General features: G+C 59.6%; 1 protein-coding gene and 1 pseudogene across 1 annotated transcript; one reads left to right on the forward strand and one right to left on the reverse strand.

The window, feature by feature from the left end:
• Window positions 1–10,022: 10,022 nt before the first annotated feature.
• On the reverse strand, window positions 10,023–11,732 carry LOC107541907 (keratin, type I cytoskeletal 18 pseudogene; annotated as a pseudogene).
• Window positions 11,731–40,476, forward strand: EPHA2 (EPH receptor A2). Its single transcript, XM_087820081.1, has 17 exons — window positions 11,731–11,812; window positions 16,501–16,568; window positions 18,187–18,856; window positions 27,864–28,019; window positions 28,121–28,453; window positions 28,931–29,046; window positions 29,479–29,632; window positions 30,093–30,192; window positions 30,656–30,711; window positions 30,961–31,086; window positions 31,209–31,394; window positions 32,133–32,194; window positions 32,311–32,520; window positions 32,733–32,882; window positions 33,600–33,793; window positions 34,377–34,532; window positions 39,548–40,476. The coding sequence occupies exons 1-17, from the start codon at window positions 11,731–11,733 to the stop codon at window positions 39,651–39,653; spliced, it is 2,925 nt and encodes a 974-aa protein (XP_087676207.1). The 3' UTR covers window positions 39,654–40,476.
• Window positions 40,477–68,993: the final 28,517 nt, after the last annotated feature.

The raw sequence follows: 68,993 nt of genomic DNA on the forward strand, positions 1-68,993 counted from the left end.
CTCACATGTCCCTGCAGCCCCGCTCAGGTCCCCCCTCACCCGCAAGGTGCCCAAATCGTTGCTCATAAACTGTCACAGAAGCTCTCGCACGTGTGTATGTGAAGCTGGGGGGCTGCGGCAGGATTCCCAGGACCCCAAAGGGAGCCCTCACCCCTCCACCAGCAGCACCCTGTCTCTGGGATGGACCTTACCCTCTCTCCTGGGGAAATGCCAGTTTGGCCAGGTTGTGTGTGGAAGAGATGGAGGCCTGGCTTCAAATGCCAACTCTGGCCCTGAGCCTCCATTTCCTCCCCTGTAAACGGGGGACGTGAGTAGTCAGAGAGGCTGCAGGACAGGGGGCGAGTCCGTGAGCTGGTCTGTGTGAGTGCGACGTGGACAGTGTGCCCAGGACGGGGTAGGTGCTCAATAAATCCCGGTTGGATTGACTTGGGAGGCGGCACCGTCCTTCCTGGGCTGTGGAAGATGCCAGATACCAGCAGGCGCGTTCAACACACCTGCTATGTCCCAGGCCTGGGCTGGGCACTGGGGGCTCAGATTTAAAACAGAGCAAAGTAAAACCAAACTCTATTTCCTCCAGTTGCTCACCGATGCTGCAGGTCAGAGTGGGGGGTGCTGGGAGACACAGAGGCAGGCCGCGGGTGCCAGGGGAAGGAACGGGGTGCCCGCTTACAGGGGGCGATCTCAATCAAGCGACTCCCTCTTTGAGACTCGATTTCCCCTCTGTAAACTGGGCATGAACATAACCAGTTCACTGGGCTGTTGTCCACATTTTTGAGGCACCGGGCATAGCTCATCAAGCAGGTTAATGATTCCATGTGGTTGCTCCCCAAGGGGTCCCTGGGCCCTTCCTCTCCTCCCGAGCCCGTGTTGGGGAGAGGTCTGAGGGTCTGGGATGAGGCTCCCTGTTTCCACAGCTGGGCCTGCACCTCTTCACCGGGAACCCAGCCACATGGACCCCAGGTCCCAGGGGCAGGGCGAGGGGCTGAGGCGGACCCCCAGAATTGCTCGTCCATGGGCAGACATGGCCAAACACGGAGTCTTCAGATTTCTGGTGACCACAGACCTGGGGGAGTGGCAGAGACGTATTTGCCCTTACAGGGCCCAGTCTGATGGGAGAGGCACAGCCCCCTTTCCCCAGGAGCACCTAGTCAGAGGGGAGAAGCAGCACCCCCACAAGTCACCCTCGACGACCTGACCCTCCAGAAACGCTGGAGCCGGGAGGTCCCTTAGAGATGGCTCTGTGGTCATCAGGGGCTCTGCCTGGAGGGACCCACTCAGGATCACAGGGGGAGCGTGTGTGAAGTCCGGGCACTAGGAGACCCTGAACCTGCGTGTTCCAGCCGAAGACCTGGAAGTCGGGATTTTACACTGTCCACGCCCCCAGGGAAGTCTGAGGTCCAGCTGCTGCCCATGGCTGGTCAGCTGCAGGCCCTAGGGGGGGAAACTGAGGCAGGAACGAGGTGGTAGTTCTCTAGCTGGGAGGCCTTGAGCGGAGTGTCTGCCGGCACAGCTTTTCCGTCCGCCTTGGGTCAGGTTGGTATGAGCACAAATGACGGGCTTGCTGATGGACGTGAGGCACACGGCCCAGGGCCTGGCGGGGAGATAGCACTCGGGATGTGCGCTGTGATTACTACTAATTATCACTGTATGCGGCACCACCCCGGCCTCTAGGCCAGGTGGTAGAGGCTGGAGGCTTTCTGGAGGAGGTGACTTCTAAGGGGGTGGGTGGAGTTGGCGGGACTTGGGAAGGAACCCCCCCCACCCGAGGGGAAGAGAAGCACACTGTTTGCAAAGTGCTGCCCACCGCACCAGGATGCCCCTGTCCCTGTCTCGGTCCCCAGGACTGCCCCTGTTTCCATGGAGACAGGGCCACCCTTCCCAGGACCCCCACCCCTTTTACGAGGCACAGAGGCGGTTCCTCGCAACAGGGAAGGGGCTTGGCTGGGCTGTAAACTGCACCGGGGCGACCCTCAAAGGCAGCACCTGCGGGGGGCCGGAAGCCAGGGCGGCCCGAGTGCGAGACGGAGAGGGGGGTCCTGGGGCCAGGCCGCACACCCCCTCCCACCCCGTGCCCACCCCCACAAAGTGCTGCCCACCCTCGGGGCTCCAGAGTTCCCTCTATTGTCTCGCCCGCCTCCCCCTTCCTGCCTCCTCCAGGCTCTCTCCTCTCCACATGGCCCAGCTCTTTCAGGGGCTTTTGGGGGGGACTCCCCGAGGTTTCCACCTCCATCTCTGTCCCTCTGGGTATGTCTCTCCGAAGCAGGACCAGCAGGAGGAGGGGATTGGATGACCTCCGGCAGGGACTTCCAGGACTGGGGGTGCCTGGGTCCCCGACCCCGGAGGCCCTTGGTCAGGCCCCTCTTAAGGAACCAGGAGATAAGAATAGAGGCTGGATTTTTTTTCAATGTGTGTGTTTATTTTTGAATAGACCATTGATGCATGTGGAGAAATATGCAAACAGTACACGGGAAGAATACATAGGAAAACAGCCAACCCTTCCCCCGCCCGCCCCCCACCCGCACACAAACACCTCAAGGCAGGGCTGAGTCCAAGCCCCTCGTCCCCTGTGCTCAGCACAGGACTCAGCGCCTGCACGTCAGAAGTCACAGGGATGCCTACAGATGTGAGCACGTGTCCACACACATGTCAGAGGTCACAGAGATGCCTACAGATGTGAGCACGTGTCCACACCCCCCCCACCCGGGGCTGGCTGAGGGGCACCTCAGGGGGCCCAGTCGGGGAATATGTGAGTGGTGGCAGGGATGGACAAGTGGCTGTGGCATGATGGATGGGATGGCAGACAGATGGATGGATGGGCTGGTGGACAGACTGACAGACAGGCAGCCGGGAGCTGCCAGGAGGTGACTACCTTGCTGTCTTGAAAGTGATGGATAGGACACGGGGAAGGCTGCGAGGGGCCGGGCAGATGGGGGGAAGAAGGAAGTAAGGATGGATAGATGGACGGACAGACTGACAGATGAGGGAGACAGATGAGCAGGTGGGGACGGATGGGTCGGGGGGGGGGGGGTGAGGAGTGATGAGGGGCCCTGCTGAGAGGGAGGAAGGGGTCTTGCTGGGAGGTTGTGGCGGAGTTGATGCCTAGGGCTGGGTCAGGATGGATCGCTGGCTGCTGGGCTGGCCACAGACAGACAGGCAGATGGACTCACCCCTGGACGGGTGGGCCGATGGGGAGAGGGAGTTGGAAGGAGTGACCGGGGTCCCCGATGGAACTGGTTGATTGGTTGATAGAGATGGATAGACACGTGGAGGGAGACGGGGCAGGAAGGAGGGGCAGGGGTGGATAGAGGCCCCCTATCCTGTCCTGAGGTGGTCCCTGCAGAGCCCCTGAGACGTGCGTGTGTGCGTGTGTGCATGTGTGCAGGCATGTGCGGTGCTGGGCCATGGCTGTGTTCTCAGCACTCCCCAGTGTGTGTGTGGACCTGTGAGGACATAGGCCTGGTGATGGGCGAGGAACTGGGAGCCTGGAGTGTGTGGCCCTGCCCTTCCCTGGGGGCTGGATGGGTCCTGGTGGGTTTATCTGGGGCGCATGGCCCAAAGGGGGCCTTGGGGGCCTGTCAGTGCTCTCAGGGAGGGGAAGGGGCTGGGATAGGCTTGGAGGGCCTCAGAAAACAAACAGCAGCTTCCCCCCCTTTCTCACTTCTCCCTCCTGAGCCTCCACCAAGCCCCAGGTTGAACTGTCAGGACTCAGGAGAGGCATGGCACCTGGCCCCATTTCATAGGAACCAAATTCTAAATTCACTGACCCCGAAAGCGGTGGCCTTCCACGCATCGGGACAGCCTTTGGGTGCTGCACTGAGGACCAGGCAGGGGATCACCTGGGAAGGCAGATGGCTGGCTAGGGTCCTAGTGCTCACGCTGTGGCCTCCAGCACGTCCCTTCCCCTTCGCGGGCCCCAGTCTCCTCCTTGGTAAAATACAAAGGTCGGACTCTATCTCCCAGGACTCCATTTCAACGGGCGGGCTGTGACTAGTTCCCCACGCGTGGCCAAGGACGGCTGGCTAGGGTCTCGGGCGTCAGAGCAAGGTTTTTGGAGATACTTCTGCCCCTTTGGGCTTCTGGCCTTGAGCAAGTGACTGACTTTTCTGAACCTCAAAGTTTTCATCTGTGAAATGGGGGAAGAATCCCTTCTTCTCAGCGTGCTTGTGGGCAGGGTGAGGTGGTGAGGGCCTGGCTCAGCTGAGGCTCCACAGTGGGGCACTGCCTGCGCTTTGATTTTTGAAACACCTGGTTAAAAGCTGGCACTCGGTGCTCCGCCAGTGTGGCTCAGCGGTTGACCACCGACCTAGGATCCAGGAGATCACGGTTCGATTCCCTGTCAGGGCACATGGTTGCGGGCTCGATTCCCAGCAGGGGCGTCCAGGAGGCAGCCGATCAGTGACTCATCATTGATGTTTCTCTCTCTCTCTCTCTCTGAAATCAATAAAAGTACATTTAAAAAAGAAAAGAAAAAAAGCCAGCACTCAGAGAAGGGAGAAAGGCCAGTGGTCGGGGGTCAGGGAAGGCTTTGGGGAGTGTGTAGGGGGCTCTAAGCTGAATTTGGAAGGGTAGGAGGCTATGGCCAGATGGGGAAGGGAATGAGGGGTGACAGCTCGGATCCGGGGCCGGAGAACCGGGGTTCTAAACCCAAGGGGGAGGTGGGCAGAAGGCGGGGCCCAGGCCACGCTGGCTGTGGAGCCCCTGCTGGGAGCTCAGGCTGAAGCCCCGCCCGGAGGCCCCGCCCCGCATCCAGGCCCCACGGGCAGGATTTGTCCGGAATCCACTTCAAAGGGTCCCAGGAAGCTGCAGGAAGCTTTAGCAAGTCCCAGAGGAAGCAGCTCAGCCTCCAACCCAGCTCTGGGGGTGGGGGAAGCCCCACAATTATGGGGGAGCTTCCTCCCACGCTGCCCCCTCCAAATGAGGGAGCCCACAGTTAAGTTTCTCGCCTCCCCGCCCCCCGCCTCGTTGGGGGAAGGGAGCTCAGCAAAACTGCTCAGGCAAGTTCACCCCAAAAACCTCACCTGAAAAGTGAACGTTGAGTTCTCTCTGCTACTGCAATTGGGAATGTGTTCTTTGGGGGGAAAAAATGGGGCCCTAGTGCCCCCCACATGTGTGCCACCCACAAGCATTTCCTGAGCGCCTACTGCGTGGCAAGGTGGCATAAACCGGGCTCTGTCCCTCACGGAGCCCCCTGCCTACAGGGGAGGGACCTGGGGAAGTCATCCTAGCCCAGTGGAGCCGAGCTTGCTTCCAGGTGAAACGGTTTCCTGACCCGGGAGAGCCCAGCCGGCTTTTCAGAAGCTACTTTTGAGGGTGGAGGTAACAATAGCTAAGATTTAACGCACCCTCTCCGGTGCCAGACGCCGCGCTGGGGCTTTACCTGTATAATCTCATCTAATCCCAGCAGCAGTCCTGGCGGGCAGAGGCCGTTACCAGGCCCATTTTGCAGAGAAATGAGGCTCCTCGAGGCCGCGCAGCTGGGTCGGCGGCAGGACGCAGGCCCGCTGGGCCCACACTTCACTCCTCTGTTCCTTCACCCGGCCCGATGCAGACCAGGCCCCGCCTGCATGCGGGGCTCCGTTGTCCCTGCTCCTGCGTTGCTCCAAGGCAGGCCTTCGGGAATGGGGACGAGCCCTGGCCGGTGTTCTCTGTGGTCAGCGTCGGCCCTCGGCATGAAGGGTCCCGGGTTCGATTCCCAGTCAAGGGCACATACCTGGGCTGCAGGGTCTCCCTGCCCTGGTCGGGGCATTGGGGGTGGGGGGTGGGCAACTACTCCATGTGTCTCTCTCACATCGATGTTTCTCTCTCTCTCTCTCTCTCTCTCTCTCCCTTCCACTCTTTCTCTGAAAAGCAATGGAAAAAAATATCTTCCGATGAAGATTAACCAAAAAAACACAAACAAACAGTGAGTAGAACTGGCCGAGGTGGAGCAGGCACCCAGGGAGAAGACACAGCCACTTTGGTGAAAGTGGCTCGGCACATAGTAGGCCCTTTAAGAAATGTGAGTTGAAATAAATGGAGGGAACTGAGGGCGTCACCATCAAACGTAAGCATCTGTGGAATGACTCGCGTACACGTACACGGTGGCACTGCTCAGGCTGGTACCAGGAATGCAAAGGGGTGTCTGATTCACGCCTTGCCTTGGGGAGCTCACCGTCCTGCTGGGGAGAAAGTTCAGAGGCTCAGGGAGACAAGAAAGAGTTCAGCTGGCCGAGGCCGGGGTCCGGAGGGCGTGTAGTATGGGGGCTTCAGGGAGGGCCTGGTCCCGGAAAGGTTGTCATTAGACCAGCTTGAAGACTCTGGCCTCGGGGACTGGGTGCATTGCTCTGGGCCCAACTGGGGACAGTAACAGCGCCTCCTCATGGGGGGGATGGTGGGAACTAAGGGGTCAGGACCCGTGAAGTGCCTGGCGTGGGCCCGGCCCAGAGGCAGCACTTCCTAAGCGTTGCTGCCATGATATTTTCCGTTGCTCTTGGCCAGAGGCCGGCGAGGTGGGGTCGGTGAGACTGTGCTTTGAAAGTTTATCCTGGTCATCTGCTTGCCCCAGCCCCCAGCGAAGCCCTAGAAAAGGCTGGTGGGCTGCAGGTGGGGGTGAGCAGGTGAGGCGGGGCAACCACCCACAGACATGCTCGGCTCCACCTGCCCGCACAGGAGCCTCGCTCCCCGCAGTGGCACTCAGGCCCCGAGGGCTCTCCGGGGCCTTTATGGGGCAATTCCATCTCCATTAGGGCTTATTATGTCACTATAAATACCACCATTCAGACTCACCGAAGGACTTTCCTTCTCGGCAGCCAGTCACCCAGAGAAGATTCCGGCTGGAGCAGGAAGAGAGGGAAAGGAGGTGTCACCGGGGGAGCGACTAAAAGGCCAAGAGCTGCCACTGCCCACACCCTCCCGCCACCTCACTCCCTAACCCTGCCCACACGTCTCTGCCCACATTGTGAGTCATCAATGAGAGACGCTCAGCTCTGAGCTCTCAGCCCCTAGCTGGGCACACGGCCCCGGGCACACAGCCCGCGCAGCCACAGGGCCCGTCTGCACCCCGGGCCACGTGGGTTCAACCTCGAGGAGCCATGCGTGGGAACTCACGAGTGCCACGAAAGGGACCAACCAACACAACACAGTTTCACCCAGCGTAGAACCTGCAGACGCTTCCGTGCACTGGTTAGTTCATTCACTCAGCGAAGGTCCCCTCAGGGCCTGCTGTGCGTCAGACACTGTGTGCTTACAGGTGAACATCCCTGGCCGCTTGGAGAAAATCTTCTAGTGACACATCCAACACGCAGGGCCTGCAGGTGGCATGTAGCACACAGGTATAGACAGAGTCTTACATACAACACACACGAAGTCTTACACCCACCACACAGTGTCCACAGCCGGGAGGCCCAACACAGCACGCAAAACGCCCACCCACGCTGAGGCAGGACAGTAAGAGGCCAGGAAAACCCTGGGCGAGGGGCGTGGGGCAAGAGAGACAAGACAATTAAACAAGACCAAACAATTTGACCAACTTGCAGCCCGCTAGTGAATCGCAAGACCTTACCTCCCCAGCCAAGGACACTCGAGAGCAAATGGCCCATACCCCCTCCCTAACCGGAGAACACACAGCTTAAGTCACCTGGTCGGGGAGATAGGAGACCCAAGGAATGCCATTTGTGCCAGACGGACCCAAATAAAAGTCAAGCAGTAAAGCCGACCAAAGGACAACCCCGGCCTCCCCAGACGCTCATTCTGATGCATCAGCATATTAAAAACGCACCTGAAAGGCTGGTGAATGTTCTACAACCTCCCCTTAGATTCTCACCCCAGAAGAGAGAGAAACCCCCTCAAGACAAAGACCCATCTCGGGAGCACGCCCACGCCCGCCCTGGGGCACGGACTGTTTACTTTCTTTCTCCTAAACTCTAAGCGTCCCCACGAGACTTGCCACCGGGGGAGCAGCTGGCAGCGGCAGCTCGTCCCATCCCGGGCTAACCCCCGAACCTGCCTCCAAGGCCCCCTTTTCTCTAACTTCCCAGTGCGTGGACAGCAGCCCCGCCTTGGCGCACTGCTTTCCTATAACGTTTCTAGGGAGCCAAAGCAGAGCATTAAAAAAAACAGCAAAGCACTAGGCTCTCTCCTGGTGTTTCTTCCACCCTTGGCCCTTCGTCTGTGTCACTGTCCCCAGCTTTAATAAACACGCTCTCAGAATCACCTGGGCTCCTGTTGTGAAATCTTCCTGCGTGAAGTCAGGGATCCGCACACTGCCGGCCGGCCTGAGTCAGACCCGCTCTGTCCTGGTCGCTGTCCAGCGACGCATACCGTGTACCACACACACGCACACACGCACACACACTCCATGTGCACACGGCCTGCCCCACCCCCCACAGATCCGGCTGTCCCTTGTCGCCGTGATAGCAGCTGAGATTTCGCGGGTGTGTCTGCCCCCGCGGCCCTTGTGGTTTACATGCATGACCTTATTTGAGCTCTGAGGTCGCTTTACACATCTTCCAGACGAGCAACTGAAACTCTAAGAAGTGAAATGTTAAAAAACTATAGGCTGACGCTTCAGTCTATGTTCTTGACAACTGCCAAGCATGGCATGCTCACACCCACACTCACACTCACACCAACCCTCCCCGTCCACACACACACTCACACTCACTCTCACGGACACTTGCACACGCACACTCTCCAAAGACCACAACTCCCCTCCCCCCATCTGGGCCTGAGGCTCTAATTACACTACCCCACACCTGTAATTACCCCTCCCCCCTCCAGGGAGATGTCTGGACCCGCTTCCCAAGGGTGGGCGCCAAGGCCAAGAGGCCGGGCAGTCACATCTGGCAGGGAGGACCTGGTGCAGGAGCGGCCAGCAGGTCCAGGGCATCAAGGAGAGCATGGCGTCTGGGAGAAGGGGGCCGGCAGAGGGGGCTGGGTCCCCCCGGGACATCAGACCTGCTACAGCGGCTCCTCGGGGAAGGACAGGCCAAAAGGCAATTGGGCAACAGCAGCCGTGGGTGGCCAGGCAGGCGGGTGAGAGGACACTTCCCGTTTGTTTCACTAATGTCAGCCGCTCCCGGCAGCAGGGAAGGTGAGCTCATGCCTGAGGAACCTCTGGGAGAGGCCCTTTGAGGGGCAGGTGGAAGGCAGGTGTCCTCCCAGTGTCAAACAGCCAGCTGACTCTGTCCCTGCCGGGGCCAGGGGATGGGTGCTCTACACAGCAGCACCTTGTCCGCTCCCCCCCATATGGGGCAGTGGTCAAAGCAGAGGCTGCCCAGATTCAAACCCGGGCTCTACTACCGATGGGCTGTGCAGCCTTTGGGCATGTCGTGTAAGCCCTCGGAACCCGTTTCCTCTTCTGTAAAATGGGGATCATAATACCTACCTTCCAGATGGGAACTGAGATAATGCATGTCAGACTCATTTCTACAAGTGGCTGCTCTAAGGTTACTCTGTTCTTTTTGTTATGTCCAATAATCTCTGAACTTTAAATATATATGTATATATATATTTAATGTTTTTTTGTTTGGTTTGGTTTTATTTTGTTTTTTTGTAACCCTCACCTGAGGATATTTTTTCCATTGCTTTTCAGAGAGAGTGGAAGGGAGGGAGAGAGAGAGAAACACTGATGTGAGAGGGACACATCAATTGGTTGCCTCCCACACGTGCTCCGACCAGGGCCAGGGATCAAGCCTGCAGCCGAGGAACATGCCCTTGGCTGGAATTGAACCTGGGACCCTTGAGTCTGCAGGCCAACGCTCTAACCGAGGAGCCAAACTGGCTAGGGCTATTTTTAACGTTTTTATTGATTACCTTTTTTAGTGGGAGAGGAAGAGAGAGGGATAGCGATAGAAACAGCAATGAGAGAGAAACATCATCAATCAGCTGCCCCCTTGCATGCCCCACCTGGGGATGAAGCTCGCAACCTGGGCATGTGCCCTGACCGGGAATCGAATGGTGACCTCTTGGTTTCTGGGCTGACGCTCAACCACTGAGCCACACCGGCTGGGTGATCTCTGAACTTTTTATTGGCCTCCTGCCCCTCAAAGAGGTGCCCTGCTTCTGCTGCCTTGGCGCCTCAGAACTTTGGTGTCGTTGACCTCAGACACCACTCTGCTGTCCACGATCCTGCGGGTGGTGGTCTTTTGGATGGATTTCACGGAGTGGCTGTTGTCCAGGGCGTCACCAAGACCGAAGTCCTCCTCTTCTTCCAGCAGGTGGTGGTAGGTGGTGGTCTCCCCCTCCAGCTTGACCTTGATGTTCAGCAGGGCCTGGTATCCCTGGGCCTGGCGCTGCCCCTCTGCCGAGGTCTGGGCCGGCCCTGGCTCCAGGTGCAGCAGGATCCCTCCGAGCTGTTCCCCCTGCCTGGCCTAGCGCGTCTCCACCTCCCCCAGGGCTGCCATCCAAGCTGACCTTCGGGGTCCTCATTGAGTCCAGGTGGATCTCCAAGGACTGGAACGTGCTCTGCAAGGTGACCACCGCGGTGCTCTCCTCAGTCTGCTGGGACCAGTACCTGTCTAGCTCCTCTCGGTCCTTCCGAGCCAGCTTGTCATACTGGGCCCGATGTCCGCCATGATCTTGCTGAGGTCCCGAGACTTGGGGGCATCCAACTCCACGGTCAGCCCAGAGTTAGCGTCTGGTTTTGCAAACCATTTACTTCCTTCTCATGGTTCTTCATGAAGAGCGGCTGCTCCTTGAGAGCCTCCATCTCTGTCTCTGGTCTGGAAGTAACGCCCCCCACCCCCACCCCGTCCCTGACCTGGGGCCCCTTACTCCGCAGGTGTTCGTGCGTTTTGCTCTCTAGTCTCCATCTCCGATTATCAGCCTCCAGGCTCCTCACCCTCTCCCGGGAGGAGGCCCGTGGCCACTCAGGTACTGCATAGCCTCCTTCGTGGTCTGGATGCTCCCTGTGCCCGCCAGACCCCCGGCCTCCCCGGACACTGGTGGAGTGGGACACGGAGATCTGGGAGCCCGAGCCCCTGGCGCCTGCAGAGGGACACTGGCCGCGCTGCTGGCTGGCCGGGCCAGGGGCTGTGTCACTGCCCTGGGCCTAGGGTCCGGGAGCTGGTGGAGACCCTGGAGCAGGTGCTCAAGCTCATGCAGTTCAGGGAGGAGGGAGAGACGCCAAGACTCAGGTTGGAGCTGAAGGCTGCTGTATGCTTAGAGGTGCTCCCCACAGCTTCCCAGGTCCAGGGAAAAGGGCCTGTGGGTCTATTTTGCAGCTCCCCTCCTAGGCACGCTGCTAGAGAGGCAACTGCTTCCTGCCCCGCCCGTCCACCACCCGGCCCATTGCAGCCCGGGTCTCAGGCCAGCGTCCAGTCGAGTCCCAGAGGGCAAAGCCTGAGGGTGGGGATGGCTCAGAGCAAAATCACGCTGGGGCCTGGGGCGAGGAGCCCGGCTCAGAGAGCACCCGCGGGCACTGGCACTTTAAGGCGCTCAAACTTGGGAAGGCCTGGGCGGGGTGAAGGGCGGGCACCCGGAGTCCCGAGGGCCCCAAGGTCCCGTCCAACCCCCTGCCTTCCTCTCCGGGTGCCAGCCCAGCCCCTTTAAAGACATTCCTGGGGGCGTGGCCTGCGTGACGTCACGCGGGCATGAATGAACAGGAGCCGGCTCTCACTCCACTTCCATTAAAGCTTTGGGCGCAGGAGGCGCACGAGCGGCGCGCGGGCTGCGGGCGGGAGCGGAACCCCGAGGCCGGCGTGCGGGCGTCCGGGAGGCGGGCACGGGCCGGCCGAGAGCGCGGAGGGCGGCATGGAGCGCCGGGCACCCCGAGCCTGCCTCGCCCTGCTGTGGGGCTGCGTGCTGGGCGCCGCCTGGGCGCAGGGCAAGGAAGGTGAGTTGTGCGCGCCCCGGACGCGCGGCCGGCGTCCCGGACCTCGGCGCCTCCGGGAGCCCCGCGCGCTTCCACCCGCGCAAGTTTGGAAACCGGCCTGGCGCCGCCGAGTCCCGGAGCGCTGGGGTCCGGAGGGCGCGCGGGCTGCGGTTGGGACGAACCTGGGACCCCCCCGCCCCCTCTCCACCATCGCCGCCGCCGCCGCACCCGGGGTTTTAGGGGCTGGGGGGTCCAAAGGGAAGAGGCCCAGGAGCGCCCGAGAGGGGAACGCGACGCGGGCCACGCGGTTGCAGCCCCGGGGCGGCTTCAGGGACGCGTCCCGGCTGGGGCGCGGGGGTCCCGTGGAGAATGGGGGGTGTCTGAAGGACTTTCCGTGCGCGGACCCCGCCCCTGGGTGACCTGGACGGACTATGAATGGACTGCCCCGCGTGCTCCGATGTTGCGGAGAAGGCGCTTCTGCGGAGGCCCCCCCTTCACTTTGGGGGGGGCTCTTGGGCTGGCGGGGAGCCCCCTGTGCGGAAGTCCCTGCGCCCTGAGATTTTTTCTCTCTCCACGCCCCCTTTTGCCCTGCCCCCCCGCCCCCCCCCCCCCAGGCCGGGAAGAGCGCGTGAGGGCAGTTTCGGGGCGCCGGCCCACGCGTAGCCTTCCTCCCTTCCTTCCCACCCCGCGCGCGCTCCCAGGCTCGGCGCGCAGGTTCGCGGCCCCGAGTGGGACGGGAAGTCGCCAAGTCCAGCGTTCTGAGCGCGGGGTGACTCAGAGCAAGGAAATGCGGCAGGTGGGGGCGCGGCCTCGAGGTGTGGAGCCGGCACCCAAGGGCCCCCGAGGAGTCCGGGCACCCGAGGCTGGGCCCTGAATCACCCGCCCGCGCCCCGGCGCTCCCCGAGGGCTGGGCCCGCGGGCGTGGGGATGGGGACGTTGCTCCTCAGCTAGGGTCCTGGAGAAGATGGGGGCCCCCTTACCCGTGCCCAGGGACCTCCCTGCCCACCCAGCAGAGGCCGGCTTCAGCCTCCCCTGGTGGGAACAAGCTTTTGGGAACCAGTTTTCCGCTGGCCCGGGCAGCGAGGCTTCCTGCGCCCCGCCTGGGGGAAGTGCAGAGGAAGCCCTGGCCCGGTGGGAAGTTTCCTTGAGCTGCGCCTTCTTTTTCCGTCTCCCGGCTGAGGTCCGGGGTTTTGCCTTCCCTAGTTAAGAGGTGCAGCTGGAGAGCTGGAACTCTTGGGGGTGGAGGGGTGGAGTGGCATTGGGTCCCAGGCCCCGGGGTCCCCGGAGGCTCCTGGTGCCACCTTGCCAGAGGAAAGGTGGCTGGGATTTCTATGGCCCTCAATACCCCCCCCCCCCCAGCGTCTGGCCCTCTCCCTTCCTTGGGGACTGTGGTTGGAGAGAAGGGGAGAGACAGCTGGACTCACTACGGGCCTTTTTCAAAGGCTGCCCGTGGGGGCTGGAGGATTAGGCTGCGCGGACTCGCAGGGTGATTGTTTTCCTGCAGCCCCGCCAGCAGCCTGGAGGCCTGGCGCTGCCTGGTCCCCTTGTTGCTATGTTGAGCCCCCCCCAGCCTGGATGACTAGCCCCCCACTGCCATGGGATGGGGGAGGAAAAGGGTGTGTATGGCAGAGTCCCCCCTGGGGAAGGGGGGATATTGGTACGGAGGCCCGGGGGGGGGGGGGGGGGGTTGGCCCAATGGCAACTGCCAGTTTATGTTCTTGGGGATTCAGGCTGGATTCGGGGATTCGGGGTGGAGTGGGGACTGGGGACTAGAGGAGAGAGGGCACGCATGTCCCCTTCGCCCTGAACCCAGGCTGCTGCTCAGGCCTGTTCTTTCTCGCCCTCTCCCCGTGGGCAGAGGAGCCAGGCTGCGTTTGGAGACTCCCATGGAGCCCGTTAGATTCTGAACAGACACGGACTCCTTTACAAGAGGGGAAACTGAGGGAGGCCCAAGCCCTCCCAAGCCAGGGCCCTCTGCACAGCGAGGGTTCAGACCTGAGCATCTGGCTTCTTGGGCTGCCAGAGCCCAGGGCCCTTGCCTTGTGATTTCATGGCGGATTTTCCTGAGAAGCGGGAATGGCCGGGCAAGGGGTACAGGGGCTGCTGGCTTGAGGTGGCTGGTGGGAAAAGGCCCGGGGTGCTCAGGAGGCCTGGAAAGTCCTTGCTTCTCGATTTCTGTAAGAACCCAGTTTGCAGCTCTGTCTCCTTCCCCTTTTTCCTTCATCCTGCCCCCCCCCCCCCAGGGTCTCTTGCCTCCCCTTTACCCAGTCTTGGTTAGAGAGGGACAGGGGAACAGGGAGGTGGCACTGGGGGAGTGGGAGGTAGTGTTGCCTTTGGACCCGCAAGGGTGACGCTGATGATGGATGGAACTTAAGGCTGAGAGGAGGCTTTGCTGGGGGTGGAGTGAGGGCCGCTGGGCTCCTGGCTGAGGGGCTCCCAGGCCCCCACCCCTTCCAGGGAAGCAGGTGCCTCAGTCCCTGGAAGAGCTGAGGAGAGAGCCCATCGGGTCAGGGTGGAGGGACGCCAGGGCTGGGCTCCTGTTCCTTGTGATCGGTTCGAGGGAATTTCCCAGGAGGGGGCTCCTTCCTGTGTGAAGGCTTTTTTCTTCTCAGATCGAGCCCTGTGATAGCTCCAGAGCCAGGCCTGCGGGCTGGAAGGGGAGCAGCGCTCTGGCAGGGGTGGGGGTTTCCCTCTGTGTCGGATGAACCCCTCAGAGCCTTGGAGTCATGAGCGCCCTCCCTTGGGCATGGACTACGCTTCCTTCCTATCTGGGGGGCTGAGTGTTGCAGGGCTGAGAGGAGCACGCCCCATTGTTGTGTGTCGTTCCCCCCCCAACACACACACCACCACTACCACCCCAGCTGGAGCCAGGAACCTCCAGATTTCTTCCTGTGTAACCGGAACATTCCATTTGCTAGAGGAGTTAGTGAATTTTCCAAGCCTGGGCCCTGGGCATGTCTGAACAAATCCCTGCCCCATCCACCCTCTGGCCCCCTCCCCTCTCCTTAGGGTCCTGGGGCAGGTGCCACCTCGTATTTCCTCTCCCGGGTCTGGGCTGCTGGGCCCTTCCTAGAGAGTTTTGGTCCTGGTCAGCGGTCAGAAGTCAGTGCCTCACACCTAAGACGTAGGTCTAGACTCTTCCCAGGTCCCTCACTTGACCCACCCCCAGTCCCCATCTCTAAATCAGGCCCCTCTGTTCTCCCTGCCTGCCCGGAGTTCCACCCTAGACTCCTCCCAGGTCCTGGCTGCGAGGAATGCTGCTTTCTTTAAAATATATATATATTTTTTTAATTTTTTAGATAGAGAGGAAGGGAGACAGAGAGATAGAAACATTGATGAGAGAGTCGTTGATCGGCTGCCTCCTGCACACCCCCTACTAGGGGTGGAGCCCGTGACCTGGACATGTGCCCTGACCAGGAATCGAACCAAGAGGTCCACGGGTTGACGCTCGATCGCTGAGCCACGCCAGCCGGGCAGAATGCTGCTGCTTGAGGTTGCAGTCCTCATGCTCCAGGGCCCAAAGGAAGGGGGTACTTGGTCCCTTACCCTCTCCACCTTAGAGCTTTACCCTCTGAATTTGTGGACCTTGCTTAGGTTCCATGCCTCAGTTTCCCCAATCTCCTTGCCCTCCAGGGTGGGTGGCGCCTGTTGGCAGCTACCTGGACTTTCCTTGGAGATGGAGGAAGAGCAGTACCCAAGGTCTTGGGTCTTGGCTACCGCCATTGAGCCCGGCGGAGAGCCAGGGGGGACAGGTGGGAGCTGCCGGTCAGGGCTAGATCTAGGGAAGCCCCAGCAGAGAGTCCCTCCCTTGAGCTCCATGTGCCTCGCTGGGGACAACATGGCCCTGGAACCCGGTCCCTCTGGGCCTGGAAGTCCCTTCTAATGGTTTCCATCCTTAGTCCACAGGTGCCTCTGGCAGGGCAGTGGCCAGGGGCTGAGGGACAGGCCAGCGGGAGTGACTTTCCCAAGGAGGGGACCTCACCAGCTGTGTGTATCTTTGGGCCCCTCCGAGAGGCCCCTGTGGGTTCGAGGCTTTATTCCGCCTGCTCTGTGGCTTTTGTGGCAGGAAGATTGGTTTCCAGACACCCCCCCCACCGTTTCCCCCTCCACTCCCCAGAGCCGGTCCCACCTGTTAGCAGCCCTCTCTCCTTGGAGTGCCACGAGACACATGTGTACATGTGTGTGAGCATATGTGTGTGCTGTGTGGCTGGGTGGGGTTGAGGATGTTTTATGCCCCAGGCGGGGGGATGGGGGAGTAGACAGGAGGGTCCCCACATGCTTGTGAGGTGCTCCCAGAGGCCTTGTTCCAGGAAGCAGACAGGGCAGCCTGGTGTCGCATAACAGCCCCAGCTCCCTGCCCAGCTGCTGTCCCCCCGCTGGGCTGAGCTCTGTCCTGCTCTGCCCAGCTGGAGGGTGACTGAGAGGGTGGCATGACTGGATCTGTGGCCAAGGGGACAGGAGTCCTGGTCCTTGCCCAACCTGCCGTGTGGCTTTGACTGGGTCCCATCCCTTCCCTGGCCTCTGTTTCCCTCTTTGTTGAGGGCTGAGTCCCTTGGATATGGTGGCCCTGTACAGCAGGGTCTCTCTCTGAGGGCCGAGGAGGCCGACAAGGACTCTTGGGGCTCCTGGAGGACGCTCCCCTTTCTCGCCGTGGCCTGACCCCTAGAGATGCCCCCGAGCTCACCGGCCTCCTCTCCCGTCTCTTTCAGAAGTGTTATTGGACTTTGCCGCAGCTAACGGGGAACTCGGCTGGCTCACGCACCCGTATGGCAAAGGGGTAAGCCTTCGGGATCGGCGGGGGCGGGGGCGTGGGGACGCTGAGACCCGCGGGGGTGAGGCCAGTCTGGATCCAGCCGCTCAGCCGGGGTTCATACTTCGTGTCCTGCTTCTCACGCCAGGCCCAGAGCTAGCCTTCCGGGTGGGCTGGGGATTCGAAAGGGACAGGGAAGGGGCCTGGGAGGTGCAAAGAGCTGGGAGACAGCTGAAGGCCCTGGCAGGGGCCCTGGGGAGTTCCCTTTAGCCTGGGGCTGGGAGGGGTGGTGGCAGCCACCCTGGGCTTGGATGCCACCCGAGGGCTGATGGTCAGGGGCCCATCTCGGGAGGGAGGGGGTTAAAGGCTCCCCCTATCTTCCAGGTCCCAGTTCAGGAGGTGAGGGGTGAGGGAGGGACAGGGAACAGTGGCTCCCCGGTGCCCGCCCCCCCCAGCCCAGGAAAAAGATCAGGTTCCTTTCTGCTGGGCCCCTCTCTCTGCCCCCCCAGCTGTTGCTTCCCCTTCCTGCTCAGGGCTGAGTTTGTTTTGTCTCCCCCCCCATCCAAGTTTTCTCCCCTCTGCCCTGGGCTGTTAGGACTGGGACCCGAGGGCAAGATTCTGGGGCCCTTTCTCCGGCTTTGCGCATCACTACCATGTGGTCTTGGGGAAGATAGTGCTGCTCTCTGGGCCTCAGTTTGCCCCTCTGTACAATGGGCCCTTGCTGAGTTTGCCCTGGGGCCATGAGCCAGGGAGAAGTGTGTCTCCAGGGGGCTAGCTGGGACAGTTCCCATGGCTGGCCAGAGATCTCTGTGAGTTAGGTGCTTATCCCTGGTCACCTTAGCTCCAAGAGGGCCTGGGGTGTAGCTCTAGCAGGTTTCCAGGATCCTGGAATGTCCAGCCGGGAGGGATATCAGATCACTCCTTGTAACCCCTTCATTAGACAGAGCAGGAAACTGAGGCCCAAGGGCATTCGAGACCTTGGCTTTTGTCACATAGTGCGGCCCAGGCCTCTTGCCTCCGCTCATCTGCTTTCACTCATTCACTCACTTGTTCATTCATCAGACACTTTCCTGAGTATCTCCTCTGTCCCAGGTAGGCCCTGTGCGTACAGAAATGAATTAGATGCAGTCCCTACCCCAAGGAACTCAGAATCTAGCGCGGGAGCCAGATGTAGGCGTTACCGCTTAAGGTGCCAAGTACAGTGACAAAGGGGGCGTGAGACTGGGAGCCAGAGAGGCTCCCTTGGCCCAACCTGGGAGGTCTTCCTGGAGGAAGCCAGGCTGTGTTCTGAGGAAGGAAGAGAATGGTCTTATCCATCCCAGTACACAGATGGAGACTTTGAGGCTCGGAGAGCTTGAGGGCTTCACCCCAGGTCACACGGAGCCCCATTCTCCACCCTGGCTCCCAAGTCTAACATAGAGGTTCGGCACCCTGACACCGGGATCAGAAACAGTGGGGGGACGGTTCCTGGCTCAGTGCTTCTAGTGTGTGGGTCACACGAAGCACCTCTCTGGGCCTCAGTTTCATTCCCTGTAGAATGGGGACAGAAGGAACCGAAAAGCGTCCTTCTGACGCCCAGCTCTGTCCCCCGGGCCTCCGTTTCCCCCCCGGGGGGCCCACCCACACTAATCTGTCCCCCTCACAGTGGGACCTGATGCAGGCCATCATGAACGACACGCCCACCTACATGTACTCCGTGTGCAACGTGGTGGCGAGCGACCAGGACAACTGGCTCCGCACCAACTGGGTGTACCGTGGCGAGGCCGAGCGCATCTTCATCGAGCTCAAGTTCACCGTGCGGGACTGCAACAGCTTCCCGGGGGGCGCCAGCTCGTGCAAGGAGACCTTCAACGTCTACTACGCCGAGTCCGACGTGGACTACGGCACCAACTTCCAGAAGCGCCAGTTCCGCAAGATCGACACCATCGCGCCCGACGAGATCACGGTCAGCAGCGACTTCGAGGCCCGCCAGGTGAAGCTGAACGTGGAGGAGCTCTCCGTGGGGCCGCTCACCCGCAAGGGCTTCTACCTGGCCTTCCAGGACATTGGCGCCTGCGTGGCCCTGCTCTCCGTCCGCGTCTACTTCAAGAAGTGCCCCGAGCTGCAGCAGGGCCTGGCCCGCTTCCCTGAGACCGTCGCCGGCTCGGACGCACCTTCCCTGGCCACCGTGGCCGGCACCTGCGTGGACCACGCTGTGGTCCCCCCCGGGGGCGAAGAGCCCCGCATGCACTGCGCGGTCGACGGCGAGTGGCTGGTGCCCATCGGGCAGTGCCTGTGCCAGGCGGGCTACGAGAAGGCGGAGGACACCTGCCAGGGTGAGTGACGGTGCAGGGTGGCAGGAAAAGGGGGTGCTGGGGTGGAGGCTGTGTGCCCGGGCCCCGCTCTCGGATCTGGGCCTGTGGGACCCCGGTAAGGTCATCTCCACTCTGACGGGCAGTCGCTCCTTTGAGTCTAGTGTGGAAGTTACGAGTAAGGACTCTAGGACAAGGCCGGGCCAGTGTGGCTCAGTGGTTAGAGCGTCGGCCCATGGACTGAAGCATCCTGGGTTCAATTCCGGCCAAGGGCACATACCTGAGTTGTAGGTTCTATCCCATGTGCAGGACTCTGAAAAGCAATGGAAAAAATATCTTCAAGTGAGAATTAAAAAAAATAAAATAGGACTCTAGGACAAGATTGCCTGGCTTCAAATCCCAGCTCTACATTTAGCTGTGTGACTTTAAGCCAGTTCCTTAATCTCTCTGTACCTGAGCTTTCTCATCTGTAAAGTGGAGATGAACACAGTGCCCATGGTGTAGAGTTGTTATGATAATTAAATGACTCAGTGCTCATAAAGTGATTAGGTCAGTGTCTGACACATAAGTGTTTTTAAGTGCGGTTGTTATTTTATATTCATCCCACAAGAACATCTTGAGAATCTATACATATATACCAGCCCTGTGGACACCTGGTCCGGTCCCAGGAGCTTAGTTCCCTCTCTATTAACTCACTGTGTGACCTGAGGCAAATCGCTTAACTTCTCTGGGTCTTGAGCAGCTTTTCTGTACATGGAGGTCAGTGAATTGGACCCAGGATTCACATCCCCTGGCTCCACAGAAGAATTATCTGGGGAGCTTTTGAAAAATGCCTGTGTTGGTGCCCAAGCTGGTTTGGCTCAGTGGTTAGAGTGTCCGCCCCCCCCGACTGAAGGGTCTTGGGTTTGATTTCAGTTAAGGGCATGTACCTCAAGTGCAGGCTGGATCCCTGCCCTCGTCAGGGCACCTGCAGAAGGCAACCAACCGATGGGTCTCTCTCACATCAACGTTTCTCTCTCCCTCTCTCTCCCTTCCACTCTCTGAAAAGCAATGAAAAAACTATTCTCTGGTAAGGATTAAAAAAAAGAAAATTTTTTTAAAAGAAAAGTGCCTGTGTTGGGGGAAAGGTAGAAGGGAGATCTAGGACCTGCCCCCCCTCACCACCACCTCCCGCCTGACCCTCCCCAGGGCCAGAGACCCAGGTTCTCTCATAGGGGCTTCTACTGATGACACATCAAACCCAGAGAGGCGGCCAATTAAATCAGACTCTGTGGGAACAGGGCCCGGGCATCAGTGAGCGCGCGTCGGGAGGCTGTGGCTTGGCCCCGCCAGGGCCTGTGACAGTGGAAATCTCTACCAACTTGGGGTTTTTTTCAATGGGTGGTTTTTTTCTGGAAGCGGCTGCAGGGCAGGGCACTTGTGGAATGCAGGCCGGCCTTTGGAAGGCCAGCTCATCCCCTCTCTCCAGGAGGTTCTTCGCTGAGATAAGCAGGGTGTGGAGAAATTGGGGAGTTAGTCCCCCCGCGGTTGGCCGTACCCGCTGGGTGACCTTGAGTAAATCTCGCTCCATCTCTGGCCTCAGGTTTCCTGTCAGTAAAATGCGAAGTTTAGCCCTGGCCTGTTTGGCTCGGCGGTTAGAGTGTCAGTCCTCGCACGGAAGGGTCCCAGGTTCGAATCTGGCCAGGGGCGTGTACCTCGGTTGCAGGCTCGATCGGTGGCCCCAGGTGGGGCGCATGCGGCAGGCAACCCATCGATGTGTCTCTCTCACATGGGCGTTTCTCTCTCTCTCTCCCTTCCACTCTCTCTGAAAAGCAATGGGAAAAATACCCTCAGGTGAGGATTGACCAAAACAAAAAGTGAATTTCAAGTGTAACAGCTGACTCTGTACTTGGTTTTTAGCCACGGATCCTACAACCTGCAAAGCGGGTTCAAGTGTTGGAGGAGCCCGAAGCCCTTTCTAATAGGCCCCGCTTGCCTCCTAAAACAAACCTCAGAACCTCGCTTAACACAGCCTGCAAACCCCGAGATGAGAAGTTCCCTAAGAGCCTTTACGGGCATACCCCTGTGGTGTGGTCTCTGTCCCGGCCGTCCCTGACACCCCACTCTCCTCCCCGGCTCCCCTCGGCAGCCCCCCCGATTTAGGTGACCTCAAGGGTACCCTCCCAGTTTCAGACAATGACTAGGGGGTGGGGGGGGGCGAGGCAGCCCAGTGGGTTGAGCGACTCCTCCCACATGACATCCTCACACAAGAATGCGGGGGTGGGGGTGAGGGGCAGCTGAAAACTTTCCACAGGCTGGTAATTCAGGCCCTGTAGAGATAAGTGGACGGTTGGGGCTGGGGGGTGTCTCTCCAGCAAGGGGGTCAGCCTTCCCTCCCCCAGGGGTGGGAGGTGGGGGGTCAGGCGTCTGGCAGGCTTTGTTTGGGAAAAGCTAGCATGCCCCGGGGTAGGGAGGATGGATATCCAACAGCGAAATCTTTGACTTGACTTCGCTGCTGGGACCCTCTCAACGGCCAGCCACCTGCTGCCCTGCGTCTCTTTGCCCGGGATCCCTCTACCCAGATTCCCTCCAGTGGGCTTCGGGGGTCCTCTGCATGGCTGGGAACTTCCCACTGGCTTCTGTGTCTCCCTGCAGACCTTCCCCAGCAGCCCCTGGTCACCACGCTGACAGCTTCCACAGACGAGGGCTCTCCAAGGGCGGGCACGAGCTCGGCAGGCCCTTCGTCTGCACGCTCTTGCTGACTTTGCACCACTTTTCTGGAACCTGAGGCTCAGAGAGGCTCAGACACTTGCTTGGAGTCACACAGCTAAGATGTGGCTGCATCAGGACTTGAATCCGAACGACGCAGCGGCGTCCAGGCTAGAGGATGGGTCAGGAAGTGGGGCGGGAAATGACCTGTTTCTTTGGAATCCCTGACTCAGCTCTTGGCCTTGGGAACAGCTCTCAGGGCAGCCCCAGGATGGCAGGTCCTAGAGCAGGAGGTGAGGTGAATGGGGGGCGGTTACTGAGCGTGTTTTCAGGGAGAAATTGAGGGCGGTGCAGGGTCCGCCCCCCCGCCTGACCCTCCACAGGGCCGTAGACCTGGATTCTCCCTTTGGGGCTTCTCTTGATGACACGCTGTGCCCGGAGCACGGACTTGGGTACCCTGAGGTCACCCAGCACCTGGTCTGGGTTATTCCCAGAGTTTATTTCTTCTCAAGGTTCTTTCCCCAGGAAGCTCGGAGCTCAGGAAAGAGTTAAATGGACAACGGAAGGGAGGCACCTCCCAGGTGTTGTGTTGGGCAGGTGGGCACACTGCCCGGAGAGCTCTCCAGAGCTATGTCAGGAATGAGCCAGCTTCCCTCCAGCACCCCCGCCCCATCCCCCCTCCGGCCTGGAGGACAGTGGAGTCACTCAGGCTGACCGTCATCTCCCCCGGGGCAGCTCCGTCTCCCTGTTCGGCTCCACTTCCTGTGCTGACATTGGCCACTGTGCTGGCGGCCCCCCGGCTGGCGCCTCGGCCACGGGGACTGCCAGCCAGGTGAGCAGGTGGCCAGCGGCTTTGGCCAGAGGCTCAGCCCAGCAGCTGGGAGGCCAGAGCTGGTGGTAGGGGGTGGGGGTGGGAGCTTGGGGATTCCCTCCTTGAGGACTCCTGCGCCCTTACGGGGCCTGGCTCCAAGGGAATGTCCCCTCTACTTTAGTTTCTCTGTTCCTGGTTCATAGGGACACCCCACCCCAGGCACCATGCTAGGCGTTTCACAAGCACCCAGAGGGGCTGAGGACTTTATTCCCACTTTACAGATGAGGACACTGAGGCCCAGAGAATGGAAACAGTGACCGAAAGAGCTGGGGCCTGGAATAAGGAGGGCAGTACACTGTCCCCACTTGCCCCTGGCGTGTGTCCTTCTACCTGCAGCTGGGTGAACTTGCTGAGTCCCCTCTGGGCCTCAGTGATCCGAGCCTATCTCCTGTGACTTCCGCTGTGGCTCAGTCTGAGAACTGGGTTCCCTGCCAGACTGCTGACTCCGTGACCTCCCCATGTGGCAAGGAGCCGGGTCCTAGCGCTGGCCACCAGAGTGGCCCAAGCCTAGACGAGGGTCCATAGCTGAAGGGGAGGCATCCCCCGGGCAGGAGATGACTCTGGTTAAGAAGGATCATAGGCAGGGTGGCCTTGGGCCAGGGCAGGGGCTGTTGGCAGGGTCCCTGCTTTCTCAGGACGTGGCTGGGGGCTCTGTGTGCTCTCAGTTCTTTGGCTTGTTCCCTCCCTGGGGTACGCCATCGGGTCTCAGTTCTGTGGAGTTACCTGGCCTGCCGGAGTGGGACCGTGGGTGGCAGCCCCCCCATGCCTTGTCTGCCTCACCCTCCGCTCACACTGGGGGCAGATCCAGGTGCTGGCAGCTCCTTGGGGAGGCCCCTCCCTCACCGGAGGTGAGTGAGTCCCCAGAACGGAAGGAAGGAGGTGAGGGAAAGCAAATAGAAGATAAAAGGCCGGCGGGAGGGAGAGAGCCGGAAACTGGGAGACGGGGTGAGGGGAGCCTGCTTATCAAGGCCTGGTGGAGGAATGCACCCCAAGATAACTCCCCAGGGCGTGTGTGTGAAAGGGGCAATGTGCTCGCAGCAGTGGGGCCATGGGGACACCTGCTTCTGTGAGGACAACAGGGCATGCTGGGAGTAAAAAGCCCCCAGGGCCCGGAGTTATCAGTTCCCTTCATTTGCTGGGTCAGTAACTTCTGGGTTGCCGCTGGCTGCCTGTCAGGGCACGAGACAAAGTCCACACTCTGCAAGCTTGGGCTGAGGTGGTGCACACCGGCTGGGCACAGCTTGGGGAGGTGACTGGCCCCAGGTGAATTGCTACCGTGACCTCCTGGCCCTATGACCTCCCCACCACTGGCGTGAGAGGTGATTGGGCCTGGGGAGCAAGAGCTCTGCCAGGGGCTGGATTTGCGTCACGCCAGAGGGCGTCTGTCCCTGAGTCACCCCACGCTGCCACCTGAGGGGAGGGCACGGGGAACTGGAAAAACCGGGGTACAGCCCAGGGTGCAGCTACTGTGCCCCAGTTCCCCTGCTCAAAGTGGTCCAGGCCTGCCAGGTGACTGGGGCCAGAGAAGATCTTCACAGGTGTGCCAGAGCCAGGTGTGTGCCAGGCAGGCAGATGCCCCTGTGTGCCATCCCCACAGGGTCTCCCCGGGCACCAAAACACTGCTCACTTCTCTGGGCCTAGAGTGCGTGTTTAATGTGCGCTTCATAGGTCTTACCATTCACTCACACATTCATTCATTCATCCAGCCATCCGTCCAGTCCACAAATGTTAGCTGAGCCCCTACTGCACGCCAGACCCTGTGCTGGGCCATTGGACACAAATAAATCAGACCCATTCATGCTCTCCAAGAGCTGCCAGTCTCCTAGAGGCTTCAGATATGTGCTGGAATCATTTCAGAGGGAGCACTAAAGCCAGGCTCTGAATTCCCCTGGAGCAGAAACGGTGTTTATCTACCTCGCCTTTGTATCCCAGCACCCAGCGTTGTGCCAGACACGTAGGAAGTGCTCGATCTCTATTTGGTAAATATAACATTGAGTAACAGGTGCCCTGATGGGGCAGGAGAGAGCCAGAACTGGGCAGCCTGGGAGGGCTGTGTAGAGGAGCCCTGTGCTACCCAAGCCGGGTACTGAAGGATGCATAAGAGTGTGCTGGTTGGCTAGGGCACAGTGAGTATTGTGTGTAGGTGACTGTCTGAGCGTGTGTGAACACCAGTGTGGCCCCTGTCCCCACCTGCCCCTGCCCAGAGCACCAGGAAGCCCAATCAGGCAAAGTCAGGAAGATCCGGGAGCTTGCTTGTGTCCTGCACATGAACTCCGAGGCCCCTGAGCCCTGGCATGCTCCGGCGTGGCCCCGGGGACAGCCCCTGAGAGCGCTGTGGCTGGAGGAGGGGCAGCACCCCCTCATCAGGCAAGCACATGCCCTGTTGCTGCTGCCCCTCCGCTGTGTTATCTGGCACATCCGCAGCGGAAATCTCTCCAAATTCCCTCTTTCCTGCCGGCAGCGGGCGGGCCACCCCCAGGCTCTAGGGCCAGAGAATGGAACCCGACTCTTCCCCCTGCTTCCTCCTCTTGGCACAGGGCTGGGGAGCAGCCACGTGGTTGTGGCATGGGGATTGTGGGGGCTTGCAGGTGGCTAAAGCCTTTAGCAGAACCGAGCCTGAGTGGGAGGGCCCACAGTCCCCTCCCCAGCCCGAGAGCGGGACTGGAAAGGTGCAGCTGGGACTCGGAGGCCCTCGGGCAGCCCCCCTGCCGGCGCTGGGCCTTCTGCGGGTGCAGGCGCCCGGCGGTGGGCCCCTGCCGACCAGCCCGAGCATGGGGGGAATCGAAGTCCCAGGCTTCACATGCCCGGCTTTGAGTTTCGTCGTTGCTGGAAGATTTGGGAGAGGAGAGGGCTGTTTTTATAAGAGATGTGAGGATGAACACATAATACGATAAATACAACAGGAGACTTGAAGGGCCTCTGGGACTTAAAGGAGGCCACTCTGGCCAACCGAGCAACCTCCCTGGGTTTGACTCCGCCCTTTTCTTGTGCCCGAAAACAAGAATGTGCCCTGTGTGAGGAGCCCCCCGCCCCACCCCCTTTCCCAGCTGCGCTGAGATCAGTCTTGGGGTTTTCTGGGTGTTGAAGCAGGTCGGGCGCCATCCCCTCTCTCTCGGGGCTTGTTCCCGAACACCAAGGCCTCGTTGCTCTGAATCGAGGGGCTCGTGGGAACGGAGAGGGGCTCGGAGTCAAGAGTCCTGGGTTTAGGTTTTGGTTTTGTGCCCTAGGAGCCCGCTGGCCTGGGACGGGTTCTTCTGCCTCTCTGGACATCCGATTCCCCTCCTCCAAAGAGGAGTGGATGTGACAGGGCCCAAGTGCCGCAGGCTTATTGTGGGGAGTCAACGAAGGGCAGGCACCTGGCCCGGGGGCTGCGCACAGTGGTTGTTTTATTGTTGCTGCTGCTGTTGTTAATCCTGATCCGAGGATATTTGTTCCATAGATTTTTAGAAAGAGTGGAAGGGAGGGTGGGAGGCGGAGAGAGAGAAACATTGATGTGAGAGGACACACCATTTGGTTGCCTCCTGCACGTGCCCTGACCTGGCCGGGGCTCCAACCTACAACCCAGGTACATGCCCTTGACCAGCATGGAACCCGCGACCCTTCGGTGCGCAGGCTGACGTTCTAACCACTGAGCAACACCGGCCAGGGCTGCACACAGCTGTTTAATCAGCGGTCAGTGTTTGTTATGGGGGCTCCAGGCTCTGCACAGGGCAGGGGTCGGGTCCCAGACCCCCTCTGTCCTGGACAAGCCCCCTTTCCTACAGCACATGCCCAAGCTCTTGAGTCCTGTCCCAACTCCCAGCCCCACTCCCCCCCTCTGCTCGCATAAGGGACTGGACAGGAGGTAGGCTTTCTCCAAGGTTTTTCTTAACAGTGTGGCTCTGGCTGTGCCACTGTTTTTTACATGAAACCTTCAGTGGCTGTCGGCCTGGCATTGAAGGCTCGTCTCATTCTGGTTCCTGGAGACGGCTCAGCCTTTCCTGCCTGCTGTTCCCCCGACTTTTGTGTCCACAAAGCCACTCATACTTCCCTTAGTCTTGCTGTTTCTCACCCCTACCTCTTCCCAATATTTCTACCCTGCTGAACTCCTACTCAACCGCCAAGCCCCAGCTGAAATATCTCCTCAAGACCTCTGGCCAAGGCTGTTTCCACCCCTTAGCCCTTTGCCCACTCCTTTGTGGTAGACATGGTCACATGCTCCTGCTCCCTGAGTCCAGGGGCTTTGTCTCCCCTCAGGGTCCCTGCCCAGCATGGGGCCGAGCACAGAGCCCTGGGTCAGCCGGTGTTGGGTGAGCGTAGCACTGAGGTTGGAAGTGTCTTGGGACCCCCTTCCCAGGTTAAGCTGAAGGAGGGTACTGGTGATTGTAAGGCTCTGGAAGGTGTCCCTAAGGTGACCCCACTCCACTCTGGCCACTTCAAGCCCTGGGCAGCCCTGCACGGTGGGCCTGTGTCTGGGCAGCTTCCTGCCTGTGAGCCAGGAAGGGGCGTAGGGCAGGGGCAGGGTTATGGCAGTGGGAGGAAGAAGCCTCCGGAGTCAGGTGCCTGAGCCCAGGACAGGACCTGCGGGCCCGGGGAGGAAGATCTGCTTCCTGGCTGCCTTTGTGAGTGGCGGAAATGACTCGGTCCTGGAAACAGGTCCAGAGCAAATGCGGGGGGCCTGGCCTTTCCTGCTTTCTGATCAGGCATCTCTAGACTGGGAAGACGGTCGGGTCTGAGAGCTGGGATCGGGGGGGGCACCTGCAGGGGTGGCATCCGGAGCTGGTGCGGCTAGCTGATGAGTCAAGGTGGTGCTGATGGTCACCAAAACAAACAGTGAGCCCGGGCCTGCGTGGCTCAGTGGTTGGAGCATCGGCCCGCGCACTGAAGGGTCTCAGGTTCGATCCCCAGCCCCTGTCAGGGCACGTGCAGGAGGCGACCAATCGATGTGTCTCTCCCACATCAATGTTTCTCCCTCTGTCTCTTCCCTCCCTCCCTCCCTCTAAAATCAATGGAAAAAGTATCCTTGGGGAAGGATTAACAACAACAACCAAAACCCTCACACCCAAACAGTGAGGAAGACACAGTTATCGCCCCGGGCGGCCTGGAGTCCAGGTGGGGCGCCGCCAGGCTGGTTGGCACAGTTGAGGGAGAGACAGCGTGCTGTGTCCAGGGCTGAGCCAGGTGTGGGGCCGGGTTCTCAGGGAGCTGAAGAGTGAGACGTGGGCCTTGAATGCCCGGCTCGGGCGTGGCGCTTCTTGCAAGAGCCACGGGGAGTGATGCACAGGTTTGGAGCAGGCGGATGAAGCATTTCCTGAGTGTCCAGTGCAGGGCAGGTGCTTGCCGGGTGTTTTCTCATCACAGCACATTTTAGCAATGAGAAAACAGGCCCTTGGCGGTTCAGTGACTTGCCCGGGGTCCCACGGCCAGGGACTGGAAAAGTCGCTGCGGTGGGAACTGGTTAAACTGATCGGTGTCTGTCCCTGTGCCCGCCAGCCTGTGCGTCTGGATTCTTCAAATCTGAGGCGTCCGAGAGCCCCTGCTTGGCGTGCCCGGTGCACACCCTGCCGTCCCCCGAGGGGGCCACCCACTGCGAGTGTGAGGAGAGCTACTTCCGGGCGCCGCAGGACCCGCTGTCGATGCCCTGCACAGGTGGGTCCCCGGAGTCGGAGGGTGGCTGCGGTGAGCGGGGTCTGGCGGTTGACATGTCTGGGGCCACCTGGGTTCGAGCTCTGCCCTCTGCCCCTGTGCAGGCCCACCCTCTGCCCCAAGCTACCTCACGGCCGTGGGCATGGGCGCCAAAGTGGAGCTGCGCTGGAAGCCCCCCCTGGACAACGGGGGCCGTGAAGACATCACCTACAAGGTCACCTGCGAACAGTGCCTGCCCGACTTGGGCGACTGCCGGCCCTGCGAGGCCAGCGTGCGCTACTCTGAGTCACCGCATAAGCTGACCCGCACCAGCGTGGTGGTCAGTGACCTAGAGCCTCACATGAACTACACCTTCGCCGTAGAGGCCCGCAACGGCGTCTCGCACCTGGTGGCCAGCCGCAGCTTCCTCACTGCCAGCGTCAGCATCAACCAGACAGGTGAGGGCCTGGCAGTGGTGGTGGCCGTCACCCAACTGGGGATCCCAGAGGACCCCCCCCCGGGCTAAGCTGTGTTCAGAGAGAGGCATTCTCTGGAGTCACTTCCCAGTTCTGTGACTCTGGGCACGTTACCCAACCTTTCTGAGCCTCAGTCTCCTCCCCTGTAAAATGGGCTAACAGGGCTAGTGAGAAGATTTAATAAATTCTTCTATAGAAGGCTCCCAGAACAGTGCCTGGCCCATAGAAAAGCTACAGCAGGAGTGGGCTCTCACTCTGTTTTTATTATTTATCATAAGTGCTTCTGACCTGCTAGCTATGTAGGGGCTGAGGCCTGAGGCTCTGTACTATGGAACTGGAAGTTAAGAGTCCCAGGTGGGGGTCTGAAGAACCTGGACTGTGGATGGGTCTGGGTCTGGGATCACTCACCCCCCCCCGGGTGGCTCCTCACACCCCTCCCCAACCTGTTGTTCTGTCCAGAGCCGCCCAAGGTGAAGCTGGAGGGCCGTGGCACCACCTCGCTGAGCGTGTCCTGGAGCATCCCCCTGCCTCAGCAGAGCCGTGTGTGGAAATACGAGGTCACCTACCACAAGAAGGTAACTCAGAGGGTCAGGGTGGACCCCAGCTGGTCACATAGGTAGTCAGTGGATGACCTAAAGAAGCCCCATTCTGCAGATGGGAAAACTGAGGTCTGGGATCTTCCTGAGCCACCTCTCCCAGGCCAGCGCAATGGAGACTGGTGGGAGAGAAGACGCTGTGTTCTGGAATTCCCCGATGAAACAGTTGGGGGCGGGGGAAAAGCCAGGTCTCGAGGATCAGGCAGACCTGGGTTTGAGTTCTGGGTCAGGCATTTGGTGACTGTGACCTTGACTGAGCCACTGGACTTCTCTGAGCCTCAGTTTCCCCCTCCATAGGGAGATCATTGAGTTTGCACACATAAGTGAGCTAGGCTGGGGTGGTCTCTGGTGGGCTGAGCGGATGCCCCGCCCTGTCCTCACTGTCTGCCTCTGCACCCGCTGGCCACCCAGGGGGACACCAACAGCTACAACGTGCGCTACACTGAGGGTTTCTCCGTGGCCCTGGATGACCTGGTTCCAGACACCACCTACCTGGTCCAAGTGCAAGCGCTGACTCAGGAGGGCCAGGGAGCCCGCAGCAAGGTGCACGAGTTCCAGACACTGTGTGAGTCAGGGGCCAGGGCACGGGCCAGGGCGTGAGCCAGGCCAGGGTTCTGCAGTGGAGCAGCTAGGACTTCCTGAGAGGAGGAAATGGGTTGAAACTTTAGAAATCTGCTCTCCCGGTCAGCCTGATTCTAGAACCGACCTGCGTGGGCTGATGGGGGAGGGGACCAAGGGACGCTTGTTCAGGGCAGTGGTGTGAAAGGAAGGACATGGGCTCTGGCATTGGCAGGCCCAGCTCAAATCCCGCATAGTGGAAAGAGCCCCACGCACCTGGGAGTGCCAGCTGTATTCCCGGGGACGGCCCTTTATTGCCCATCTGTGAAATGGGACTAAAGATCTTTATGAACTGCCACAAGTAAAAACACCCAGTACGTGTCTTGGGTCCCTAAAGTGGGCCTTGGGGTGCAACAGGGGGTGTGGAGTGGGAGGGCTCCCTTGTCATCAGTTGGTCTCCCCGACAGCCACGGAAGGATCTGCCAACGTGGCCGTGATCGGCGGAGTGGCTATCGGTGCTACCCTGCTTCTGGTGTTGGGAGGAGTCGGCTTCTTCATCTACCGCAGGTTCGTGGGGCTTAGGTGGGACCTGGAGGGGCAGGAACCTCAGCTCCCTGTCTGGAAAAGGGACTGAAAGAGATCTACTCCCTGCCTCTGGGGGTGGGGGTGAAGATGCAGTGAGCTCTAGGGTGCTCAGCCCAGGCCTGGCAGGCCGTGGGGCTCGGGACATGGCTGTCATTATCTCTTGTTATGAACCGTGTGTCCACACTTCCTCTGGACATGCAGGCAGGAAGCACTGGGGAGCACTAATGAGGAAAGCCCTCGTTTTGGCCGTGACAGGGCACAGGACCCAAGGAGGGAGCCCGTTAGTCACTTCCTGTCCACCCCGCCCCGGCCTTCCCTGCGCCCTCTGCCAGCTAAGGGGGGTGCTGGGCACACTCAGTCCCCACGCAGGGCCGGAGCAGGGTCAGGGGGCTCCTGGCTGGAGCAGGCCGCTGACCTTCCTGTTTGGTTCCTGTGGGGTTCTCAGGAGGAAGAGCCTGCGGACCCGCCAGTCCTCGGAGGACGTCTACTTCTCCAAGTCAGGTGAGACATGGTGCCCTCCCTGCCCACCTCGCTGTGCCCACAGGCCTCCTTAGCTCTGTGGCCAGCCGAGCTGGGGGCAGCGGGCAGCCAGGGCACTCCCAGGACATCCCAGGGCAGCTCGAAAGGGCTGAGCCAGGAGCTCCATGTCCCAGAGGCCCGGGTCACGTAGCCATCTGCCACCTCCTTTAGGGCAACTGTTCCCAGGGACCCTCCCTGACCCTCCCTGACCCAACCCCCTCCCCCCTCCAGAACAACTAAAGCCCCTGAAGACATACGTGGACCCCCACACGTACGAGGACCCCAACCAGGCCGTGCTCAAGTTCACCACCGAGATCCATCCGTCCTGTGTCACGCGGCAGAAGGTGATCGGAGCAGGTGAGGTTGGCGCGCCTGTGGGGGGGCCTGGTGTGGGGTGGGAGCACCCGGGCCCCTGGTGTGGGGTGGGAGCACCCGGGCCCGGCTCACTGGGCGTCTCCTCCCACCTTGCCTGCCCGCAGGGGAGTTCGGGGAGGTGTACAAGGGGACCCTGAAGGCGTCGGGGAAGAGGGAAGTCCCTGTGGCCATCAAGACGCTGAAAGCTGGCTACACAGAGAAGCAGCGGGTGGACTTCCTCAGCGAGGCCAGCATCATGGGCCAGTTCAGCCACCACAACATCATCCGCCTGGAGGGCGTCGTCTCCAAATGTGAGGCTCGTCACCGGGGGTGGGGGTGGGGTGGGGGACTCTTGGAGGCTTGACCCGCAGGGGTATGGAGAGGGCTGCCCACTAGGGCCACCAAACAAGGGCTCTGTCCATAGCTGTGCCCGCCACCCATACCCACAGCTGCGCCCACTCCCCCATGTGCTATCTTCTTACACCTGTGCCTACCCCCATCTGTGCCATCCCCTTACACCTGTGCCATCTCCTTACACCTGTGCCCACCCCATCTGTGCCATCCCCTTATACCTGTGCCCACCCCATCTGTGCCATCTCCTTACACCTGTGCCCACCCCCATCTGTGCCACCCCCTTACACCTGTGCCATCTCCTTACACCTGTGCCCAACCCCACTTGTGCCATCCCCTTACACTTGTGCCATCCCCTTACACCTGTGCCCACCCCATCTGCGCCATCCCGTTACACTTGTGCCATCCCCTTACACCTGTGCCCACCCCATCTGCGCCATCCCGTTACACTTGTGCCATCCCCTTACACCTGTGCCCACCCCATCTGCGCCATCCCGTTACACTTGTGCCATCCCCTTACACCTGTGCCCACCCCCATCTGTGCCATCCCCTTACACCTGTGCCCACCCCCATCTGTGCCATCCCCTTACACCTGTGCCCACCCCCATCTGTGCCATCCCCTTACACCTGTGCCATCCCCTTACGCCTGTGCCCACCCCACCTGTGCCATCCCCTTACGCCTGTGTCCGCCCCTGCAGACAAGCCCATGATGATCATCACTGAGTACATGGAGAACGGGGCCTTGGACAAGTTCCTTCGGGTAAGGATGTGGGCGGGGGGGCTGGAACCCATGGCGGTCGGCAGGCTTGGGGGCGCCCTGCTTGGTTCAGGGGTGGCCGGCGGCTGGCAGCTGATGGCTGAAGCCTGTGTCCGCAGGAGAAGGACGGCGAGTTCTGCGTGCTGCAGCTGGTGGGCATGCTGCGGGGCATCGCGGCCGGCATGAAGTACCTGGCCAACATGAACTACGTCCACCGTGACCTGGCCGCCCGCAATATCCTCGTCAACAGCAACCTGGTCTGCAAGGTGTCCGACTTCGGCCTGTCCCGCGTGCTGGAGGATGACCCTGAGGCCACCTACACCACCAGTGTGAGTGCCAGCGGGGCTGTCACCGCTGGGGCTGGCAGGCTTGAGGGCGAAGCAGCCCTTTCCCTGCTGTGGGGTCCTCCCACCTGCACACCTGGGGCATGGACCTCGGGAGGCAGGGACACCTGTAGGGGACACAGAGGAGGGGCCCGGACTGCAACAGCCCTGAAGCTGCTCAGAGAGGACAATGGTGACCAGGCCTACGTCCCCTGCAGGGCGGCAAGATCCCCATTCGCTGGACAGCCCCGGAGGCCATTTCCTACCGAAAGTTCACCTCGGCCAGCGACGTGTGGAGTTACGGAATTGTCATGTGGGAGGTGATGACATATGGCGAGCGGCCCTACTGGGAGCTGTCCAACCACGAGGTGAGCACCCCCACCCCTGTCCTGCCCAGGCCCACCCTGGGCCTGAGCTTAAACTCTCCTCATTCCTGAAGCCCAAGGGCTGGGCAGAGGAGAGTTTTAGAGGTCAGTCTTCACCTGGTACAGGCCATTCATGGGTTCATTTGGTAAATGTTTGTTGAGGGCCTACCATGTGCCGGGCCTTGTGCTGGGTTCCAGACCCAGTCTCTGACTAGTCAGTGAAAGACAAGGAAACCAGTTAGGGGGGGGTGTGCATGCGTGTGCATGGGCATGTATATATGCGTGTGCATGTGTGTGCATTCATGTGTGCATGTACCTGTGGGTGCATGCATGTGTGTGCACGTGGGTATGTGTGCACAGGCCTGGAAGGCTTCCCAGAGGAGGTCACGTCTCTGCTGGGACAAAACACAGTAAGGTAGCCAGGTGAGCACAAGGAGGCTAAGAGTGCTCCAGCAGAAGGGGTCAGCTTATAGAGACGCCCAGAGACTGCAGGGAGGCTGGCTGCAGGGCACGCAGTGTGGCTGCTGCCTGGGTGCCCTGTGAGGGGTCAGGGTCAGAGCCCCTTCCTCCACGGAAGTCTGGAGACAGCTCTGAAGGGTGTGTGTCGGCTCAGGAAAGGAGGCCCAGCCTGTCTGTCCCCTGGCACTCCCCGGGGGCCTGCATGGGTTCAGGGGCTGTGAAGGCACCCTGGCCTTACCATCCTGTCCCCCCCACCCCCAGGTGATGAAAGCCATCAACGAAGGCTTCCGACTGCCCACGCCCATGGAGTGCCCCTCGGCCATTTACCAGCTCATGATGCAGTGCTGGCAGCAGGAGCGCGCCCGCCGCCCCAAGTTCGCCGACATCGTCAGCATCCTGGACAAGCTCATCCGGGCTCCCGACTCCCTCAAGACCCTGGCTGACTTTGACCCCCGGTAAGTCCCACGCCCTCCCCTGTGGCAGCCCCCAGGCTGACCCCCGAGCTGCTTCGGTGTGGCGGCCAGCGGGGGCTAGCGGGCAAGGCTTTACTTAGACTGGACGGGGCCCAGCTCGGGGAACACTGGTGAAAGCCGGCAACACCGAGGCGAGTGTGCCAGCCCCGCGCCCAGCCCTGCGTGTGTTAGTGCATTTAAACAACCCGCAGGTGGCTCCTCTTTTTGTAGATGAGGAACCGAGGCGGGGAAATTAAGTATCAGTTCCTTACTTCAGTGGCTGGGACTGGGATTCTAGGAACCTCAGACGCTCTGTTAACGTTTCGCAAATTCTGTGGTTATTGGTGGCGGTCTTGTCGGGGGGGCAGAGGGGGCAGCAAGCAGTAAGCCACAAATGCTGGAGGCTCCCGGCATGCCAGGCGGGCTCCCTGAACCCACCTGACTTGGCTTTCCCGTCGCCCAGGTGAGGAAACTGAGGCCCGGGGCAGCTGGGAGAACTGCCCAGGTCAGGGAGCCGCAGGCTCAGGGCCCGGGGAGGGCCGGGCGCTGCAACCCCTGACCCGAGGGTGGGTGGTTGGTGTCGCAGGGTGTCCATCCGGCTGCCCAGCACCAGCGGCTCGGAGGGGGTGCCCTTCCGCACGGTGTCCGAGTGGCTCGAGTCCATCAAGATGCAGCAGTACACGGAGCACTTCCTGGCGGCCGGCTACACCAGCATCGAGAAGGTGGTGCAGATGACCAACGAGTGAGTGGGGCTCTGCCCGCCCCCCCCCCCCGCTCTCCTCTCCCCCTCCTCTCCTCTCCCCCCTCCTCTCCTCTCCCCCCTCCTCTCCTCTCCCCCCCTTCTCTACTGGGGAGGGAGGCTTCCCAGGAAGGGCAGAACCAGGCCGGCAGCCAGCAATTCTGCTCGGTTCCCCCCTCTCCCGGCGTCTTTTTTCCAGGGCGGGAGAGTAACAGTAATTATCACGCTGCCGGTAGCATTTGTGTGTCGAGGGTAGACTAGGCCGGCTCTGCACGGAGCAGCTTGAGTCCGTCTCATGTTAACTGGGCAGGTGGGGCTCCGCAGGGTTCTCCCTGGACAGGTGAGAAGCAGGTGCCGAGACCTGCAGGGACCTGTCCAGGGCCCTGCGGCCACTCGGGGCAGAGTAGGATTCCAGCCCTCATCAGGCAGGGTCCAGAGCTCAGGACCGTGGAGGTCATTCGTGGAGAAACCGAGGCTCAGGGATGGCACTGTCACACAGTTCACAGCCAGGAATCTGGGAAGCGAGTGGGTTCCCTTTGTAGCCGTTGCCGATTGAGTCCCGTTTGCCTTTTGAATAGATGCTACTATTACTTCCCTATTTTACAAGTGGGGAAACTGAGGCTCGGAGGTTGCATAGCTTGCCTGAGGCCACAGCCCATTAGGGGCAGCATTCCTCTCCAGGATGCCCAGAAGAAATGGTCAGAGCCCGTGGGCACCCTGGCTGATGCCCAGGAGAAAGGGCCCGGGCCAGCCCTGCCCAGGCACCTCCCCCCACAGAGTGGCTGTGAGCCCTGCGGCCCAGCCCTGGGCTCTGCCCTTTGTGAAGCTGTCCCACGGGCGCTCATCTCTCCTCCCAGCTCCAGCATCAGGGACCTTTCCCGGCAGGGCCCTGGCAGGGACACTTCCTCCCGCCCCAGGAGAGAGAAGACATTATCCTCTTAGCCTTTCGGGCCTCTAAAAATAGCTTTATGTCCCCAATAGCTTCACTTGTACGGGGTCCAAGGTCATGATGGGAATGGGCCCTGAGACTGGGAGGTTTTGGGAACCGCAGGGAGGGGACAACCCGGCCTCCCACAGCGCTGGGTCACAGGAGTTCTGGGACTTGGGCCTGTGCGTGAACATTCTCCAGGGCCTGTGAGAACCACTCAGCTGGGCTTCCAGGCTGCTCATCCAGGCCTCTCACGCCAGGCCTGGCCTGTCCTGTCCCGGGGTCGGCTGGGGATGGGAGTCAGGCGAGGACAGGCTGACCGGAGGGAGCCGTGGAGATGTGCAGAGAGGAGACAGGTCCCGGGGTGTCTTCTGTCGCCAGCCAGCTGCAGGGTCCCAAGCTTGGGCTCTGCACTCACACCAGGTTTCAAATCCCATGTTTGCCCCTCCCTAGCAGGTGACCTTGGTCAAATTAGGTTCCGCCTTTGAGGCTCGGTTTTCGTTTCCCCACTGTGGGCACGGCGTGGGCACGATGCAGATGGCTCACCTGGTACACAGTAGGGGCTCCGCCCTCTATTCCCCTGCTTTTCGCCTGTAGCCCGTGGGCAAATGCCCTGGGTTCCTGGGCCCCCCTCCCTTTCCCTGTGCCCCTCCAGCGGCTCCCACCGAGGACAGGGACAGCGCAGCTTCTCTTGTGGGTGCAGAGAGCTGAGGGCAACAGCAGTGCTTCCAGGAAGCGTGTTCTCAAAGGCTTCCCGAAATAGCCGGGGTGCTCCTCGGCCAGTTCCTTTCCCACGAGCCGGACGGACGGGGCTATCTCAGATGGATGGAGGCTGCCTGTGTGTGTGTGCGTGTGTGCGTGTGTGTGTGTTTTGAAAAGGCCTGGATAAAGGCAGGAAGTCATTCCACAACCCTCCTCCTCCCACCAGCCCGCTGGTGCTCAGAGCCGGGGTCTGCGTGACTCACATCACCACTGCCTCCTCCGTTTCAAATAAGTGAGATAAATGGGGATCTCAAAGCACTTTTTCAACCCGAAGGCTGTGTCTACACGTGCGTGGAGCCCAGGGGGAGGCTCTGAGCTGGTCGCCGGAGAGTTCAGCTTTCTCCATGGGCTCCGGGTTTAGGCCTCGCTGACCTCTCCCACCCGTCCCAAGGGGCTGGCCACACATTCCCCTGGGGTCCCGCGGTTGCCACCTGTCCTCACTTGAGCACTTGCCACGTTGGTATTTGAGAGTCATGAGTTTCTGGCTAGACCAGTGGTTCTGGATGGTTTTGAGGAGCTAATGGAGCGGTGGGTTTGCACCCCAGAGAAGCACTCAGCCTCGCAGCAGGCCCTGTCCGGCGTCCGAGGCTGCTGCACCCCGCATCCTGTGAGGGTGGGGAGCGCGGGCAGATGGGTCTGAGGTCTCTGCGTGCCCCGGCATGGGCCTGGCGCTGATGGAATGTCTGCAGGGTGAATGAATGATCGGGCGCATGAGGCCAGTTCTCACTCCCCTCTCCCTGTGTCCAGGAGGCACGTAGTAGGTGCTCCCTGGGGAGGTGCGGCCTTAGAATTTCCCCGGGGCCAGGGCTGGTGTTGCGAGTGCTCAGGAGAAAGGTGGCCTCAGCTGTATGTCCACTTTACGTATAAAGAAACTAAGGCCTGAAGACAGGACAGGACAGGACGGCCCAAGGCTCAGATAGAGTCCAGGACTAGAACTCGGCCTCCTGCCTCCCAGCCCAGGGCTTTGCCTCCTAGACGGGCCTGGGAAGCAGGCTCAGCTCCCTCCCTGTCACATGAACCGCACAGCAGTCTAGGAGACAGGCCCAAGGCGGCCTGGGTAGTGGCTCAGGATCCGCTAAAGTATTCATTCATTCATTCAGCAGACACTCCTGAGGGCCTGCTGTGTACCATGGCCTGTCCTAGACCTCGGGAGGGCGTGGGGATGAGGGGATGGGCCCAGGGGACCAGGTCTCGGCTGTTGCCCTCCTATAGCTCACAGAGCCCACTGGTTCTTTGTTTTTCCCCCCAAAATGTGCAGCTGGTGGGACCCGCTGTTCAAGCCTCTTCACCAGCAGCTGGGCATCCCCACCCCCGGTGTTTCTGGTGTACCTGAGCTCTGTGCTTGGAAACTCGTTGAATAAGCCCCTTCCTAAGGGCTCCCGCAGGGCCGCCCTGGCCAAGGAGCCGCGGCTCTTCAGTCTCTCGGAGACAACGGCTGGGCTGTAAGCTTGCAGTTGGGAACTTCCCGACAGAGTTTGTCATTCGTTGCTTTGTCAAACAAGATTAGATGCCCCAGCTGGTTTGGCTCAGTGGTTAGAGCGTCAACCTGGGGACTGAAGGGTTGTGGGTTCGATTCCCCGTCAAGCGCACATACCTCGGTTGCAGGCTCAATCCCCGGCCTGGTCGGGGCGCGTGTGGGAGGCAACCAGTCAATGTGTCTCTCTCACATCGATGTTTCTCTCTCTCTCCCCCCCCTTCCACTCTCTCTGAAAAGCAATGGGAAAAATATCCTCAGGTGAGGATTTTTAAAAAACAAAAAACAAGACTAGGTTATTGAGCTGGTCCCAAACTTTGCCTCTGGACCGTGTCTTCTTTCTGGCCTTGCCCCGGATTTATTTCCCTGGGTCTCTGTCTTTCTTGGCCGACCTCCAGGCTCCTTTCTTTTTCTCGCCTCCTTGGGCGGCACGGGGAACTCAGAGCGGGGCTGCTCTGATGAGGTCGGACAGAAGCAGCCGCTGCTTCTCAGACCACGCGTCGGGGGCTGCGGGAGCTGAGGAAACGCAGCCTCCCTGCCCCACTTCAGAACTTCAAGGCCAGGGGGCCTAGAGGTGCGGCCCCAGGACCCCACCTCTTTCCCCGGTGATGCAGATGCTTGTCCGGGAGCCACACTATGAAACCTACAGGGGTGGGGGGGCTCTTCTTTTGTGACACCCCCAGCTGCTTAGGTTAGAAATGGCTCTGCAGCAGAGGCTAGGAAGTTCCCCCAGGGGCCTGACTCCCGGCCTTCCTGCTGCAGCGGGAGCTGCCAGCCCTTCCCGGAGGTCCCAGAGCCACCCTCCCCACCCATCTGGGTCTGCCCTCCCTGCTCAGCACTCCTCTGAGGGCTCCCAGAGCCGGTGGGAAAGTCATGTCTCCGGAATTGCAAATAGGAACTTGCACCATATAATTAGCTCCATTTACAGCCAGGAGACGGCCCATAAAAACCTGGGTGTTTTCATAGGTTTGGGCTGGTGGGCGAGGAAACTCCCAGAGTGAGCAATAACCGTCTGCTCTGGGGCTCAGGGAGCCTAAGTGGTTTTACAAGGGGATGGAGGGGCCCAGGGCGGGGGAGGCTGTGGGCTCCCGGGCACACCTTCCTACCCTGTTCCCATGCCGCCTTCCCCCTCTGCCACCGGTTTCCGGGGTGTCCCGCCTCCAGTTGGGCACTATTATTCCACTGTATAGGTGAGGAAATGGAGGGTCCTAAAGGCGAGCCACCTGCCCCAGGTGGGCTGCCAGCCCCTCTCATAGAGACCAGCAGGGCTTTAACCCTGATGGTCCCTCAGCAGGTCTGTGCTGAGCCCTTGGTCAGTTGGCAGCACTGGGAGCTTGGAGGGAAGGGGGTGAAATACAGTGAGGGCTGGGAAGAGACGTCTGAGCAGCAGCCTTGGAGGGTCCCTGCCACCCGTGATGGCATCAGTGCTGCCTGGGGAGGGGACCTTAGGGACAGACCCGAGCTGGGGGAGGGAATGCAGTGTTCACAGCTGGTTCAATCCCCGGCTCTTCCACCTCCTCGCTGTGTGACTTTGGGCAAGTGACTTTACCTCTCTGAGCCTCAGTTTTCCGATCTACAAAATGAGCGGGAAGAGAGCACCTACTTCACAGATAATCCTGCAGATTTGACTTAAAGGAAAAAACTTCACAGACTTGGTGCTTCTATCGTCTCCTTAATTTTGCGGAAGTTAGCAAGCTTTCGGGAGGTGGATCCTTCTGTCAGGCCTCTGCCTAACTGGAACTCCCTCGCAGGTCCCCAAGGCCCCATCCTCTCCTCCCCACCTCGGCCCCCCTCCCACAGCTGCCCACCTCTCCCACGCCAGCCCCTGACTCTCCCCCTCCCTCCCACCCGCAGTGACATCAAGAAGATCGGGGTGCGGCTGCCGGGCCACCAGAAGCGCATTGCCTACAGCCTGCTGGGGCTCAAGGACCAAGTGAACACAGTGGGGATCCCCATCTGAGCTCCGACAGGGCCTCGCGCCCCCCTCGGCCAAGAATACTTGAAGGAACAGTGGCCTCCCCACCAGCTCCGCCCCTGGCCACTAGGGACCTTATTTATTTCTATTTCTTACTGGTGCCACCCTGAGGCCTCTGCTGGGGGTCTCGGACGACGCCATGGCCTGAACTGAGGAGATACTCAGGGATCCCGGGCCGGGGTGCTGCGCCCACCGAGGACAGCAGCCAAGCACTTAGCGGCCCGGCCGTGGTCCCAGCATCCTGGGGCAGGAGCCCCGCCAAGGACATACACGGGGGACACTTCTAAACCGGCCTTTTCTTCGCTGTGTCAGGAGGTGGGGGTTACCCCGTGGCCATGGGAACAGGGTACCTCAAGCCCCACCCACTCACGAGACGACGGCAGACAGTGGACTCAGATGGAGCGACTCGCAGTAGCTCCCCCACCCTCCGGCGCCCCGGAGGATGACCCCCGGGCCCTGTCCTTGGCCCACCGTGGGCCAGACTCTTGCTTCCCCAGGGCCCTCGCGGGATGCTTGGTTGTGTTGAGGTTTTTTAAATATATATTTTGTACTTTGTGGAGAGAATGTGTGTGTGACCGGGGGCCCGGCTAGGGCTTGGGGCAGAGGACAGCCTGCGTCCGACATTCCCAGGCGGGGGCTGGTCTGTCCATCTCTCGCCTCTCTAGACAACATTCGTGACTCCGTCAGTGTTAATGATTTTGTTTCGTTGGGAACTTTTTCAAACCTTAATTTATTATTATTTTTTTTTATATTTATTGTTAGGAAATGACTTATTTCTGCTCTGGAATAAAGTTGCAGATGGATCAAACTGGCCTTGGTTTTGAGTTTCGGGGGAGCAGTGGAGTAGAGGGGCCTTCTGTGTTGGAAGTGGGGGGGATGAAGGGTCTGCCCCCTCCCTGAGTATTTAAACAGCTTCTTTCCCAAGACACACATGTCATGTCGCCCTGGGAGTGGGGGCAGTGGGAGGTGGGCAGGGAGCCAGGGAGCAGGCCCAGCCAAGCCCAGCCTCCATGCCAACAGGCCTCTGTCACTTTTGATCTCCTGGCTTCTGGAGGGCTGGGAGGCTGGAGGACAGTGAGAGCTCTGTGGGCCTCCCTCCTACACATCTCCACAGAGCTGGTGAAATACATCCTTCAACTGTCCATGTTGAGTTCTGAGGTTTACAACAGATTTTCACAAGTTTGGGCTTGATGGAGCCTCAGCACTCTGAGTTTTATAGGTGGCCCCATTTTACAGAAGAGGAAAACTGAGGCTGGGTCCAGCGACAGGGCTTGCCCAAGGACGCACAGCAAATTGGAGATGGAGGCCAAAATTGAAAGCAGGGCCGGAAATCCCAACTAGATGCTTTCCTCACAGATGAGAAGATAAGGCTCAGAGATGCACAGTGATTTGCTTTAAGTCACACGGCAGGAAGGAGCAGAGCGGCCTTGAGGGGAGCCAGAGCCCCGATTTCAAACCCTGAGCCCACTCATAGTAACCAGGTGACCGTCCTGAATGACAGGGGTTGTCACACCTTAGGAAAGTGTGGCCCACAGGTGACCAGGGACATGACCAGGTGAGCAGAGATGATCTGAGGCACAGGAGGAAGGCTTCCTGGAGGAGGTGATCCCAGAGCTGACACCTCAGGGACAACTAGGAATTAACAAGTGAGGCAGTAGAATAGGACAGCACTGGCAGAGTGAATTGTGGCTGAAACCACGTGGTTGTGCAGGGGAACCACAGGCTGTTTGGTATTATTAGGGCAGACGTGGGCACTGGGGGTTCTCCAGAGCCTTGTCAGGCAAATCTAGGAGTGGGGCTTCTCAGCAAGGGCACTGGGGAGCCACTGAAGGTTTTAAGCAGGGTGAGGCACGATTTCTGTGCCCCAGACACCAGTCACTGGTAGAGGCAGGCCCCAGTTACAGGCCTGACTCCCAGCCTGTGAGAGACAGAGGAACCATTCTGGCAAAGTGGAGAGCCCATCCTCACCTTGCCTCGAGGTCTCCAGGCAGCCTGAGACCCTGCCCTGCGCCCCGCCACCCCAGGAGAGCCGCCCCCATGGGGAGTCAGCTCCCGGTCCTGGCCCACTGAGCATCAGTGAGTCGTGCAGCGTCAGGGTGCGCTGGGCATGTGGCTGAGTCAGGCCTTCCGGGGACCTAACTCCGGCCCCGCCTGCCCTGTGTGAGACAGTGACTCTTAGCCACCACCGTTGACAGAGCTGTCGTTTCAGCAGGGAGCAAGCCTGCAACCCCACAGCAAGCTGGGCTGCAAGAGTGCCCGAGGCCAGCCTCCGGTCCCATTCCCAAAGAAGCCAGCCGCCCAGCAGCCCCACTGGTGAGCAGGGGTGGACATAGGAAGTGGCTCAGCATGGCGGGAGGTGACCTCAGGTGCTCTCTCCCTCCCAGCCCTGATCGCCACATGAGATTGCTCAGGCCTGTGGGTGCAGATGGGGTCTCTGTGCAAAAGCTGGTGGGCAGCTGTCTAGAGCTTCCAACCGAATGCACAGTTACCGAGAGAGGAAACTTAATGTAAAAAAAAATTAAAACAGTCCTGGCCAGTGTTGGTCAAGCATCGTCCTGTTCACCAAATGTCACCAGTTTGATTCAGGGCACATGCCCAGGTTGCAGGTTCAATCCCTAGTCAGGGTGCATGTGGGAGGCAACCAATCAATATTTCTCACATCGATGTTTCTCTCTCCCTCTCCCTTCCTCTCTCCCAAAAAACAATAAAAACATATTTTTAAAAAAATTAAAACAGACCCAGCTCTGTCCCCTAGAGGATCTGGGAGCAGTGACACCCTGGTAGAATGAGCACATCCAGCCCCCAGATCTTGGTTCCTAAACACCACTCTCTAATAAAAGGGACCAGGCTCCTTGGAGAAATGGCTGACTCCAGGGCCGAGGCAGGGAAAAACAGAAAATAAGTCTGGAGCATCTTGTCATTCTAGAGAGGAAGTAAACGCTCGAAAAAATAAACAGATGGGGGGCTGTCAGACACAGGAGCCAACCAGAAAGAGATCCCACATGGCCAAACCTAGACCAGATTGAACGACAACAAATAGAGTTAGGTTATAACCTGAAGTAGAAAATAAATATCCGTGCATCCATACTGATATAAGTAATGATTAAAGAATAGATAAATGAAGAGCCAGGACAAATCTCCCTTTCAAAATAATTCCAAGTGATCCCTGTAGGTCTTCCCCTCCAGCAGGTGGAGCTTAAGTCCCCACCGCTTTGTGGACCGATACACCCTTGTATAGAAAGGGTTAACCCGTGTTTTCCTGTTGGAGAAAACTGGCAAACACACCGTAACCAAGTTAACATGAAAAAGTAAACAAACAAACCCGGAGCAGCTGGAATATGTTGCTGGGATTTAAGATGGGGTATCAGCAAACACTTGCGGGAGATCTGCTGGGTGCCACCCACCGCTCCGAGTGCTTTGCCGCGTTCACTCACTTAATCCTTCCCACGCCCCTTCCGAGTGGGTACCCATTTTACAGATTTGAACACTGCAGCGCCCGGAGGTTGAGTAACGAGCCAGAGCCTCCCGCTCGTGCACAGCGGGGGCGGGAGTCGAGCCCAGCCTGCCTGGGTCCCGTGCCACAGAGCCCCTCACAAAACAGTTCCCACCTGCCGCTCTCGACTGACAAGGCGGGACATTCTGTCCCCTCTGTCGGGGACACCTCCCCGGATACGGTCTTTGAGAAGCACGATTCTGGGGAATCCAAGGCCATGGAACCTGCCCACAGCCTCCCAGTGCCACAGCACCCGTGACCTGGGCACCCCGCCTGGGGAGGGGAGGCGAGGTTGGAGACAGGCTTGCTGCTTAACTCCTTCCCTCGGCGGGCGGCGGGGTCTCCTGCCCCGTGCCACGCGGGGCGCCTGGGCCACAGAGGTAAGGAAGGCTCTTTCTACCCTCACGGGGCTCTCAGGCGGGTGGGGACAGCAGTGGCAACGGGACCCAGGCTAAGAGGAGGAGGGTGTTAGAGGAGCCAGAGGCAGGCACCTGATTCGGCCTGGAAGGTTCAGGCAGGCTTCCTGGAGGAAGAGGGGCCGTCCAAGCTGAGGCCAAGGTGGAGCAGGAGCCCACCAGGCAACGGGAAGAGAAGTGTCCCCGGGAAGAGCCTGTCCCTGCTCCATATTCCCAACCTCTGTGGATAGGGCCTGAGTCCCCCCCCCCCATTTTGACCAGGACAAGCCTTACTGGGGTTCCAAAGCCACCCCGGTCCCTGGCTGGCAGGTCCGGAGCAGCCCCTTGACACCAGCCCTGCCCTCGTTCCCATCCTAAGCAGAACCTCATCTCTGGCCTCAGTCGTCTCAGCTGGGAAGTGGGCCTGCGGCCCACAGTCCTTCCTGGGCTCCAAGCTGAGCTGCGGGGGCCTTGGCAGCCCTTTGATGCACCAACAAAGGCCCGAAGGAGGCGAAGGCAGCAATTAGGGGGGTGCCTGGTTGGGAGTCGCCCTCCTTCCCCGCTGCTCCCCGTCTAGGTGGCAAGTTAAAACAGTATCACCAGGCAGCCCCTTGGATTTCCATGAAGTTCGCAGATCCTAGAGGAATGGGCAGGCCCTCTGCCCCTCCCACATCTAGCTGTGGCCCTGGGCGCAGGAGAAGGCCTGGTACGCGCAGGGGCTGCTGGAGCGGCGGGCGAGTGTGTCTCTCCATCGCCTCTCCCCAGTGTCCCACACCCAGTAGGCCCTCAACAAACAAACGAATGGGGGGAAGACGGGCCAGGCTTTTGGGACCTGGGGTCCCAGTGGAGCCGCATGAAGCCAGATTGTTCAGTATCCCAAGACGCCGGTGGGGTGGGTGGGGGTAGGTGCCACACAGATGCCCTGAAGATGCTCAGCGTTTATGAACACCTACTGTGTGCCGGTCGGCGTGCCGAGCCTGACACCCACGTTGTCTTATCACAGTGACCCCGCAAGGCACGGGTTAGTCTTCCTTTTACAGATGGGGACACTGAGGCTAAGTGTGGTTATGGTGTCAGACCAAGATCCCACAGCTAGGAGGTGACGGAGCAGAGCGTGAGGCAAGGGCCCTCTCGTCCCACCACCGCTGCCGTGACTTTGGGGGTCCCAGAGGTCCTCAGGAGACAGGGGCCCAGGAAGACCCTTGGGCTGGGAGAGGGAGGCGGGTTTTACTGGGTATCTCCTGTCGACTTTGCCGTGGGACCCTCGGTGTCTCCAGGTCTCAGTTTACCCCCCTGTAGCAGGAGGGCTCGAGGAAGGCCCTCCCAGGTGGCACGAGGGGCTCCTGCCCCCACCGCGGATGCGTCTGCTCCCCCATCCCGACGCCCTCTCCCCGGGCAGCCCGGCAGCAGGCCCCGCTCCAGCCTCTGGGGTCTGGCTGCCTTGTCAGCCAGCCCGTCGGCAGAAGCAGACCCAGTTTCTGGGAAGCTGTGGGTGTCCCGCCCTGCCAGGGGCGGGGGCCCCTCTCCCCCTCCGGGCCCGGGCCCCGTTTCAGCAGCCTCATCACATTCCCCAGCAGCTCGGCAGCCTGGACAGGAGGACGCTCTCCCCACATCGGGCTGGCACAGCCAGGCAGCTCACAACCAGGTCTCCTGCTTGGAGGAGGGGTCGTCCCCCCAAGGGCCAGTCCCCGGGGCCAGGCCGACCAGCCCCAGCATCTGGGCATGGACAGTTACACCCCCAAATCCCCAGGACACGCTACGCTGCCCCTGGCCCCCAAACTCTGCGCCCCTCCCCTTTCACTCTTTTCCATCCAGACCCCCCAAACCTGCCCTCACTTCTCCACCTGAGCCCTCCTCTCCCCCACACCCGCCCTTATTTCTGCCTGTAGAAAATATATTCACCCTTCCAGGCCCAGCTCAACTTCTCCATCTTCCAAGAAACCCCCAGAGCCACCCCTGCTGCCGACTGGTTTGGGAAAATCAGCCCCACTTCCCCACACACCCCTTTTGGCACGAAGACCTGGCAGGGCCGGACCGACGCACAGAGGTGTGTCCGTCCATCCTCCCCACGCGCTCACCCGAGCAGCCCAGTCTCCTTCTCCCATCATTTGCCTCAAGAACTCTCTGGACTCGAGCAATTATTACCCACCCCATGGGCGGGGTGACTGTGCATGTACCCCGTTTGCCCAGGACCCGGTTCAGGCCCATTTTTCTATATAATTAGTAATAGTGTCCCCTTTCACTCTCTGTCCCTGTTTGGATGACATTTTATTTGATCACCTTACCAGGAGGCATAAGGAAAGGAAGGGCTTGCCCCGAAGCCCCGAAGCTAGAAAGAGGCAGAGGCAGGATTCGAACCTGGGCCCTGCCCCCGGAGCCCTCCTCCATACCCATGGGTTCCAGGGGGAATGAGCCTGGGCACTGCCTAGGGCCTACCGTGCGCCCCCCCCCCCCCCCGGGGCTCCTCCCCACACCCTCGGCACAGCCACCAGCTTCCTCCTGCCTTTCAGCTCCTGGGTCACAGCCTCCGAGGGGCCCGCCCGTCACCCATCGTAAAGGCGCCCCGACCCCTACCACGTTTTCTTCGCGCACTTCTGCCTCTTTGCAGCTATGGGCTCACGTGATGTGATGACTGTCTGTCACTGGCCCCCACCTTCTGCCCAGTGGCCAGTTCCGTGAGAGCAAGGACAGGCCTGTTCCGTGGCTCCTGGATCCCCAGACCTGACACCTGGGGGGGCACTGATTGATGACGAAATCAGTGAATGGTGCTTGATGCCAGAGAGAGGGTGGGGAGGGCGAGAACCCAAGTGGTGCCCTCACAGATCCCCCAGTCTGCCCGGGAGAGAGGCCCTGGAAACATCAAGATACTCAGATAAACGCCATGGTTTGAGCAGCACGGGGACTGTAGGATCCAGAGAAAGAGCAACTGAGCTGGGGGCAGGTCAGGGAGGGCTTCCTGGAGGCGGTGGTGTCTGAGCTGACTTGAACATGAGGCGATGGGGAAGAATCGAGGGTGTTCAGCTTGGAAACTGAAGGGAGGCCAGTGTGATTGCAGATTTGAGGACAGGGCCCAGGCAGGGCAAGGCTGCAGGGCTGGACAGGGGTTTGAGCCTGGAGGGCCTTGTTGCCCTGCTAAGGATTTTATTTTTAGCCTAAGGGTAGGCCCCAAGGAGCAGCTCAATGGTTCTCAACTAGGGGGAGGGAAAGGGGCAAGAAAATGTCAACTGTCATTTTGTTCAAAACTGAGTCTCGACTTGTAGTTTGCTAAACGCTATGTAAGTGTTGCCAGCCACTCGCGGGGCCAGAGCCGGCGCCCGCTCTGCCTTCCCAGGGGTGCAGGTGTTCCTGCCCTGCCCCCCCCAGCCCAGCCATCTGTCTGCAGAGGTCCATTGTGGTGGCCCTGACATCACAGCAGGGGGCAGCGTGATGTCACAGGGCCCCTTTGTGGCCTTTCGGGGGGAAGTGCCCCACCAGAGGCCCATTCCCCGCCCCGGCCCAATCCTATAAGCGTGGGCTGCGGACAAAGGAAGCTGCTTTGTGTTTTAACCCTGCCTGAAGTGAGCCAGGCTGCGGAGGGAGGGGACAGCGAGAGCCTGTGCATTCCAGGGCCTGCCGTCTCCCCCCGGCTGGGCCCCTAGGTCAGGCTACAGAACCTGCTGCCACCGCCAGTCGCTGTCCCCGTGTCCCCAACCCTCCTCTCTGGGCTCCCAGCAAGGGGAACAACAGATAAAGGGGCTCCAGGCCCCGTGCCTCCCACCCCACATCACCCTCAGATCAAGGGAGCCACAGCCTGTAACAAGGGGCTGTGGCAGAATCTCCTCCTGGATCCCCCCAATTAGTGTCAGTCTGTGAGACAAGGAAGGGAGGCTCCGGGGGACATCGGGGCCCTGGGCTGGGAGATGAGGCAGAGCCAGCTGGAACTGGGGGAGGCAAAGGCTCTGAAAGGCAGACCTGAGCAAAGATGGGGGCCTGAGGCCTAGAGGAGTCAGGACTTGTCACCCAGCAGCATCGATGGGCACCTACTAGATGCCCACTGAGAGCCACACTCGTCTATGCTGTGGGTCATCTGATCCTTGAAACCCTGGCAGGTGGCCCCGGCCAACCGCAGACCTGGCCGCTTTGGACAGGTGCCCAGAGAGGGCGGCCTAGCTTGGGGATGGCGAGGTGGCCCCTCCTCCCAGGTGTCCCTAAGGGAGGAAGGAGCAGGATTCCCCAAGGCTCAGGCTCTGTGGTCAGGTGGCTTGACTTGCAGCTCCCCCTCTGCCGCTAATGTGCAGGCCCTCCCCTCACTGAGCCTCTGTTTATTGGTCCATAAAATGGGATTAACAGTAGCCCCTCACAGGACAATCAGGAGGGTTGGGTGAGATGGTGTGAGTGCCCCAATCCGGCTCCGAGCCATTAGCCCACCCTCACCCCATCCCAGCTGGGGGTGGGGGCAGGGCATCCCCCAGTCACAACACCACCCCAACCTCCATCTGTCCTTGGGCTCCAGCCCCTTTGAAGGATCTGTTGAGGTCCTAGGCCGGGAGGAGGGCTCGGCGGCTGCCTGGGGACAGCTAGGTGGGGGAGGCAGCCACTTCCGGAGAGGCCTTGGCACGCCCACTGTCACCCAAGTGCTTCTCCATCCTTGGCAGAGTGCCCAGGCTTACAGGGAGGCCGGGGGTGGCTCGGTTTCAGGCAACAAAGTTCCCTTTCTCCCCAGCTTGAGGAATGCCTGGCACCCCCTCCTGCCCCCAGCCTGATCCATATCTGTTACCCAGACCCAGATACCCCCCGGGGTTCACTGCAGGGAGGGGCTAAGCTGGGCACTGGCTCTGCCCAGAGCTCACCAGGTAGCCCTGCCCCTTTATGGGGTGGCAGTGTGTCCCTGCCCCTCAGCAACTCCCCCTGCCTACAACATGCACACGTGCACACATACACACACCCACATGCACACACACGTGTGTGCGCACACCTATAACATGCTCGCACACACACGCACACATCCCCCAATCAGCCCGGCCTCAGGTCACAATGGAGCCCAGTTGGCGTCTGAGGCCCTGTGGCTGGGGCAGGAGAAGCTGCAGAGCCCGCGCCCGGCCTCACCTCGGCTGTTCCCGTGACTTGGTGCTAGAAGGTGTTTTTAAAAATATCCTAAGTTGGCAGAGTCACAGCCCCACCCACCCCTGCCCCATTTTTTGAACTAATATCGGCATGTGGATCCCAGAGTCTGAGCCCTGGCGGTTCAAGCCCCTCAGTCTCACGGAGGAAGACCAGGAGGCCGGGATGGGCAGAGGGTTGCCCCAGGCCAGGGCCTGTGGGCGGGCTCCAGAGGGAGGGCGGGGCTGGCGCAGGGCACACAGAGCTCGGGTGGGATCTCCGCGGGATCCTAGCCAGGGAGGGAGCCGAGGCCTCCTGGCGATGGTTGCACCCTGTGTGCAGATGAGAACACTGAGGCTCAGAGAGGAGAGGCCCAAGCTCACCCAGCGGGGAGCAGAGCAAGGGTTTGAGCTTCAGCCCTGGGGCCCGTGGATGCTGAGTCCGGGTCCCCTCCCTGGCCACCTGGAAGCGAGTGCTCAGGCCCAGGCTGCCTGCTGCCCCGGTTTTGACCCCTGGGCGGGATCGCCCCTCCTGCCACTGCCCCGGCCAGGCTCCGCCCAGACACCTCAGGAATGTAGGGGGAGGGGACTCTGGAAGATGGAACCGGGGTCTAGGGGTGGACTGAACAAAAAGCCACGTGCCTGGGCCCCCCCTGCAACCCTGGGCTGACCACAGCTGGCAAAGGGGAGCCCCCAAGGGCGGTCCAGGCATGTGTCCCTGCTCGCAGGGCGACCCCGGGTGTGCAGCGGCCCGGCCCCGGCTTCCCGGGCCGCAGGGCGGGGTGCGGGGCAGCGACTGAGGCAGAGGAGCTGCTGACGGCCTGAGGCTGACGTCGGCCGCGGGGAGAGAAGTGGGGGGCCGCCCCGCGGTGGGCTCCTCTCCCTGCCTCCTCCCGCAGCCTCAGGAATCGCCTTAATTACAGCGTGAGCCTAGCTGCGCTTCCTGCCATAAACCCAGGAATCTAAATTAGAAGGCAGGCGCCGGCCCCCCTCCCCTCCGACCCCCCAGGTCTGCCGGGAAGCTCTCCTGGAGACAGGCCGCCAGTGGGGGCTAAATACAGAGGGACCCGGGGCTCCGGCTGGGGGGCCGGCGAGGCTGGGCGGGCGGGTGAGCGGCTAGCCACCAAGTCTCCGTGCCTCCTACTGCCAAGGGCGCCCGGCTAGATCAGCCCACTGGACCCCCATCCCCAACAGCCAGGCTGACTTCACGATGCCCTCGCACAGAGGAGGAAACTGAGGCACGAGCCCAAGGTCATCCTGGGTGTCGATGGCTGTGCCAGCTGGGCCCAGGCCTCCAGCCGCCTTAGCAGAGGGTGGGGACAGTGGTCACGGCTAGTCCACCCTGAGGCGGGGGAGGGAGGAGATGGGGGGCTGCTGGTGGGAAGGGTTGAGGAGCCGCTGTGCACGGACCAGGCCAGGTGAGGCCGGGTGCAGGGTGCATTCTGAGCAGAGGGTGCCAGCTTCCAGCCTGGCTGGGCCCTGCCCTCCCTGGGGCCTGGCCAGGTGGACCAGGGCTGGGGGTGGGGCCCTTCGGATTCAGAATGAAACCCAGCCAGAGACGTGTGTGTGTGAGTGTGTGTGTGAATGTGACAGAGTGCGTGTGCATGCGTGTGGTGGGGAAGTGAGGTCATCTGGGCAGGAGGGAGCTGAGCTTGTCCAAACCACTGGAGCCACTGGGGGAGAGAGAGACAGACTTGGGGGGGAGGAGGTGGGCAGTGCCAGGGACTGAGGGAGGGAAAGAGACCAAGGCCCAGAGGAAAGAGACAGCAAAAGACAGAGACAAAGAGACAGAGAGACAAGGTGGGGACAGGAGCAGACAGACAGACAGGATGATGGAAGAAGTGGGAGGGGGGAGACGGGAGAGGCCTGGGAAAGGCTGAGTTTGGGAAAGAGAGAGCCAGGGAGCAGGGAGGGGACAGCCTTGGAGGGGAGGGGGCTTTGGTCTCAGGGGTTTAGTCAGACACCCCCTGGCAGAGGGCTGAGGGAAGCCCCTCCTGTTTTTTTAAATTATGATTATTGATTTGAGAGAGAGAGGGAGAGAGAAACATTGATGTGAAAGAAACATCGACCGGTTGCCTCCGGTACCCACCCTGACTGGGATCGAACCTACAACCTGGGCATGTGCCCTGATTGGTCACCTTCCAGCTCACAGGATGGTGCTCAGCCATCTGAGCCACACCAGCCAGGGCCTCCTGTTTGTATTTGTATTTTGTCCTGGGGAGGGGATCTGAGGCCACCCATCCCTAAGGCAATTTTTTAAGGACCTGTCACGTGTGCATCCAGGGGTGAGGTCTACTTGGAGCGGAGCTCAGAGGCTGGAGAGCCAGGGGGGTAGAGCTGGGGTGTGTCCAGAGAGCCCGGGACAAGGCGGGTGGCTTCAGACGGAGTCACATTGCAGAGCCTGCTGCATGGAGGCAGCTGGCACAGAGCCGGGTCAGGCCCACACCCTGGCAGGGCGGGGGCAGCGACCAGGTCCCCTTCTCACCAGCCATGGCCCAGCCCCTCTGTGACCCTCCCTCCCATCCTCCAACTCCCACCCTGCTCTCCCCAACCCAGTGGTTCTCAACCGTAGCGATTGGCAATATCTGGAGACATTTTTGGTTGTCACTGTTGAGGGAGAGACGTTTCTGGTATCTAGAGGGTAGAGGATAGAGGCCAGGGACGTTGCTAACCCTCCTATGATGTGTAGGACGGCCCCCCCCCAGCAGAATCCAGCACATTCACCTCCTTTCTGTCCCCAGAGCATGCCAGGTTCCTCCCTGCCTCAGGGCCTTTGCACTTGCTGCCAGCCCTGCCCAGAACAGCTTTCCTCAGATCATCACACAGCTTCCGCCTTCTCAGTCTTCCACAATCTGCTCAAATATCCCGTCTTCAGAGCAGTTTTCCCCGATACCTCCCCCTTCCTCCCTCCCTCTCCACCATAAACCTGATGGTTTCCCTCCCAGCACTTATCTCCACAGCACGGCGATCTTATTTTCTATTCAGATCCTTATTATAGCTGCTCCACCCTCCACGTGGCTGTGAGCTCTGCGAGGGCCAGGACTTTGGTTCTCAGCAGTGCTCAGACGCCCAGTACTTGGTGTTAGGATCAAGAACTCACTTAGAACAGCCAGGGGCTGTTTGAAAAACACTGCTGGGAACACCTTGCACGTATTAACTTATTTCAGTCCTGTGAGGGAGGTGTCACTGTTACGCCCTTTCCACTGATGGGGACCCCGAGGCTCAGGGATGTCAAGCGACTTGCCCAAAGGAACACGGCTAGTCAGTGCCTGAGCTGGGATTCGAACCCCGGCAGGCTGGCTTCAGAGTTCATGGCTTCTAAGGGCCGCACCGCAGTCTCTCTGCAGAAGTGAGCTGAGTGGATGTGTGACCCGGTCACGGGGACACACGTCCCAGCAACCCAGGCCTGGTTCTCCACGAGAAAGCCTCCCCCTACTGTGCGTGCCCTGGCCCCCCGGCCCCCCACCCCGGATCTCGGTGCTGCCGCCAGTAGAGCTAAGGAGTCTGAAAAGGAGAGGCCAGCGGTGCTCCTTGCAGGTCCGCAGGGGGCTAGGCCTGTTGGCAGGTCCCTCCAAGGAGGAGGCTCGGGAGCCCAGATAGGAGGGCTCCTCACCCTGGGGTGCCCCATCAGAGCCGCCGCACCCGAGCCGCCACAGCTGCCCTGAGTCACTGTTGACTTTCCCAGGCACTCCCGGGCGCCGGGCAGAGCCCACCCCTTCCTTCTGCCTCCCTGGCAGGCGGGATGGGCTGAGCAGGGCTGAGTCTGAGGACTGCGCCGAGCCCTCCCTCCTCCAGCTGGCGGCCCCCAGTGAGGAGCCGCAATCAGAGGGGCCCTCACCGTGGGGACAGGAGGAAGTGTGGGTGCCCTTGCCTGTGGAGGGTGGGGGGAGGAACTTGGACGGCTTCCCAGAGCTGTCTGCCGCCCAGATTCCTGGCTGGGAGCCCCCTCCCAGTCCAGAGCCCACTGACCGCCCCTCCTATTGCGCCGGGTCCTCGCTGCCAGGCATTGGTACCTCCCGACTAACCCAGCAGCTGCATGGTCCTGTCCCAGTGTCCCCAAAGCTTCTTTTTCTGGCCGTGGCCCCTCTCCTAGCATCTGTGGAGCCAATCGAGTGACAGCCGGGACCCGAGACCTACTGGGGAACTCCTTAACTCTTATTTACTCATTTTTGATAGTGTGGTGGGTAGAGCATGGATGCTGATCTCTACGGCTGGGTTAGTATTTCGCTCCACCGCTCACCGGCTGTGTGATCTTGGGCAAGTCCCACCATCTCTGAGCCCCCAGTTTTGCAACAACAAAGATGAGGAAGGTAAGTAGGGGTTTTGGAGGCCTCACTGGGAGAGGCACGGAGTGTTGAGGGTAGTGCCCAGTTTGTGGTTAGTGTCTAATTCGCCGGAGCCTTTTTTTTTTTTTTTAATTCTCCACAAAAAGTTTCCTGAGGCCTCCAGGGATGCACAGACCCCTACCAGCAGCCTCAGCCCAGGTGAGACCTGACTCCGAAGGCTTCCCGACATGAGCCAGGCAGGAGCCCAGGGGTCTAGCCCTGGCTTCCCACCGGGTGCTGTGTGATCTGAGCATGTTAATGCCCCTCTCTGGACTTTGGGCTCCCTTTGTGGACAATGACCAGTTGGCTTGGATGACTTTAGGCAAGTGAGCTCTCCCTGTCTTAGTTTTTATAAGAATAGTACCTGCCCACAGGAGTGCTGGGAGGGAGAAGTGAATTAGAACAATCCTGACACACACTGCTCAAGAGGTGTGATCATTCTTAGCTAACATTACTTCTGAGGATCCGTCTTCCAATCGAAATATAATTTATATATCATAAAATTCACCCTTTAAAACACAAACTTCAGCTAGCTGGGCATGGCTCAGTGGTTGAGCATCAACCCAGGAGATCGCAGTTCAATTCCCGGTCAGGGCACATGCCCGGGTTGCGGGCTCGATCCCCAGTCGGGGGTGTGCAGGAGGCAGCCGATCAATGACTCTCATCATTGATGTTTCTCTCTCTCTCTCTCCCTCTCCCTTCCTCTCTCTAAAATCAATAAAGATATCTTTAAAAAAAATAAAACACAAACTTCAGCCCTAGCCAATTTGGCTCAGTGGTTAGAGCCCCCAGGCAGGCCTGCTGTCCGCGCACTGGGAAGTTAGACAACACGGGGCCTTGGAGGCAGGTTCGGGGGTTAGCCCGGGACGGGACCAGCTGCCGCTGCCCGCTGCTCCCCCGGTGGCAAGTCTCATGGGGATGCTTAGAGTTTAGGAGAAAGAAAGTAAACAGTCCGTGCCCCAGGGCGGGCATGGGCGTGCTCCCGGGAAAGCCTGCGCTGGGTCTTTGCCTTGAGGGGGTTTCTCTCTCTTCTAAGCGACAATCTAAGGGGAGGTTGTAGTAGAACATTCACCAGCGTTTCAGGTGCGTTTTTAATATGCTGATGCATCAGAAGGAGCGTCTGGGGAGGTCGGGGTTGTCCTTTGGTCGGCTTTACTGCTTGACTTTTATTTGGGTCCGTCTGGCACAAACGGCATTCCTTGGGTCTCCGTCTTCTATCTCCCCGACCAGGTGACTTAAGCTATGTGTTCTCCGGTTAGGGAGGGGGTATGGGCCATTTGCTCTCGAGTGTCCTTGGCTGGGGAGATAAGGTCTTGCGATTCACTAGCGGGCTGCAAGTTGGTCAAATTGTTTGGTCTTGTTTAATTGTCTTGTCTCTCTTTCCCCACTCCCCTCGCCCAGGGTTTTCCTGGCCTCTTACTGTCTACCCTGCCTCAACCACCAACACTGTCTCATTCCAGATCATTTCATCACCCCAAAATTGAACCCTGTACCTATTAGTCACCCCCCATTCTCCACTCCCACCCCACCCCCAGCAGCCGCTAATCTGCCTTCTGTCTCTATGGCTTGGCTTCTTTTGAACAGTTCGTATAAAATGGAATATGCAGTATTGTGTCTGGCTTCTTTCACTTAGCACAATGTTTTCAAGGTTCATCCATGATATGTTAGTCTTTAATTCCTTTTCATGGCTGAATAATATTCCATTGTGTGAATGGATATGCCATAGTTGTTGATGGAACACTGGGTTGTTTCCACTTTGGGGCTATTATGACTAATGCTGTTATGAACAATCGAGTGTAAGTTTTCGTGCGAACCTATGTTTTTCATTTTCATGGGTATCTTCCTTGGAGTGGAATTGCTGGATCATATGAGAACTCCATGTCTAGCTTTAAAAAAAAAAAAAAAAAAAAAAATCATTATAATGTATCATATTATTAGGTAAAAGGAGAAAATCATATGATCATCTCAATAGATGCATTTGATATAATTATATAGCCATTCGTTATCAAACAGGGAAACAAACAACTCTTAGAAAATTAGGAACATACAGTAACTTCTTTCATCTAAAACAAACAAACACACACAACCTCTTCAAAAGCGCTATCATATTTGGTGGTTAAACTAAACTTTTTCCCATTGAAATTGCAATCAAGATAAAGACGGCAGCCTGGCCAGCGTGGCTCAGCGGTTGAGCGTCGACCTAGGATCCAGGAGATTGAGGTTTGATTCCCGATCAGGGCACAGGCCCGGGTTGTGGGCTCGATCCCCATTCGGGGGCGTGCAAGAGGCAGCTGGTCAATGACTCTCATCATTGATGTTTCTCTCTCCCTCCCTCTCCCTTCCTCTCTCTGAAATCAACAAAGACACGTTTAAAAAAAAAAAAAAAAAGAATAGCCCAACCCGCGTGGCTCAGCGGCTGAGCATCAACGCCTGATCCAGAGAAGGGCAGTTTTGCAGCTCATGTTATACATTAGGATCAAAGCAGAGGTGTAAGGAGGGTCACATGAAATCCATTAGTGGTAGATTAAGGGGGTGGGAGGAAGCAAAGTGGGGAAATCTCTTGAATTGGAGAGAAAGGCGAAATGGAGAGACACTTCTTTTGCATTGGCGGGTCCAGGATAGCTAACAATGAACATTTACAGCACCTAGAGATGGTATCTCCGAACACGGTAAGAGTTCCTGGGGGCTCTGTGGGCTCTGCTCTGGTAGGAGACTGTGCCCTGAGGGGTCTGGAAAAGGGGATCACTCGGACCCTTTCAAAGGTATGTTGGGTAGGAAAGATGTTATCTTAGATGCAAAAGACAACAGACAGGCTCGCCTAAGGTCAAGATTGACCTTTGTCAAGGGAGCTGCAGGCCCAGGATGTGACTATCACCGTTGACTGGCTTTCCGTTAGGAATTTTTATGTTCGGACCATCCTACGCGGTTACTTTCTGTCTCTGAGTTTGCAGGGCCCTCCATGCTGGCCTATCCTGAGCTTGTCGGGTTTAGTAGGTGGCCCCTTTTCTGTCGACAATTCCCCTTTTTGGACCTAAGTCATTCCGAAGGATTCATTGACGACCAACCCCTCGGTTGGATAAAGTGCTGGGAAGGCCCATTCCTAGGAAGTCTCAGAGTCGGCTTTTGTCTTGCTAAACGAAGGACCCCTGGGAATGGGGCAAGACGGTAACCTTGGGTGGGAGACAAGGCCGAATTTTTCTCAAAAAGGAAAGGCAGGTAAATGGAAGGCAGGCAGGTCTTAGGGGCCTTCATTAAGAAAAGCACTCTGGCCCAGCCAGCGTGGCTCAGTGGTTGAGCATCAACCTACGAGCCAGGAGGTCACAGTCAGGACACATGCCTGGGCTGCGGGTTCGATGCCCAGTCGGGGGCGTGCAGGAGGCAGCTGATCAATGGCTCCCTCTCATCATTGATGTTTCTCTCTCTCTCTCCCTCTCCCTTCCTCTCTCTGAAATCAATTTTTTTTTAAATTTAAGAAAAAAGAAAAACACTCTGGCTCATTCCAACCGGCGAGCTCCCAGGATCCGAGTTTTGCTGTCTCGCTTCTCCGCATTTTGCATCTACAGTTTGGGGGCACAACCATCCCCCTCTTCGGATTTCACAATCCGACCGTGAGATGGGCTCCCCTTTCCTATGGCCCATCTTCGCACCGCTGAAAGCACTCAGGGGCCGATCGTCACTAACCTGATCCCTGCTCCTCGTGTTCCACTGGGACCTGTAACTCTGAGGTCTAATCGGGCCTAGAGCTGCAGTTAGCAGTCCTTGTTGGGTCGGGGGCCAGCACGTCCCCATAGCTGGGCTCTAGCGTTTATACATAAAGTTCCTTCCTCAAGGTTCCCTCCCCACCAGCCCCTCCAGCTTCCCTTGTCCTTCAGTTTGTCTCTTTTAACCCCCCCAGAAAGAACCAACTTATGAGGACAAGCTGCTTCCTTTGAACTTCTCGCAAACACACACACACCTCTTTCCTTCTGCAGTAAGGCTCCTTCCAAATTTCGAAAGAGAAGCCACAGAAAGAGTGTCACCGGTAACTCGGCGGTTACCTCACACACCTGCCGGATCATTAACAGCTGGGTGGTGTGAGAAAAGCCCAGAGAGCAAGTGTAGCTGTTACAATGACTAATAGTATTAGCAGGCGGGTAAGACAATCGAGCAAATGGTTTCTTAAGTTCGGCACCAATTCATAGGCACACAGATGTCTTGGGGTAGCCGTCCGCCTCTGACGCTGGCCGCTGCTCGTGCTCCAGGAGTCCTTGACGTCCCCGTAGGCGGAGGCGAGTGTCCGAGTCAGGGGCAGATACCCATTCGCGGTTAGGCCCCCGATAATCAGGTCCCTTCCCACAAGGTTGGAGAGATGTGTGTTTTGTTTGTTTGTTTTTTAAATACGTTTTTATTGACTTCAGAGAGAGAAAGAGAGGGAGAGAGAGATCGAAACATTGATGAGAGAGAAACATCATCGATCGCCTGCCTCCTGCACGCCCCCTACTGAGGTTTAGCCCACAACCCGGGCATGTGCCCTGACCAGAAATCGAACCATGACCTCATGGTTCAGAGGTCAATGCTCAACCACTGAGCCACGCCGGCCGGACTGGAGAGAGTTTTTTTGCTTTCTGTTTTTTAAATAGATCTTTATTGATTTCAGAGAGAGGAAGGGAGAGGGAGAGAGAGAAACATCAGTGATGAGAGTCATTGATCGGCTGCCTCCTGCACGCCCCCGACTGGGGATCGAGCCCGCAATCCGGGCCTGTGCCCTGACCAGGAATCCAACCTCGATCTCCTGGATCCTAGGTCAATGCCCAACCGCTGAGCCACGCCGGCCGGGCACCTTGCCCGTTTTTTAATTGAGTTGTCATTTTATGATTGAGCCGTAAAAGTTCTTTGTACATTCTGGATCCTAGGCCCTTATCAGATATTGGAGTTGCGACTGTCTCCTCCCGCGCTGTGGGCTGTCTCCTCACTTTTTTGACAGTGCCCTTTGAAGCGCAAGCGTTTTGAACTTTGATCAAGTCCAATTTACCTCTTTCTTCTTTGCGTGCGCTCAGATGTCAGATCAAAGACACCATTGCCTAATCCGAGGTCACAAAGACGTACACCTGTTTTCTTCTACCAGTTTTATAATTTTAGCTCTTAGAGTTAGGGCTTTGATCCATTTCGAGTTGATGGTGTATGTGGTGTGCAATAAGGTCCAACGTCACTCATTTGCGTGTGAAAGTCCAGCCGTCCCCACTTTATTTGTGGAAAAGACTGTTTCTCCCATTGTATTTTCTTGGCTCCCTTGTCAGAAGCCCATGGACTGCAGGGTATGTGTTTCTCCGGACTCCCCATGCTGTTGCGCTGATCTATAGGTCTGTCCTACCCAACACCGCACTGTCTCGATTACTGTCGCTTTGGGGTAAGTTTTTAAATCAGACGGCGTGTGTTCTCCAACTTTGTTCTTCTTTCTCAAGATCGTTTTGGGTCTTCCAGGTTCCTTGCGTTTCTATGTGCATCTCAGGATGCGCTTGTGCCTGACGGTGTTTGAACCTGTGATTCCAAGGTCATTCCAATACCTGAAGTCATCGCGGTCTGTCTCTGTTATCTTTTTAAAATGGAAATGTAGCCTGGCTGGGCGGGGCTCAGCGGTTGAGCGTCGACCTAGGATCCAGGCGATCGGGGTTCGATTCCCGGTCAGGGCACAGGCCCGGGTTTTGGGCTCCATCCCCAGTCAGGGGATGGGCAGGAGGCGGCCGATCAGTGACTCTCTCATCATTGATGTTTCTATCTCTCTCTCTCCCTCTCCTTTCCCCTGTCTGAAATCAATAAAGATATTAAAAAAAAAAAAAAGGAAACGTCACTGACCTATAATGTCGTGTAAATTCAAGGTGTACCCATGTTGATGTAACATGTTCATACACCGCTATCCCTTGTGTGGCATAATTGCTATTTCTGTTGTCTTTTTTGGTGCCGATTCTTGCTCATGGCGTCTCATTTTCTTATGTGCCTGGTTATCTTTGACTGTGTTCTACTCATCGCACTCAAAAGTGATTTGTGAAAAGTATATTGAGGCCTAAGCCAAGGACACGTCCCTCCAGACATGTTTTTTGTTTGCACCTACCAAGCACCTAGAAACACTGTAATTCAAGTTCAAGGCTTGCGTCTGTTGAGTTACCCAGGTCCCTGCGCTCAAGGCCTGGTGTTCTTCTGGTTCACCCTCACCCTGAGGATGGCTCAGCTTCAAAAATACCTGAGGTATCAGGCTCCCTATCTTGGGCAAGGGGCTGGGCCTGCCTTTTATCTCCCTCCTCCCCTGTTCCCCATGAGGCATAAAAACCACAGCTCAGGCCCTGGCCACTTTGGCTCAGTGGTTGGACTGAAGGGTCCCCAGTTCAATTCTGGCCAAGGGCACATACCTCAGTTGCAGGCTCGATCCCCGGCCCTAGTCGGGGTGCATACGGGAGTCAATCAATGTGTCTCTCACATCAATGTTTCTCTCTCTCTCTCGCTCTCTCTCTCTCTCCCTCCCCCTTCCACTCTCTCTGAAAGCAATGGAGAAAATATCCTCAGGTGAAGATTTAAAAAAAAAAAACACAAAACACCACAGCTCACTCTGGAAGCCAATTCTTCCAGATTGGCAAATGTCCTCGGACAAACATGGTCTTCCCCGCGGGCCGCCCTCCCTGGATCCTGCCCTTCTAGGTTCTTGCTAGGAAATGCTTCACCACCTCGTTAATTGCTTGAGATGGTCTAAAGAAGATGGTCTTTTTGAACTGAACCTCGGGACTTGGTCCAAATCACCTATCCCACCGTTACTGGAGGCAGAAGCCCCTGCAAAGCTATAATTTCCCACGGGCATTTCCTTGCCTTTGCCCAGGCTGTGCCAGGCTATGCCCCCTCTCTGTTCATCTCAGTCACTCCTAACCTCAGAGCCCTGCGCTGACCTTTGCCAGCAGGAGCTCTCCCAGCTCAAGGTCCCTTGCGCTCAGCCCTGGTCCCCAGAGTCCACACCTCCGCTGCTGCATCTCTTCACCAACAAACACCCATGCGGTGGCACCTCACTATGCCAGGCCCATCCGGGCACTGGGGACCACCTGTGTACAACGCAGAGGCTTCCCCTAGCCCTCAAAGAGGGTAAGAGACGGTTGGTTGCCACCCAGTGGGATCAGGGTTGGGAGGGGGCAGAGGGAGCCATGGGAGCCTTACGAGATCCAACACGGGGAGGCTTCCAAGAGGAAGTGACGCTTAAGCTGAGGCCTGAAGGATGTGAAGCAATGACCCGGCAGACGGCTGGGGCGGGAAGGGTGTTGCAGGCAGAGCGAGTGGTGGGTCAGAACCGAGGGACGAAGCTTGGGGGCGGGTCCGGCACCCCCTGCCTGACTTTCCGGGTTCTCTCTCCGGTCCCCCCTCCTAAAGGTGAGGAGGACCCTGCACTGGGGGAAGGCAAACTTCTGCGACCTTCTTGGCGACACACACGGTTTCTTTCAGGAAAGGTCACCGTCCTTGGCTGCCTCTGTCCCCGGGCTTCATTCACCTCTGCCCTCTGTCTTCCCTCCGGGGGTGGAACTGAGAAGGGCCACACCCCCTTGTCGCTGGAGAAGCAGGATGCGGAGCTTAACGAAGCCACAGAGGCCGTCTTTCTGAACTGGCCCTGCCAGAGTGCCCGCCGTCCAGGCCCCGAGGCCCTTCCTGCAGCACCCTCCTCACCGGCCTGTTTGGCTTGGAGGCGGCCCTGGTCCGGGGAGCGGGCTGGGGTGGGTGCCGAGGCACCGAGCCCAGAGCCCTCAGGAGCAGGCAGTCCCGGCTTTACCAGGCTCTGCCCACCTGGGATTCTAGTGACGGGGACATGTCACACCTCCGGCCCCTCACCTCTCCCCAGGCCACCCCAATGTCAACCCCGAGGGGGGAGATTGGTTAGTCCTCAGGAAACCAGGAGCTGGGGCGGAGGGGGGACTGGATTTCTGCTCTGACCTCTGAAAGGTTTACAGCAGGGAGTTGGGTAAGTCAGTCTAACTGGGGAGGGTTCCTTCCATCATTTACCCCCCCCCCGCCCTGCTGAACCAACGGATAAACTGAGGCTCAGGTCACATGGCACATGAGAGGCGAGACCTGAACCCAGGTCTGCTGACTCCTGGCCCGGAGTTCATTCCTCCCGAGTCCTCCCCACGTGGATGCTGGTGCCCAGCCAGGGGGCGGTGGGGTGGCGTGGGTGCTCCAGGCTCCCAGGGGGCCGTGGTGGGGGTGCCCGGCGGGCGCTGCAGGAGTTAACTGAGGAGCTGAGCGTTCTCCAGCCCGAGAGCCTGAAACTCGGCCTCCTGGGAACCGAGGGAGATGAAAGCTCGTCTCCCGCCCGGTCACGGTCACGCTCCAGCGGAGGCTGGCACCTCCCTGGCCTGTGGCTCCAGGGGCATCAACAAAACGGGCTGAACAAAGCTCGCCCTGTTCAGGGGTCCCGAGGCGCTGTCAGCGCCTTCCAGCCAAAGACCACCAGGCGTACCCGGGGCAAAGCCTGGCTCATCAGGGCGAGGGGGCAGCACCCGCCTCGGGCGGGCGTGGGTCACCCGGGGGGGGGCGCGGGTCAGCCCAGGGCCGCCGCCAGGAGGGACGGAGGCAGCGATTCGAGCTGCCTGCTGCTGGGTGGCTTGGGGAGGGCTCGGGGAGGGGAGCTCGGCCCTGGGTTGGGTGCCATCCTGAAGGGGGTAATTCTGAGATCGCATATCTTAATTTCAGTTCAAAGGAAAGGGAAAGGAAGGGAAGCCGAAGCTGTGATTGGCAAAGCAGCAGCCACCACATTTAGCCAGGATGAAGCGACGGAGGTCACCTGTCATCTTCGTGGTCTGGCCCACACTCGCTTTTCCTCTGCATTTAGACAGGATGGCAGGGGCGCCCCGTTTTCCTCCGTCATCCATCGCGGCCCTGAGTGGCCCTGGCTGATGCCGGTGGCCCGTGAAATTGTGTGAGCCTAACGGGAGCGGGAGCCGAGCTGAGAGGGCTGGCCATGTCGCACAGGGTGCCGGGGGGCGGGGTGCCCATCCCCAGTGCCTCACCTGTTGGTCCCGAGGCCACGGAGGAAGCTCAGCGGAGGCAGGGAAGCCAAGCGCCTTCCAAGCCGGGCCTGGATGCAAATCCTGACTCCGCGCTTGCCCTCGGACTAGCCAATCCCCCCCCTCCGCCCTGGCAACTTTATCTACTCAACAGATAACTAGCGAATGCCGGCGATGGGGACCTCGGGCAGGCGCTTGAACCCTCCGGGACTCAGTTAACTGCTCTAGAAAATGGAAATGATATTGGTCTCTAGGATACATGAGCGCCCAACTCCCGAGATTGCTGGCCTATACTCCCAGGGGTCCCTGCCTGCCTGAACCAGCCCTGCCTTGTGGCCTGTTCCTCATGGGGAGGCAGGAGGGACAGCCTGCGTTGGGGTGTGGGTCCCCCACCCACCAGCCTAGAGACCGGAGACCCCAGGGGGTCCCCAGGCGCGTGTGTAGCCACACAAAGCACAGGAGGTCCTGGCCACTCTGGTCTGCACTTTCGGCTGCTCCTGTGGCTGAGCTACGGGCCTAGCGAAGGAGAGCGCCCTACAGGCTGTCACTGCCCGCAGGCAGCCAAGCCCCAACCAGGCCCAAGCATCAGCCCCACCACCGGGCCTGGGTGCTGCCCCTTCCTGGGCCTGAGCCTGGCTCTCAGGATCCCGTGGGGCTGCCCTCCCGGCACTGACACCCTGTGGTTCCCTGGCCTTTCCCAGAGCAGCAGTGCCAACGTGAATCCTGGGGCCAGGGGAGGCAGAGAGGGTGCCAGGGCTGTGGGGGCGGAAGGGGCATGCACCGTCCTGCTCGCTCCAGGCGTGGAGGAGGGGTGGTGACAGAGGAGGGTGTGGGGCCAGCCCAGAAGGAAGTTTGTGTACCTATAGAGGTGGTTAATGGGCTTGAGTGGTGTGGTAGGTGGGGGCCCTGGGCTGAGGGCTGCGTGTAGGTGTGTGTGTAGTGTGGCCGGGCTCTGGCAGCGGGGAGGGGGCACATTCACCGGTGCACATGTGATGCCCCCGCTTCGGTGGTGGGTCTCAGAAACAAGCCCGCATCCAGGATTGAAACTGGCCTGGGTCATTTCCCAGTTGAGTGACTTTCTGGCTGTGTGACCTTGGCCAGGTCGCTTGCCCTCTCTGAACCTCACTCATCCGCCCCACAAGCCCAGCGTGAGCTCTTGCTCTGTGCCAGGCACGGTGGAGACAGGGGCAGAGGAGTCGGACAGAGTCCAATTGCCCATTCAGCTGCTGGCCTAGCCTTAGTTTCCCCACCTAAAGTGGGGTAGCTGTACCCACCTCCCGGACAATGGGCAGGGCATTGGTTTGAGCGCTGAGTGGAAATTGTTTTCTTCCTCCTGGCAGCCTCTCAGCTGGTGGGGACAGGAGCCAAGAGGGCCCCCCCAGGGCACGGTCAGCTCCCAGGCTGCCCTGGCTGGGCCCTGCTCTGCCGGCGTGGGCCTGGGAGTGAGTGGCAAAGGCATCTGGGTGGGGTGGGTGAGATGGGGGCCTCGCATTCCAAGAACCCTGGCGCCTTCCCAGCACCAGCCGAGAGAAGTTGGGGGGGGTCTGGAGGACAAAGATTCTCTGTGGGCCCCCTTCAGTCACCCCCACACGCTCACCCAGTGGGCACAGGTGTGGGATGGAAACTCCTCCAACAAGTCGGGACACCCTCTCTCTCCGGGCGGGGCTCGTGGGGAGGGGGCAGGGGGCAGGGGAAAGGGTAGGGGAGGCGAGGCGGCTGCCAACTTCCCACTGGGCTGAGGTTTCCACCCAGCGATGAGCTGGCTCTTGGCTGCTCGGCCTGCTCCCCGGGCAGGTGGGCCAGGTGTGGTGGGAGAAGCGGGCTGGCTCCCGCCTGGCTCCAGTTGGCATTCAGGGCTCTGCCCCTGCTGGATGTGGGCGCCAGAGGGATAAGCGCTGGGGAAGGATGACTTTGGGCCCCTGCTTAGAACCAGGCGTCTGATTTCCCCCTCTGCCTGATTTCTCTCTTGGGCCCACAGCAACTCCTCTGGGCCAGAAAGGACAGTGCCCTGGAGAAGGGGTGGGTAACCTTTTTTTTTAAATCCTCACCTGAGGATATGCACTTATTTTAGAGAGAGAGAGAGAGACACATCCATGTGAGAGAGAAACATCAATCGGCTGCCTCCTGTCAGGGCCCCGACGGGGTATAGCACCCGCAGCCTGGGTTTGTGCCCTGTCCAGGAGTCGAACCTGAAACCTTTCGGTGCACGTGATGACGCTCCACCCAGCTGAGCCACCCGGCCAGGGCGGTGACCTCTGTTTTTCACATCAGTGGCCTGGGGTTGTGTCTCCGTGAGGGTGGCTGCCACTGGCCAGCCCAGAGCTGGCGGGGAGGAAGCAGGTTGTGGCTAAAATGGGAAAGACACACGAGAGAGGGACAGAGTGGCCCTGGTGAGTCCCCAAGGAGAACTGAGGCCCAGGAGAGGCTCCACCCTGCCCCACCCCCTGGTTGCCCACCCAAATCCCTGTAAACCAGAGCTGAGGGGGAGGCGGGCAGCCGATGCAAATCACCCCCAGGGGCCGAGGGCGCCCTTTGGCCCCGCTGCCCCCCACGTGCCCGCTCTTCCCCGGGGGCCTTGTGTTTCGTGCCCGGGGAGCAATGAACCGAGCAGCCGCCCCCTTGGGGCAGGCTTGGGGCACAGGGCCCTGCGGCTGCCTCCCAGCCCTCCCTGTCCCGGCAGGAGGTCTCCACCCTGGTGCCCACCCCGCTGCCCTGCCCTGTCGGCCCCAGCAGGTTGTTTTCCGGAGCTGGGCCTGGCTCAGCCTCCAGGGCCGGCGGGTCACGTAGCCAAACTAGTTCCTGCTCTCCGGCTGCCCAGGCTGCTGAGCACAGCGGTTTCCTGCGGCGAGAGTACAATGGGCCAGCCCCAGGGGACCCACCCTGGGGAGGCGCCAGCCCCCCCGGCTCTGAGTGCTGTGTGACTCTGACAGGGCCCACGCCCTCTCTGAGCCTTGATTTCCCCATATAAGTGAGGCAAGAGGAGGTCAGGTGAGGCCACCCTCCAATAATGACAGCAGCAAACTTCCCTTGAGCTCTAGGTACACTTGGGTGCAGCACACAAGCCCTCGCAGCCACCTGCAAGGTTGGGACGGGGACAGGCTGACTCGGCTACAGTGGAATTCCCCCTTTTCTGTCCCGCACCCCAGGGCTTCTTCCTGCAGGACTCCGGCTCTGAGATCTGCTCCCCTCCCCAGCCCGGCCTCGAAGCCCCCATCTTCCCCCCCCCTCCCAGGAGCTCTGGGCCTGGGCTGGGGGGACACAGGGGGGGAAGTAAGTGTTCACAGGCCCAAATCAGACCAGAGGCACCTGGGCCCCGGGGTCCAGGCCGCAGCTGGAGGTGGGAGAGGGTTGGAGGGATGTGGGGAGGCGAGCTGGTAACGAGGAAGGTGCAAGTCTTGGGGGGAGAGGCTGAGCGCTGAAGTGGGCGGCAGGCTGGCCTGGGAGGGAGCCAGCCAGTTTCAGATCAAAAATCAATCGACAGCCCTGGCCAGTTTGGCTCAGTGGTTACAGCGTCGGCCCACGGACTGAAAGGTTCCAGGTTCGATTCCAGACAAGGGCACGGACCTCAGTTGCAGGCTCGATCCCTGGCCCCAATCGGGGCACTTGCGGGAGGCAACCAATTGATGTGTCTCTCACATCAATGTTTCTCTCTCTCTCCCCCATCTTTCTCCCTTCCACTCTCTGTGAAAAGCAAAAGGATTTAAAAATATATATATATATATCAATTGACAGCTCCTAGCAAGGGGGTTTCTGAGGCTGGGACCCTGAGGTGCTGCACAGGTTTCTCCTGCCTCCCCACCTGTCCCTCCCTCTCCCGCACCAGCAGCCTCGGCCGGGACAGCCTCGGGGTCATGCCAGATTCGGACCAGGCCGTCCAGCCCCAAACCGGAACCCAGGGCCTGACAGTGAACCTGACCTCTCAGTGGCGGGAGAGGGGGTGGCCACACTCTCCACCGGGACACACCCCAGCGCCCTCCCAACCCCACCTGACTGCCATGGGTCAGGGTCTGCACAGCTGTGTCCCCCAAAAAGCAAGTCCCCAAGGGAAGGCCTTCCTCAGGGCAGTGAGAACCAGGGGGACAGCAGGGCTTGGGCTGCTTCCAGGGACAGGACACCGTGGCTCCCCTGGTGAGAAGTGACTACTGTCTCCAACGCCTTGTCTCTCCCACCTTGGGTTCAGTGTCCGAGGCCTGGCAATGCCCCTGATGTCTGCCCTCCCCCAGCCCTCCAGGGTTGGGCTAGACCTCGCCCCTGCTCAGCCATGACCTCCGTCCTGCCCCAACCTCCCCCCCCCCCCACCCCGGGCCAAGAAGTGTCACAGTGGCTGCTCTGAAACTCAGGGTCCCCTAAGTGACCCGCCCTCACCTCCTGCCTCCTGCCTCCACCTGCTGACATACGCAGAGCCCTGCTCACCCCTCACCCCCGCCCCTGCTCTTAGGCAGATGGGGAGGGAACCCGGACACTCCCCTCTGAGCCTCAGTTTCCTCATCTGCACAATGGCCCTCCCACTCCCTAAGCTGGTTGTGAGAACCGAAAGGACAGTGTGCCCGAGGACCCCACACAGCGAGGCGCGGAATCTGAGACTGTTTATTTTTTATTGGACTTGCTGGGCCTCCACCTGTGCCCCACCCCCACGTCTGACTCCCTTATTTCCTCGAAGCCGACTGGAAGGGTCCCATCCTCGGACAGGCCCTGCCCCGAGCCACTCCCCGCTGTCCACACGGCCCCCTCCCCAAAGTGGCTTCTGGCCTTGCCAGCCGGCCCCAGAGCCAGATTGCTGGGCTTCTTCCGTCAGACCCCGGCTTGGGGTCTTCACCAGGCTAGGGGGTGAGCCCTTGGGTGGGGGGGGGGGTACAGCAGGGCTCTGGAACCCGGGTGGGTTTTTTGGGTTTTTTTACTTTAATAATTTTTTATTTTCAACTCTAGTTGACATGCAGTATTATATTAGTCTCAGGTGCACACCCCAGTGGTTGGACGTTATATAACTGACTAGGCGATCGCCCCGATAAATCTCCTACCCACCTGACAACACGCTCGGCTGTCAGAACCTTCCTGGCGGAACTCCCAGTGCTGCACTGACAGCCCGCGACTCGGTGACTGCCGGCCGCGTCTCAGTCCCTTCACCTTTCTCACGCATGGGGCCTGCGCGTTCAGCCGGCTCCCCGAGGGACTGAGATGCCCACCGTTCCACCTGCGGGGGCAGGAGAGTCCTGGGGCCCTCGGTCAGCCCCACCCTGACCTGGTTGCTGCCCCCACCCCCCCAAGCTGGGAAAAACACCCACCCCACCCACTTCTCTGGCTGGGAAGGCAGAGTGGGCAGGGCAGGGCCAGGCAGGGCTGGGCAGGGCTGCAAGATCAGCTGGGGTGTGTTTGTTTTTAGGGTTTTCCTCTTGGGCTGGTTTTCTAAACAAGGCCTGGGTGATGGCGGGGACAGAGCCAGGCCCAGCCTCTCATGGCACTGGGGGGCTACAATGCTGGCAGGGGGTGTTTACATACCTCCCAGAGCCAGGCATCCTAAGGGGTGTCTGAAGCCCTGTGATGCAGGAGCTATTCCCCCATTTTAGAGAGGAGGAGACTGAGGCTCAGAGAGGCCCAGAGACATGCCTGAGGGCACACAGCTAAAGAGGGGCCTGGAGGGGATGGCTCAGCAGAGAGTTTGGGTCCAGCTGGTGCCTGATGACTCTTTCCTCCTCCAAACTCCCTCCCTTGCCTCACTGTACCCTGCCCCCCAATTTTGTGCTCCGCCCCTAAGTCCCCGAGGCTGTGCCTCTCTCTCCTCTCCTTTCCCTTCTCCGGCCGCCCACCCTCAGCTCTGCCCTGCCACCCTCCCCGAAGTGGGCAGGGGCCCTGCACAGCTCCAGCTGCCAATGTCCAGACCGAAGGCTTCCGGTCACGGCCGCGACATTGAAGGCACTTGCCCCGGTCAAGCCCTGTTCCAGGCATGTTGCCCAAGAGCAGCTAACGTGATGCTCGCGACGGCTGTGAGCTGGGCGATGTTATAATCCCCATTTTACAGGCGAGGAGCATGAGGGAGGGGAGGGGAAGCCACTTGCCAATAGGTGGCAGAGGCAGGACTCGAACCCAGGCAGCCCCATGCTCCGCTCGGCCGCGTTCCCCCTCCGGCTCTGCAGCCAGACCTCTGGCCTGAGCTGCAGGCTGGACATCCCTTCCTGGTTTCCATGGGCTCCCACCCCTGCGGGCCTCCCTCTGCCCATCGCTCTCATCTGCGTCTAGGCCTGTTCGCTCCGTGTCCCCTCCCCTACTGGGGCACCTCGGGTCCCATTTGTTCACAATCACATCCCCACGCCCAGCACTACACCCTTGGCACACAGTAGGGCCTCTGTCTGTGCCCTCGGAGGGGCGATTCCCTCTCAGGGTCCAGCCTCGCTTCCCCACAGTGCCCTCTGCTGGTCGCCCAAACATTGCCGGGGCGGGGACTGCCCCCCAGGCCTAAATCCCACCGCCCTAATTAATAACCCCTGGGTTTATAGGGCTCCTTTCTTCCGCAGAGCTCAAAGCATCTTCCCACCTGTGATCTCCCTGGCCCGGGACCAGCCCCGGGAGTGTGGGAGGGCCCAGCATCTGTCTCCCCATTTTACAGATGCAAAGTGAGGCCTGGAGAGGCCTGGGCGAGCCCCAGCGTGCTGGCAGACCCAGAAAAGAACTCACAGGTCCATGTTTCCAACCCTCTTGGTTCCAGATGAACAAACTGAGGCCCAGAGGGGAACAGACTTGCCCGAATGAGTCCTTGGCTAGAGCCCTGGTGTCCTAAATACGGTCCGGGGCTTTCCCATGACACCGAGATCTCGGCCTGCAGCTGTCAAGGCTTGGCCAAGTCATCAAACATCACGGCCTCTGTTGTCCTTTCTGCAGAAGGAACCTCCCTCGCTGCCGGCCTCCCAGCGGACTAGGAGCCGGACGTGGGAGTGCTCACGACCGGCTGGGAGGCCGGACCAGGTCAGGTGACAGGAGGGTGAGAACAGTGGCCCAAACTGCAGGTGTCAGCAGGACCTCACCCCCACC

This window comes from Miniopterus natalensis, chromosome 9, assembly GCF_054644295.1.
Source record: "Miniopterus natalensis isolate mMinNat1 chromosome 9, mMinNat1.hap1, whole genome shotgun sequence".
Classification (NCBI taxonomy): Eukaryota; Metazoa; Chordata; class Mammalia; order Chiroptera; family Miniopteridae; genus Miniopterus; species Miniopterus natalensis.

Bases quoted from the DNA above. Each gene is read 5' to 3' on its own strand.
- EPHA2 (XM_087820081.1), top strand. From the start codon at position 11,731: ATGGAGCGCCGGGCACCCCGAGCCTGCCTCGCCCTGCTGTGGGGCTGC. The intron at 29,047-29,478 runs GTAACTCAGAGG...CTGGCCACCCAG, and splicing joins AGGTCACCTACCACAAGAAG to GGGGACACCAACAGCTACAA. The intron at 29,633-30,092 runs GTGAGTCAGGGG...TCTCCCCGACAG, and splicing joins GCACGAGTTCCAGACACTGT to CCACGGAAGGATCTGCCAAC.